The 63346-nt window shown below is 41.0% G+C and overlaps 1 protein-coding gene, 1 long non-coding RNA gene and 1 pseudogene across 2 annotated transcripts; 1 reads left to right on the top strand and 2 right to left on the bottom strand.

Annotated features, from left to right (window-relative positions):
- Positions 1–3205: 3205 nt before the first annotated feature.
- Positions 3206–17663, bottom strand: CFAP161 (cilia and flagella associated protein 161). The gene is made up of 7 exons (XM_005560263.5): positions 17543–17663; positions 16562–16651; positions 15829–16061; positions 14445–14529; positions 8493–8651; positions 4447–4520; positions 3206–4040 (listed from the first exon to the last, which is right to left on the bottom strand). Exons 1-7 carry the CDS (start codon positions 17609–17611, stop codon positions 3845–3847), a joined length of 906 nt encoding a protein of 301 aa, XP_005560320.3. The 5' UTR covers positions 17612–17663; the 3' UTR covers positions 3206–3844.
- An 11-nt stretch (positions 17664–17674) lies between these two features.
- LOC123574555 (uncharacterized) lies at positions 17675–34272 on the top strand (annotated as a pseudogene).
- An 18981-nt stretch (positions 34273–53253) lies between these two features.
- On the bottom strand, positions 53254–56202 carry LOC135971644 (uncharacterized). The gene is made up of 3 exons (XR_010587892.2): positions 55917–56202; positions 54741–54838; positions 53254–54196 (listed from the first exon to the last, which is right to left on the bottom strand). It is a non-coding gene; the product is annotated as an uncharacterized lncRNA (long non-coding RNA).
- Positions 56203–63346: the final 7144 nt, after the last annotated feature.

Genomic DNA, 63346 nt, shown 5'->3' with positions numbered 1-63346 from the left:
GTGATGCATATAAGTGCTCACTTTCTAGCTATTTATTGTCTTTCATCTATTCTGAGAAGTACAGACTTTTCTTTTTCATATTTTAATATCTCTAAACTCAGTATGCATACATTAAAATGAAGTGCTTCACAATCACCGTCAGCCAGGCGGCAGTCACGCCCCCAGCAGTCACTGTAGTCAGTCACTGATTACCTGAGTGCAAACTTGGTCAGTGGCACTAATTCCTGGTGGCACTAAAACTGAGACAGAATAGGGAATTAGGGTAACCAAGGGTTAGGACATGGGCTCAGCAACGTGGACTTCCACTCACCAAGGCTGACCTGGCTACAACCACTGCCGAGTGCCCAATTTACCAGCAGCAGAGACCAACACTGAGCCCTTGATATGGCACCATTCCTTGGTTCTTGGCAAGATTAGGCAGCATAGAGGCCACATCCTCACTCCTGTGATAACAAGACAGAAGTTTCTATTTCAGCCTCTAATTGGCTGCGGGCAGTCTCCACTTCAGCCTCTGATTGGTCATGGGCCAAGTCTGCACTTCAGCCTCTGATTGGTCGTGGGCCAATTATTCATAAGGTGTAACCCTCCGAAGGGCACCTACGGGTGTTACCAAAATTCTTCTAGCTTAACTTAAACCCTAAAAGACACATGCACACGTATGTTTATTGCGGCACTATTCACAATAGCAAAGACTTGGAATCAACCCAAATGTCCATCAGTGGCAGACTGGATTAACAAAATGTGGCACATATACACCATGGAATACTATGCAGCCATAAAAAAGGATGAGTTTGTGTCCTTTGTAGGGGCATGGATGCAGCTGGAAACCATCATTCTCAGCAAACTATCACAAGAACAGAAAACCAAACACCACATGTTCTCACTTATAGGTGGGAACTGAACAATGAGATCACTTGGACTTGGGAAGGGGAACATCACACACCGGGGCCTATCACGGGGAGGGGGGAAGGGGGAGGGATTGCATTGGGAGTTATACCTGATGTGAATGACGAGTTGATGGGTGCTGACGAGTTGATGGGTGCAGCACACCAACATGGCACAAGTATACATATGTAACAAACCTGCACGTTATGCACATGTACCCTAGAACTTAAAGTATAATAAAAAAAACAAAAAAGAAAGAAAAGAAAAAGAAACACTTAACTATTCAATGACTACAGAAAGGTTATATGAACTTGATCTATATTATATTTGTAATGAAATAATTTTTCATCTTTAGAGAATCAGGTTGTTGTCACAACAAAAATGTTGTATAATACACTGTATTAATAATAGCACACTAAATGGAAAAAAAAATTGTAATTGCGGCTCTTGAGCCTCTTGCCCAGCCTGTTTGTGCTCTGTAGAGTGTACTTTCACTTAACTAAATCTGTGCTTGTATTGCTTACAGCGTTGTTTCATTCTTTTGTTGCTTTCTGCGTTTTGTGTTGCTCTGTTCGTACACTTTGTTCAATTCTTTGTTCAACGTGCCAAAAACCTGGAAAACTCACAGTCAAGACTTTCCATCTGGTGGAAACCTCTCAGTGTTCAGTCAAGGAGCCATCAGAAGATCACTTAGGAAAGGATCAAGAGCCCTGATGTTGTTTGAAGCTTTCCATGGATATCTTATGGTAGGAGCAAGAATGCACTGAAATTGGTTTAGATACTTTCAGGTGGCTCACACTGTTAAAGAATGTCTTTCCCCAGCTGGAGCCCAAACCCACCTGGTCTCACCCCTTGGAGACACACAGGCAGACCTACCTCTCAGCTAAGCCAGAGGTTCTCAACCCAGACCGCACATTAAAATAAATTAGCAAGTTTTTACATCACATGTTCTCACTTATTTGTGGGATCTAAAAATCAAAACAATTGAACTCACGGACATAGAGAGCAGAAGGATGGTTACCACTGGCTGGAAAGGGCACTAGGGACCTGAGAGGGAGGTGGGGTTGGTTAATGGGCACACAAAAAAAATAGTTACAAAGAATGATTAAGACCTACTATTTGTTAGCACAACAGGTGACTATAGTCAATAATAACTTAATTGTACATTTAAAAATAACTGAAAGAATGTAATTGGATTGTTTGTTAACACACAGGATAAATGCTTGAGGGAACAGATACCCCCTTCTCCATAATGTGATTATTTCACGTTGCATGCCTGTATCAAAACATCTCACGGCCAGGCGCAGTGGTTCACGCCTGTAATCCCGGCACTTTGGGAGGCAGGCGGATTACCTGAGGTCGGGAGTTCAAGACCAGCCTGACCAACATGGAGAAATCCCATCTCTACTAAAAATACCAAATTAGTCTGACATGGTTGTGCATGCTTGTAATTCCAGCTATTCGGGAGGCTGAGGCAGAAGAATCGCTTGAATCCAGGAGGGGGATGTTGCAGTGAGCAGAGATCGTGCCATTGCACTCCACCCTGGGCAACAAGAGCGAAATTCCATCTCAAAAAAAAAAAAAAACAGAACAAATCTCATGTACTGTATAATATATACAACTACTACATACCCACAAAAATTAAAAATTTAGTGAGTTTTTAAAAATACTAATACGTGGGTTCCAAATCAAGTAAGAAGCTCTGGGGTGGGCCCAAGCATCTGCATTTTTTAATGTCCCACCCTAGAAATTCTGATTGAATGGTCCAGAGTGCAGCCTGGGCCATGGGCTTTTTCAGTATTCTTCAGGAGATTCTAACATGCAGCCAGAGTGAGACTTGCTGAGGAAAGCCTTCTCTGACCGCCCGTAAGGAACCACTGCTTCCTTCTCCACCTCCGAACACAGTGGGTCTCTGCCGTGGCTGCACATGGGAACCATCTAAAGAACACTGACAAAGCCCAATGCCTAGGCTGTACCCCAGACCATTCAATCAGAATTTCTGGGCTCAGACCAGGAATCAGTAATTGTTACAGTTCCCAGAGTGAATGCAATGCATAGCCAAGGCTGGAAGCACTGCCCTAAATCCCGCAGTATACTTGATGGAAAATGCCTGCCTTCTTGAAGAGGGTCAACCTGCATTGACTGAAACTGCATCTATTTAAAACACATTTACATCCCACATTCTACCTCTCAGTATACATATTTGTGAACCAGCCTAATAGTTTATCTGTATCCACAAGACTTGGAAACTCTATATCCCTTTATAATACCCTACACATCACAGGTACGCAATGAAGAATGAACAGATGAACAAATAAATGGAAGGACATACATTTACTTTGTCAGGAATTATCTAATCACATGGGTGTCACAACTAATGTGCCAGTTTCAAAGACAAGGCAGAGATTTTGTAGTTTAAAAATCATTACAAAATAGTAGGTTACTGATCAGGTAGAGGTCCTGACCTCGAAAGCCAAAGGTAGAAACAAAAATAGGATGTTTTACAAAGATATAAATGTTTAATTCCAAGGTAAGGCCACAGCTCACAGCTGTCAGTTTTTTGTGTTTTAGTACATTTAAGAGGGAAAATGTGGTACTAAAAATTCAGTAAAGTTCCAACAGCTTAATTACATAGACATAACTTTGAAAAGTAATGCATTGTCCTTGTAGACAATGAAGGATATAAGTAGAGGAAGCTGAGTTCTTCAGAATTTGTTTGTCAACAAAGTGCCATTGTTTGTCACTTTCCAATACTATTTATTCTCCAGAGCTGTTTTTTTCAGCCCTAGACTGTCACCACAAATTCAATAATCTTAATGTAATCTTTGTTTTAATATAGTGCTCAGAGAGTTCCACATCTGATTCAAAAATAGCTTGAGGCATGACCAAGTTTGTTAATTTCTTTTAAAGCTACATTGTTGAGAGCGGGACCAGGGAAAACATGCACGTGCTTGGCGCGTTACTGCGTGTCAAGGCCCATGGCCTGCTCCATGGCTCGAGTGTCCTCTGCGGGCGGTTTGGGCAGATCCAACATGGTGGAAGAGGCATCCCTGGGATTCCCAGTAACCAACATCCAGTGGTTCCTTGGTTTTTCAACTCTGTGTGAATCCAGGTATGTGTGAGCTACAACCTCAGCCTCCTTTCCAAAATAGGTGCTGCAGCAAGAGAGAATCGATTGTGGTTTGAAACTGAATAACAACTCTCAATAAGCTGTTATTAATAATTTAATCTCAAAAGTACCTTAAGAAGTGGATTGCTGGATAAAGCCCTAGGGAATCTCTAAAATGGGATATGTTTGCAGGGAGGTTGCACCCTATTTGGGCAAGGATTAGGCCGGTGGGACCCCATTAGAACTAAAATCCTCTTGTAGGGGAAGAACTTGTATAAAAGAAGGGGCTCTAATATAATTTTTCACACCATCGAAGTTCTATGTGGCAGTATTTCATCAGCAAAGGACATTTTTTGTATGTGCAGCCATATACTGTCAATTGAGCTTCTTTGCTTATATTCACAGCCCCCAGCCCCAATCACAGCATTTTGTTGTGCCCCGAAATACAATACCTTAAGAAAAGATGCCGGTGGGCTGCCAGTCCCCGATTTGTGTGACAGTGATTGATGAGAATTTTAGCATTTGCCTTAACAGATAAAGAAAATGTGTTATTAGCATTCTAAATTTTTTTTTTTTTTTTGCTTTTGCTTTTAGGGAAGCAAAAAATTTGAAATTACACTATACATTATTCAATTATATAAATTATATATATTCACAGGAAAAAATTACATATATTCACAGTCATGTGCCACTTCATGACATTTCAGTTAGCAAAGGACCACCTATGCGACCACATGTACGACCATAAGACCTTATTTTTACTGTACCTTTTCTGTGTTTAGATGCACAAATACTTACCATTGTGTTACAGTTACCTACAGTATTCAGTATAGTAACATGGGGTACAGGTTTGTAGCCTAGGAACACGAAGCTATCCCATGTAGCTTTGGTGTATAGTAGGCTATGCCATCTAGGTTTCTGTAAGTATATTTACGATGTGTAAATCAAAGAAAATTATTGAGGCGAGTCTCAATTATTTTAAGAGGTTTATTTGCCAAGGTCAAGGACACGCCCACCAAAAAGAACACAGAACAACAGGAAAAGTTGGTGGTCCATGTTTTTTCCCAAAGAGGGTCTGGGGACCTCAATATTTAAAGTGAAAAGAGCAGGTACTGAGGGGAAGAGGAAGAAAGGAAAAAACAACAACAACAACAAAAAGAAGGGTAAATAAAAGAGGCAAGCAGTTGCGTTCTTTTGAGTTTTCTGTCAGTGTTCTCCAAATACACATTTTACATGTGAGAGGGGGGTAGAGGAATAGTTACTTATGCATTCCTCTTGGGCTCAGTGAATCTGCATTTTTACATAAGATGAAATAAACATGGGGCAGAGGGAGCATTCATACATGCCTTTGTCTCAGGTGAGCAGAAGGATGCCTTTTAATTCTGTCCTTTGTCCCATACTGTGAAGAGAAGCTATTGCTTTACATTGTAAATGGGTAACATTCCACATAACTGTTTTAAGGTAAACATCTGGGGACCCTCGAGGAATTTCCTAGTGGGCAAATTGTGAGGGATGTATGTAGCTTTAAAACATATATATGTATATATATTATATATATGTATATATATTATATATGTGTGTGTGTGTATTTAGCTATCCTATTTAAGAGCAAAATGGGAGGCAGGTTTGTGTGACCCCATTCCCAGCTTGACTTTTGCTTTGACGTAGTGAGTTTAGGTCCCAAGATTGATTTTCCCTTCACAATGTCCACACAATGACAAAATCATTGTCAGGTGACCACGATTGCCTAATGATGCATTTTTCAGAACTTATTCCCATCGTTGAGTGACACATGACTGTACATATATTTATACAGACACAGAAAAATGTAGATGCCAAACCATAATGGATGGATGAAATACATTATTGTAGATATCTGTATGATGAAATCATCACTCAAAGTTATACTGGAGAAGACCTTTGCCACACAAGATATGGTCAATGGTGTTATTCAATGGAAAAAAAGAAGTATCTTCATGATGTCCTATCTTGTAAAAAGAAATGATAAGCAATGGCTTTCTCTGAAGTGGAACTACTGGTAATTTTCATATTATTTTTGTGCTTTCTTGACTTTTCATAAGTGAACATATGTTTATAATCAGGAAAAATATATACTATTTCAAAATCCTGACTCATGTAAGCTAAAAGCTGTGTAAGAAAGAAAAAGCAGCCCTGTCATACAGGGGTTGGCCTGGCACTCACAAGTAGGCCTTAGTGTTCTCCTGGAAACAGAATCAACTTCACAGAATGTCCACATCAGACAAGGCCACTCTGTGATCATGAGGGGTCAAAACAAAAACAAGAGCACTCTATAATCATATCTGAACACACATAAAACACAAACATTGGCTAAGCCACTAAATACCAAATACCAGCCTCTCCCAGCTAATATGAGCGACTGACTGCTGCTTCTTTACTAATGACAGCTTTGTCCTCACTCTAGTCTGGCCCTCCCTAGAGATAAGATTTATTGCAATAAATAATCATAGAATTACCCCGACTTCCTTATAGCATCCAGTCCAGAGCGAAGCCTTACTTCTTGGGATTCTCTCTAACACCATCCAACCAAAGCCCAAATTCTATAAGCATCCTAACACCCTCTTACATGCTTCCCCAGGGTGTGTGTTCTCCCTCACTGCAATAAGTAATCCACCTAACCTGTTAAAACACAGTTGTTGCTGGTGGTCTTTCTAGCCAGAGATCCTTGACATGTGCAAAGTAGCTCAGACAGCTTTGGGTTTCCCATTTGCAGATGTGTAACCATGTCTCAGTGAGGCTTGGGGAAACTTTCCTCAAGTTATAAGGTGAATCAGTAATGGAGAAAAGAACTCCTGGTGCTTGGAACACTGACTGCTCCCTTAACCTCTAAAAAAACTGGCAGCAATAACAATATAACAACAGTCATGACAACAAGAAACACTTGTGGGTGCCTTCTATGAGCCAGGCACTTTTCGAATTAACACTCTAAATGTACTAACCATTTAGTCTTCACAAAACCTCAGAAGGTAGGTACTATTAACACCACAAATTTAGATAGGGAAACTGAACCACTGACAGTTTAAATTGTGGAACTAGAAGGTAATTCTCAGAAGAGCAAAGCTTAGCAAAGGACAGCTAAAGAGAAAAATTTGTAAAGCCTGTTTCATTGTAGATAATATATATGACCTCCATGCTTGGAGAAAGAACTTTGTGAAGTCAGGGTGCACTTGGCAGAGGTGAGGGACAGGCATGCTGCGTCAGGTGGACTCAGTGGCCTGCAACCACGGCCACTTCCTGGTCGGTAGCAAGCAAACCCTGGCCATGCTTGCTACTAATTCCATACTCAACGCAGTGGCTGCCAACACATCTTCATTCTGTTTGTTGGATGCCTCATGAGCAGGAAAGCCTCTGGCCCTTGAAATAGGGAGGCCTACTCTGTGCCCACAAGACCCCCTGACCTTCTCATCAGGACCATGCTTCAGGTTCCAGTCCCATGGGTCCCAGCATCCGGAGAAAATGTCGCACAGTGACAATGAGAATGATGCTGTCCTGCAGGACCACTGCATTGATTGTGTGGCTACCCTGCTGTCTCCTTGGCTTCTCCAAACTCCATTTTTTTTTTTTTTTTGAGACAAGGTCTCACTGTTGATCAGAGTGGAGTCCAGTGGCACAATCAGGGCTCACAGCAGCCTCAACCTCCCAGGTTCGGGTAATCCTCCCACCTCAGCCTCTCAAGTAGCTGGGACTACAGGCGCTCACCACTATACCTGGCTAATATTTATTCATTTATTCATTTGTTCATTTATTTTAAGACAGAGTCTCACTTTGTCACCCAGGCTAGAGTGCAATGGTGCAATCTTGGCTCACTGCAACCTCCGCTTCCTGGGTTCAAGAGATTCTCATGCCTCAGGCACCTGAGTAGCTTTGATTACAGGTGTGTGCCACCACATCTGACTAATTTTTGTATTTTTTGTAGACAGGGGTTTCGCCATGTTGCCCAGGCTGGTCTTGAACTCCTGGCCTCAAGAGATCCGCCTGCCTTAGCCTCCCAAAGTGCTGGGATTGCAGGTGTGATCCACCACACCTGGCCTCAAACTCCTTAAAAATTAGGACTTACCAGAGGCCTTAGTGAAAACAGTGCAAAGGAAGCAGTGTCACAACCCTTACAGTCGCACATCAGTGGTTCTTAACCTGATATCAGGGGCAGGGTCTGAGCTTTTTAGCTCCTGAAGTTATTCTCATGTGCAGCCAGAGCTGAGAAACTCTAATGCACGATGCTGCCATGAGGTAAATTGGTGCCTTCCAAACTTGTGTAATAAATGGAAAAGAGAGAGAAAGTCATAAGGCATTTGAGCTGTAAGTCTGTGTGTTATGCATGGAAAATAAAAAAGACAGAAAAGAAAGAGAAAGTCATAAGGCATTTGAGGTATTTGAGCTATAAGTCTGTGTTTTATAGACAGGAGTAAATTGCATTCATTTCATAGCATAGGCACCCATGTCTTCCCGATGCTGCACTCACCGGGACGGGGAAGCCTTCATATTCCAGGCGTAACTGGGGGTCAGGGATGGCAGCCTGCCAGCAGTTCATATGGGAGACCTCATCTGTTAGGTACACTTCCTGGAGCCAAGACCTCTTAGACGATTTCAGGAGGGTCCTGTGGTCACTTGATAAATACAACTGAAAATGACAGCAAGCAGATGCTCTACATCAGAGCTCTGTTAAAAGCTGGGGAATAAAGAAGCAATTGACTGGCTGGACGGCAAGCACATTCAAAGCAATTCCCAAAAATTGTGTTCTTACTGATTGTATGAGAAAGCACAATTTTCCTCTACCTTAGGTATGCCATCTGGCATGCTGAGACCAAGACACACACATACACACACTCACATCTCCAACTACTTTTCCTTCCTCTGAATACCAAACTCAATCTTCCTCTCTCCTTCCTACTCCCTGTCCCCTGTAACCCTTCAGGATATAGGAACTGGATCAATGGGGTTTTTTGTTTTGTTTTGTTTTGTTTTTGTTTTGAGACAGGGTCTCATTCTGTTGCCCAGGTGGGAGCACAGCGGCAATCACGGTTCACTGCAGCCTCCAACTCCTGGGCTCAAGCAATCCTCCCACCTCAGCCTCCCGAGTAGCTGGGACTGCAGGTGCACATCGCCATGCCAAGCTAATTTTTTTTATTTTTTGTAGAGATAGGATCCCACTGTTTCCCGAGCTGGTCTTGAACTCTTGGTCTCAAGCAATCCTCCTACCTTGGCCTCCCAAAGTGCTCGGTTTATAGGTGTGAACGACCATGCCCAGCCATGGACTAATATTTTATTTAATATAAATGATGGTGCATTAAACTCATCACATGAAATGAATTATTCTTCAAATCAATATCCTCACAGTTGATATTCATTTGTGAGCCTCCAAGGTGACCCACACCCCTCTGGAATTGATGTCCATGCTGGAAATTTATGTTGGCTATCTGGCTGCCTGTAACCTTGCCAAGAAACTACCCCCATCCTGCTGAAAAGTCCAAAATCTTAGTTCTTTGCTAGTTCTTCACTGGTTAAGCCCCACCCTGAATGTGGCAGTAGTTTCTGCATATTTTGATGGGTTTCCAATAAGCACCTTTCCCATGCAAGGCTGTGCTGTAAGGCACTGTGGGCAAGGCAGAGGTGAGTTACTATCCTCATAGGTTCTCCACCTAGCAGAAGAGGTGATTGAGCACAGAAATGGGAAGCACCTGCATGTACCTTTCTGGTTAGGGAGGTCCAGCAGATTTGCAATGAGCTGGGGGAGGCAGAGGTAGGAGTATAGTACTTTCCTGGGGGATCAAAAGAGGCTCTGAGGAGGAAGCTGGAAAGCCAGAGCGGGTGAGCACAGAGAGGGTGAGGATGTATTACAGAGGGCCTCAGATGCCACAGCAAACAGCCAGAATTTCATTCAAAGGGCAATGGGGAGCCACTGCTGACTCCAGTGAGGATGGGCGGTGACCAGACCTGTGCTTGTAAAAGATCAACCTGAAAAATGAAAAATAATAATAATAAATTTTAAAAATTTAAATTTAAATTAAAAAAAAAAGGTCAACCTGGCAGCACCCTGTCTAGTATGGTCTGAAGTCAGGATAGACTAAAAGGGCAAAACAGTGGGACCTGGGCTGCTGAGGGGCTGCACTGGGCATAAGAAACAGGCCAAAGTGCAGTATGAAGGGAGAACAGTGCCTAGGAACGGAGGAAGAGACCTGGTAATCAGCTGGACGTGGGTGGGGAAGGGAGATGAGCCTAAAGTAGATTTGCCATTGGCCCTGGATGATGGTGCCTTTCAGAGCAACAAGAAAACCAGAACTTAAAAAGGTAAATAAGGTCAGGCACAGTGGCTCATGCCTGTAATCTCAGCATTTTGGGAGGCTGAGGCAGGAGGATCACTTGAGGTCAGGAGTTCAAGACAGTCTGGCCAACATGGTGAAACCCTGTCTCTACTAAAAATAGAAAACTTAGCCAGGTGTGGTAGCAGGCGCCTATAATCCCAGCTACGCAGGAAGCTGAGGCATGAGAATTGCTTGAACCCTGAAGGCAGATGCTGCAGTGAGCCGAGATTGCACCACTGCTCTCCGGCCTAGGCGACAGAGTGAGACTCCAACTTAAAAAAAAAAAAAAGGCAAATAATATCTGTCTCACATCACAAACTCCTTTGTTCACCTAAAGTAACACAATAATAAAATCAGGAGCTAACCCAGAAGGGCCACTCTTTCACCAATGCTTCTATGAATGCCCAGAAGGGCTTGCTAATTCAAAGACAAGAAACCAAAATTTGGGGTATAAGAATTGGAGAAGAGAGAAAATTGTCATCATTTGAAGATTAAATGACTGTCTACCTAGAAAACATAAAAGAATCAACTGAAAAAACTATAGAATTAATAAGAGTAAGTTATTTCATCAAAGGTGAATATAAAAATCAATAGCCTTCTTATATTTTTATAAGATAAATTATCCTTTATTCTATAAAATGTTCTATCCTTACTCTATCAAAAGGACTTCTCCACAATAGCATCTGAAAATACAAGGTACCAAGGAAAACCCCTTAACAAAATCGTTGTCAAATCCATGTAAAGGAAAACACAAAATCTTACTTGGGTGATAGAAAATCTTGCTGAGAGAATAAATGGAGAGACATCCCAGAAGAATAAATATGGCAAAGTTACTAAATATGTGAATTTACTTCATTTTACAATGCCAATCAAAATATAATACCAAGTAATCTTTTCCCCACAGTGGCAGAGGGACTTGGAAAAAATAAACATTACATTTAACTGAGAAACTAATTCCTAACATAATTCAGACAAAGAAGTGTAATGAGAGGCAACTAGCCCTATGAGCTGTCAAGGTCACAGGGCTATGAGCCCTATCATAAAGCTCTAATAATTAAGACACTATAGTCCTAGAATAAAAATAGACAAGTGGGCTGGGTGCAGTGGCTCACGCCTGTAATCCCAGCACTTTGGGAGGTGGAGGCAGGAGGATCACTGGAACTCGAGTTCAAGACCATGGCCAATAATATCTGTTATTGCAGAGATGGCGAAACTCCGTCTCTAAAATAAATAAATAAATAAATAAATAAATCATGTATTTTAAAAACTTAGCCAGGTATAATGGTGTGCACCTGTGGTCCCAGCTACTCGGGAGGCTGAGGCAGGAGAATTGCTTGAGCCTGGGAGGTGGAAGCTGCAGTGAACCATGCTCGTGACACTACTCCAGCCTAAGTGAGAGAGTGAGATCCTGTCTCAAAAAAAAGAAAGAAAGAAAGAAAGAAATAGACAACTAGAGTTTAATGGATCCAAATAGAAAGCTCAGAAGGAGAGGGTAGTATATACAGTAATTTAATGTATGCTAAGGGAAATGTCATGCATCTGTAGAGAAAGGAATAATCATTCAAGAGATAATGGATATAATTGATCAGTAATCTGGGACAAAATGAGATATTCACATAAAACCCTTTATCAAAATAAATCCCAAGTTGATTAAATAATAAATGTAAGCAAAAGTCAAATTGCAAACATCTAGAAGCTAATTCAAGTTTTTATTTTTATCCGATCTCTAAAGCAGTCTTTAAAACTTAAAAGCAATGGAAGGAATTACAGAGAAAAACACTGATACATTTTACTCAAAAATATAATATTAGAACAACTATAACTTAAAAGCCAAGCAGCAAATGGAAATCTTAGCAACACATATGACAAAATTTAGTAATCAATGGTATATAAACCCAAATCAACACAAAGGCAAAAAACGAATGATTTGCAGGAGAGGAGAGGGAGGGAGAAAGAAAAAAGAAGCAAGAGAGAAAGGAAGAGATAAGGGAAAGAGAACAAACTTAAAATACAGGAGAAATTACAAGTAGTACAACCTTTACATATCATTTTTTCTTTTCATTTTGTTTGCTTTTCAAATTAGCAAAGTTTTAAATTATGATATTTAATACAATCAGTGAAGCAGTAGATGATCATTCTTATTGTTGCTGAGAGTGCAAATTGGTACAGCCCATTACAAAAAGAACTCTTTATATGTATCAATACTTTTAAATGTGTTCATATTCTTTGACTTAGTAATTCTTTGCCCAAAAATCTATCCTAAATGTAGAATTCCTAACTTGAAGTTTGAGAGGGGAAGCTTTAAGCATTTATACACAAATGCACACTGGAATTTTACATATAAGACAGAAATATTGGACCAAACCCAACTGCCCAAAAGTAGAAGAAAGGCTAGGTAAATAATGATACTGCCACACAATTATATATTATGCTCTCATTAAATGCATTTGTCATTTTAAAAAGTTTTAAAAATGCTATTTTAGAAAGAATAACCTATCTGTATATTTATCTAAGTTTTAACAAAATACATAGGAAAGTAAAAATAAGCCAAAATGTTAATGGTGCTAATCTCTGGTTAATAAATGGTAATTTACTCCCTTTTTTCAATAAGTCAATACTTATCAGGCTGCAACTTACCATCTGTGGGGTGTCAAAGCTTAATTGGTAGCATTGTTTCTTCTTCTTCTTCTTCCTCCTCCTCCTCCTACTCCTCTTCTTCTTCTTCTTCTTCTTCTTCTTCTTCTTCTTCTTCTTCTTCTTCTTCTTCTTTTTGACACAGGGTCTCCTTCTTCTTCTTCTTCTTCTTCTTCTTCTTCTTCTTCTTCTTCTTCTTCTTCTTCTTCTTCTTCTTCTTCTTCTTCCTCTTTTCCTCTTCCTCTTTCTTCCTCTTTCTCCTCCTCCTCTTCCTCCTCATCTTCCTCCTCCTCCTCCTCCTTCTTCTTCTTGTTTTGACACAGGGTCTCTTTTTGTCACCCAGGCTGGGGTACAGTGGTGCAAACTCTACAGTTTCTACCTTCTGGCTTAAGCAATCCCCCCACCTCAGCCTCATGAGTGTCTGGGACTACAGGAGCTCGCCACCATACCTGGCCAATGTTTTTAAAATTTTTTGTTGAGATGAGGTCTCACCATGTTGCCAAGGCTGGTCTACAATTCCTGGCCTCGAATGATCCTCTTGCCTTGGTCTCCCAAAGTGCTGAGATTACAGGCATGAGCCACTGCACCCAGCAGGCAGCATTGTGTTTTCTTAGTGGTATCAAAAATAATAATATTAATAACGCTACATTATATAGTAAATGAATTTTTAATTCAATAAAAAATGTGATATAGTACTAGCTCTGCTACTTGCTAACTGAGTGACTTGAGTCAGAAATCACTTAACCTCTTAGTGCCTCAGTGTTTCCACCAGTAAATTAAAGGTAAAATAGTCCCTACCTCAAAGGCATGTTTGGAGGATTAGGAGAGTTAAAATATGTGAAGCATTTACAACACTGCCTGGCATGTAGTAAGGTAGACTAATACTCACCATCTTATAGATGAGAAACAGGCTCAAAAGGCATTAAATAACTTACCCCAATTCCCATCCCATAGGTACACATCTGAAGTTCAAACCCAAATCTATCTGGTTCTATTATACTTCCTAATCCTCAAGGCTCCCTGATTTATGCAAATTTAAGCAATTCAAATTGTCCTTACTCCCATACTAGGCAAAAGTCTGATCATCAAAAGTTTAAATAAAAAAGTTGGCAGATAATATGCCTTGCTAGCATTGGCAACATTTGACAGGTATCAGATGGCTATTAATGAATTCAATCATTTAATTTACAGGTGGAAGTGATATAAACTTTTGCTTTTTGCCAGCTGCATTGTGAAATGGCTTTCCCCCCTTACACGTTAGCTTTTAAGGGTATAGTTTTTGTAATTTGGGAAGTTAAAAGGAAAGACTGGCTTGGCCCGAAACTGCCTGTGAAAAGCTGCAAGCTGAAACCATAGTGAAGTCAGGGATGGAGCCCATGTCTCTAGAGTTCTCTGTCCACTTGAGTAGATAGTTATGGTCCCATTTTGGTGCAACAGAAAGGACTGATCCAAAGTAGATATGCAAAGTGATAACTCACCATTTTGTTGTCAAATCCTCCTGTTATCCCCAGGCAAAAGTCCTGCCCATATGTAAGGACTTGACCAGTGGCATCTCCGTGTACACTGTCCACGGACAATAAGTATAATGTAAATGTAAACTCTCTGTATTAGAATCATTCTATGACTCTATGTTTATGCATGCAATTTTGTTTATAATCAGTTTTTTCGACAATTTATATTCACATACTGTAACTGAATTAAATAATTAAATAAAAGGTGTTTTCTTTTGCTCTCAAAATCCAGCTAGCACCCTACTCCCTACCCTGCACCATAGCTAGAACACAAAGCATCCCCACTTTGTGAGCCTCTGGTTAGAGTAAACTAAGCACGTCTTGCTAATGTATACTAAGGAATTCTGGTCAAGTGCTTTGACATCTTCAGAGAGAACCAAGGTAACACACTTGTAGACATTTAATACAGTTTCCTCTTAATCCTTCAGGAAACAGAGGTTGTGATCCATTTTTAGTTGTCTTAACATATGTATTCAAAAGAAATCTAAATTAGAACTTGAAGAACTGTCTATATATTCTTTTTTTCCCCCAGGCTGGTGTTTGGTGGTGCAATCTTGGCTCACTGCAACCTCCACCTCCCAGGTTCAAGTGATTCTTATGCTTCACTGACACAAGTAGCTAGAATTACAGGAGCCTGCCACCATGCCCAGCTCATTTTTGTATTTTTCGTAGAGATGGGGTTTTGACATGTTGGCCAGTCTGGTCTCGAACTCTTGACCTCAGGTGATCTGCCCACCTTGACTTCCCAAAGTGTTGGGATTATAGGCAGGAGCCACTGCACCTGGTCCGGGTCTATATATTCTTGCAATGCTTACATTGCTGTTATATGAATTAGTAATAGTTTTTCATTGTGATCATATATCTATTTCTTCCCTAAGGATTTAATTGTTCATTTTCAAAATCTCTTCAAGTACATTTTTAATGGACAGTTAACTTTAAAAGAGCAAATCCCATCTAGTGCCACCTTGTATTAAACTATACATTTTTATTGTAAAAAATAACGTAGCCATATTAAGAACAATGAAAACACTCAAATGAGCTCAAAGAGTTCCAAAACGTTGTAGGGAAAAGCCACTTTGCTTCCAGGCAGAATATGAATTTAATTCCCTGGATCCAATACTCATGATTTAAGCATTTTGAATTGAACACAATTATCCTGCTGTCTAAGATAAAAAGGGATTGTAAAGTTCCCTTAACAATAACTCTCAAAGTAAGCAAAGCAAGATGAAAATCACGGAAAATGTTCACAAAACCTTTCCCTCCACTCAGCGGCTCCAATACCTAGGAATCTTTAAGCTGCAAGTGAAACATATTTATGATGAAAATGAACTGCAAATTAAAGTCTCTTTACCTCAAAATGATAAAAGTGTTTCTGCCAATTGGGGTCTTGGCTTGAACTGCGCTCAGGCCACAGGGTACCTCTAATTCATCTCTCAGATGGGACTGAATTTCATCTGGAGTCATACACAGGCTCAGGTCCCCACCCAGAAACACATCAGCTTCTGTGTCAGGATCATCAGGATTCACAAGCATCACCTTGTCACCGTAATGAACATAACCATCTTCAGTCATGGAAAGTTGCATCTACAATTTTAATAGTAGTTTATTACATAAACCATGCAATTCCTCAACAGTCACGGCCAAGGCAATTTTCTTCCTTCTCAGACTAGTACCCATTTCATTCAGGATTTCACTTGAACCTTAGTTCCTTCTTCCTTTCCCTTTGCCTTTGCCAAGGCAAAGCTCCCAGTAATCCCAAATGAAGCCAAATGAAGCTGGTGAAAATCACATGGATTTCCTCATTATTCTAGAAATTCAACATTCATTGAAAAAGTTGTCGATTACCAACTAAAGGGCATTTTACTTATTTATATATTAACTCATTTATTTCTTTATTTGTAAAATGCAGGTAAACATGATTTAGGGCAGACTTCCTTTATGTTTCTAAGATCTTAGAAGAATTTAAACATTGCAAAATTTGTTTTTAAAAACTGTTATTTTCCAAATGGTAACTCGGTTATGAAATTTTTTTCTTTACATATACTCACACAGAATTTGAAAACAATGTTTGACTTTAAAGTTACCGGTCTCAAAAGATTCTGTTTTAGTCTTCTACGTCTCTGTATGAGAAGTTTCCCCTTGTCTCTCTTCTCTAAGAAGTCTTTCATAAGCTCCTAGTTAAAGAGAAAATCAACAACAGTAGCCCTGAATAATACAGATGTTAGTATTAACAACTTTTAGGTCAGAAGCTCTTCCAAGTTGAAAACCCAAAATTTGAGGACCAAAAAAAGAAATGTGAGCATAATGGGAATGATGGAACATTTTTAGCATTACTTTAATATTTTTACTACATTATAGAATGTTTAGAAAAATGAGAAAGGCAAAACAAAGAAAAAGAAACATCACCAGTAATTACTCCAGCCAGATACCATCTTGAGTGACATTTGGAGGCCATGTCTTCCCTGCTGAGGTTTCCCTCGACTGTATGATGACTGACACTAGAAAGTCCACCCCTCCCCAACCTGACCCATACACGAATGGCTCAGAGCCTTGTTAAGACCACCTTGGGGGAATATAAGGCAGAGAGTACAATGTCAGTAAAAGGAACACTCAGGGTCATTCAAGAGGGCAAGTGTGGCAGGGTTGGAGTGGGGAGGGATATTATTTCTGCCTAGAGCCTGTGTTCTCACCTGGCCCACAGCCTGAGGCTGTCAGACTGTAAGGAATACGGGGGACTTAGTGGGACTCTAGGCTAAGCGGGAGACACAGGCCAGGGGCTTAAGAGTCAAGGTGCCCGACTTTGGGAGGCCAAGGGACCCGCAGAAAGAAAAGTCAGGGTGCTCGGAGTAGAGGTCAGTGAGACCTGGATTTGTTGGGCAGGTAGGATTCCTAGGGAGTTTAGAGATTGGGTGAGGGGGAGGGGCGGAGGGGCGGGGATTTTAGAGGTATTCACTGTATGCTGGGTGAGAGAGGAGGCTTGAGGCGCTCAAAGCAGGGGACTGAACTTAGAGGGGGGTCTGGGAGTTCCTGAGCTGCGGGTCCGCGCCCGGCCACACCCTGCGTACCTCCTCCAGGTAGACGTCCTCGTTCCAGTTGCCTATCCGGACTCCCGGACCATACAAGTTCTGCGCCATCGCGCCTTGCCTTTCAGCAAGTGGGCCTCCCTCCGCCACCAGATGTTAGCGTGGCCCGTCGCCATGACGACCCGGTCCGAGGCGATTGGTCAAGGTCCGGGACCCTACTGACCAATAAGTGACAGCGCGCAGCCTCGCCCCGGGGCGGGAGAGGGGGCGTCTGGGTCAGCGGCCGTCTGTGGCCCTCCAGCCCGCCCCACCTTCCACCTCTTAGATTTCCTTAACTGCAGGGCAGGCAAGAGGGAAAACCCTGGCTGACAAAGTGCTTGGAGAGAGAAATTTAAAACTTTCTTTCTTTTTATTAGAATCTAACCGAAAAGTGCTATCCAGTACCCCTTGCTTGTCGAGGCAGCAAACAAGAGCTTTTAAATGGAAACACAGCTTGCTTGCAGCCTGTTGTTTGTAATCAGCAGCAGCAGCAGCAGCAGCAGCAATTTCGCCCTAATAAAACAATACCTGTTCAATGTAGACTTTTGGAAACCAAAATCGCATAGAAAGAAGAAGGGAGAATTAAAAATTTCAAGGCCTTAAAAGTAAGGCCTTGTTAGTATATTTCTGTTGATAGGTTTCTGAGGTTGTCCATATTTTTGCAGACTTGACAGCATTCTCCCTCCCTCCCTCCCTGGGTCTCAAAGTGAAAGGACGAGCCTGTGATTTGCATGAACTCTTAAGAAAAACTCTTAATAATGTAGCCAGCATTATTAAAACAAAATATTATTTTATGGGGAGGGGAGGGATACTAGTTACCGTAGGACTACCGGAGGCTTGATGCTGATTGAATGCATTCAGTAATTTACCTGTATTTAGGGTCTAGTAAGACATGACTGAAATGGAAGACTTCGCTCCCTTCAGCAAACCCAGTCTAAAAAAAAAAAAAAAAGATAATTCATGAAAACTAATTACTTCAGGAAAACTGTGAAAGGTGCAATTAAAGATGTGCTGATGGGCTGGCGTGGTGGTTCAAGCCTATAATCCAGCACTTTGGGAAGCCGAGGCAGGAGAATCACTGGAGCCCAGGAGTTCTAGACCAGCCGGGGCAACATAGTGAGACTCCATCTCCAATAAATATATATATACTGATGAAGGGCCATGGAGTTGAAGGATCCTTTCTGCCTTGAGGAACTGTGAGAATGGGAATTGGATGGCCTTTGAGTGGTGGGAGAGGGGCTGCTTTGGAGCTGAACTGGGAAGGATTTGAACTGGCAGGCTGAAGTGTAGAATAAAAATAGGTGCATTCCCCATACTGGTGAATCCACTAGCTTTGTCAATACATCACCACATTCGAGAATACTTCTGAAGGACACATAGGACAAAGCAGTTAGATCAGATAGTATACCACTAACTGCATTTGATAAATTCAGAAATAGACTCAAAGAAGCTAGCAGTCTAAATTCAAACTGCTAAAAGTTGCTCGAAGAAAGGACTCAATCCAAACTTTCTGACTCCACAGTCATGTTTGTTTGTTTTTCCTTTTAAGTATTTTCATATTCCCCATAAAATCAAGAATAAAACAAGGCCGCTCTAGACTCTACATTTTTTAACAAGGTTCTAATGATTGGGTCATTCAGTAAGTCCTTACAGTGATACAGCTTTGCTCCCACCTACTTCCTTAATGCTATTTTTGACAAGTATATTACATTTCTATACATAATAGACCCAACAATACAATTATACATAGTGTTTTATACAATTGCTTTAAATCACTTAGGAGAAGAAATATCTTTATTGGTGCTCTTTGGTATTTTTCTGTGAATACAAATTACTGCTTGGTGTTGTTTTCAACCTGAATAACTTCCTTTGATATTTCTTATAAATCAGGTCTGCTAGCAATACATTCTCTTGGTTTTTGCTTACCTTAATTTTTGTAAGATGCTTTTTCTAGATATATGATTCTTGGTTGATAGTGTTTCTTTCTTTCTTTCAATATTTTAAATATGCCATCCTACTACCTCTGGAATCCATTATTTCTTTTTCTTCCAAGACAGAGTCTCACTCTATCAACCAGGCTGGAGTGCAGTGGCACGATCTCGGCTCACTGCAACATCTGCCTCCCGGGTTCAAGTGATTCTCATGCCTCAGCCTCCCGAGTAGCTGGGACTACAGGCATGTGACACCATGCTCAGGTAATTTTTGTATTTTTAGTAGAGATGGAGTTTTACCAAGTTGGTCATGCTTGTCTTGAACTCCTGACCTCACGCGATTGGCCCTCCTCAGCCTTCCAAAGTGCTGGGATTACAGGCATGAGGCACCGTGCCCAACCATGGCCTCCATTATTTCTGATGAGAAATCAGCTATTAATCTTATTTTGCTTCCCTTACACATACTCTTGCTGCTTTCAATTTTTTTTTGCCTTTGTCTTTTAACATTTTAACTAGATATATTTGGATATTGATCTCTTTTCTTTTATCCTGCTTGAGCTGCCTGAATATGTAAATTAATGCTCTTTTCATCAAATTTGGGGAATTTTCAGACCTTATTGTTTGGAATATTTTTTCTGATCCTTTGTCTCTCTGATGTCTTTATGAAACTCCCATCACGTGTATACTAATGCACTTACTGATACTCTACACTCCTCCGAGATGCTATTTGTTTTTCTTCATTTTTTTCTCTCTGTTCTTCAGATGGCATAATTTCTATTGATTTATCTTCAAGTTTGTAAATTTTTGTTTTGCCGGCTCAAACTTACTGCTGTATTCCGCTAGTGAATTTTTAATTTTGGTTATGGTACTTTTCAACTACAGAATTTATACTTGGTTATATTTTATAATTTCTCTCTATTGATATTTTATGCTTCATAATGAAACACTATCATCATATCTTCCTTTAATTATTTAATCATGGTATTCCTTAGTTTTTTTTAACATATTTATAATGGCTGCTTTGAAGTCTTTGTCTGCTAAGTCCAACATTTGGGCTCTGTCAAAGGCAGTTTATGTGGGTCACATTTTTCTGTTTCTTTGCAGGTCTCATAATTTTTTTTGTTGAAAACTAGACATTTTAGATACAGGCATACATCATTTGATTGCAATTCACTTTACTGCACTTTGCAGATACTGATTTTTTTTTTACAAATTGAAGGTTTTTGGCAAGCCATATCAAGCAAGTCTGTTGGAGCCATTTTTCCAACAGCATGTGCTCGCTTCGTGTCTCTGTGTCACATTCTGGTAATGCTCAAGATCTTTCAAACATTTTATTATATCTATAATGGTGATCTGGGATCAGTGATCTTTGATGTTGCCATTGTAGTTGTTTGGGGTACCATGAACCATGGCCATATAAGATAGCAAATCTCATTAATAAATGTTATGTGTGCTGACTGCTCCACCTACCAGCCATGTCCCCATCTCTCTCCCTCTCCTCAGGCCTTCCCAGTCCCTGAGACACAACAATACATAAATTAGGACAATTAATAACCCTACAATGGCCACTAAGTGTTCAAGTGAAAGGAAGAGCCAAATGTCTGTCTCCTTTTTTTTTTTTTTTTTTTTTTTTTTTGAGATGGAGTCTCACTCTGTCGTCCAGGCTGGAGTGCAGTGGCACGATCTTGGCTCACTGCAACCTCTGCCTCCCAGGGTCAAGCGATTCTCCTGCCTGAGCCTCCCAAGTAGCTGGGACTACAGGCATAGGCCACCACACTCAGCTAATTTTTGTATTTTTAGTAGAGACGGGGTTTCACCTTGTTAGCCAGGATGGTCTCGCTCTCCTGACCTCATGATCCACCTGCCTCAGTCTCCCAAAGTGCTAGGATTACAGGCGTGAACCATGTCTGTCTCTTAAATTAAAAGCTTGATATGATTAAACTGAGTAAGGAAAACATGTCGAAAGCCAAGATAGGCTGAAAGCTGGGCTTCTTGCATAAAGCAGTTAGCTAAGTTGTGAATGCAAAGGAGAAGTTCTTGAAGGAAATTAAAAGTGCTACTCTGGTGAACACACAAATGATAAGAAAGTAAAACAGCCGGTTGCTGATATAAAAAAGTTTTAGTGGTCTAGATAAAAGGTCAGACCAGCCACCACATTCCCTTGAACCAAAGCCTAATCCAGAACAAGGCTCTAATGCTTTTCAAGTCTATAAAGACTGAGAGAAGTGAAGAAGCTACAGCAGAAAAGTTTGAAGCTAGCCAATGTTGGTTCAAGGAAAGAAGGTTTAAGGAAAAAGCCATCTTCATAACATAAAACTGCAAAGTGAAGCATCAAGTGCTGATGTAAAAGCTGAAGCAAGCTATCCAGAGGATCTGGCTAACATCATTGATGAAGGTGGCTGCAGTAAAAAACAGATTTTCAATGTAGGCAAAAAAAGCCTTACATTAGAAGATGTCATCTAGGACTCTCATAGAGAAAAAAGTTAATGCCTGCCTTCAAAGCTTCAGAGAACAGAATGATTATCTTGTTAGTGGCTAATGCAGCCCATGCTCATTTACTGTTCTGAAAATCCTAGGTGATATGGTTTGGCTGTATCCCCACCCAAATCTCATCTCAAACTGTAGCTCCCATAATTCCCACATGTTGTAGGAGGGACCCAGTGGCAGATATTTGAATCATGGGGGTGGTTTTCCCCATACTGTTCTCGTGGTAGTGAATAAGTCTCACGAGATCTGATGGTTTTTTTAAGAGGTTTCCCCTTTAATTTAGCTCTTTTCTCTCTTGTCTGCCACCATGTGAGATGTGCCTTTCACCTTCCACCATGATTGTGAGGACCCCCCCAGCCATGTGGAACTTTGAGTCCATTAACCTCTTTTTCTTTATAAATCACCCAGTCTCAGGTATGTCTTATCAGCAGCATGAAAACAGAATAATACACTAGGTCCCTTAAGAATTATGCTAAATCTGCTTTTCCTGTGCTCCACAACTGGAACAAGAAAGCCTGGATGACAGCACATCTGTTTGCAGCTTTGTTCACTGACTATTTTAAGCCCACTGTTGAGACCTACTGCTTAGGAAAAAAAAGATTTATTTCAAATATTACTGTTTATTGACAATGCACCTAGTCACCCAAGAGCTCTGATGGAGAGGTACAAGGAGATTAATATTGTTTTCATGATTGCTAACATAAATATCCATTCTTCAGCCCATGGATCAAGAAGTAATTTCAACTTTCAAGTCTTATTATTTAAGAATTACTTATTTATTTATTTATTTTTGAGACAGAGTCCCACTCTGTTGTCCAGGCTGGAGTGCAGTGGTGTGATCTTGGCTCACTGCAACCTCTGCCTCCCAGGTTCAAGCCATTCTCCTGCCAAAGTGCTGGGATTATAGGCATAAGCCATCACACCCAGCCAAGAAATACATTTTTAAGGCCATAGCTGCCAAAGATAGTGATTTCTCTGACAAATCTGGGTGAAGTAAATTGAAAACTTTCTGAAAAGGATTTGCCATTCTAGATGCCATTAAGAACATTTGTGATTCATGGGAGGAGTTCGAAATATCAACATTAATGAGAGTCTGGAAGAAACTGATTTCAATCCTTGTGGATGACTTTGAGGGGTTCAATATTTTAATGGAGGAGATAATTGCAGATGTCACGTACATAACAAGAAAACTAGAATTAAAAATGGAGCCTGAAGATGTGACAGAGTTGCTGCAGTCTTGAGGAGGAGTTGCTGCTTATGGATGAACAAGTAAAGTAGTTTCTGGAGGTGAAATCTACTCCTGGTGAAGATACTATGAACGTTGCTGAAATGACAACAAAGGATTTAGACTACTACATAAACTGATTTGACAAGGCAGCAGCAGGATTTGAGAGGATTGACTCCAATTTCGGAAGAAGTTCTACTGAGGGTGAAATGCTATCAAACATCATCACATGCTACAGAGAAATTTTTCATGTATGAAAATTGTCAGAATTAAAACAGAGTCACTAATGGTAAGAGAATTCTGATAAATAGAGCTGGGAAAGGCCATAAAGAGAAGGTTCTCACACTCCTATGCTTGATAACGAAAAGATTCTACAAAAACCACAGCCTTACACAAAGGTCATTACCACCTTATACAAAAAACACTTCTACAAGGTCATCTACCCAACAATTGTCTATACAACCTTGGATTGTATCACCTTGTTATTGATCTTTGTAACCAACGAAAATTATTTAAAAACAACTATGTAGTCCTAATCTTTTCCTTTAAAAACCTTTATCTTTCTTTACCTCCCTGAATACACACATAGTTTACTATGGCATGCATAGTCCCATTGCAATGCTCTATCCCCAAGTAAGTGTCTTTTCTTTTAGAGAGCCTCTTTCTATTTGTTATTTAGGGTGACATATACGGTGTCAAAAGTGGGATCTGAAAAAGATCACGCTTGGGAAGAATCAGTGATTCTTGGAACCAGTGTGTGGTACTCACTTCAGCCCTTTGAGTTCTCTGCTTCCATTGCTCACCTTTTCTGCCCTGGTGAGTTTTCTCTCAGGTTGAGTCTCTCTTCTTTTGGTAGAGGCTTTTTAAATATTATTTGGGATCTGGTTTAGATAAGGCCACCTTAATAAAAAAAAAAAAAAAAACATACATCATTATTGGGATGAAAAAAGACTTTTTGTCTTTTCTGATATGTCCTTTCTGGTATAAAGACAAATGTTTTTTTCCAGATTGAGTACTCTTGGTTTCCACAGAATTTACATTCTGTCTCTGAGGCATATCTTCTGGTGAATTTGCTTTTGGTCTAGCTTGCATACCCAGTTTAATATTTTGTGTGATCTGTACACCTAGGTTAAAATGTTTGTGAACATTCTTATCTGGGGTTTTTTTTTTTTTTTTTTTACTTTTCCCCTTACTTGTTTCTGAAAATCTTCTGAGAGTAAAAATAAGCACTCTGGATGGTGGGTGCAGGACAACTAATTAAAAGCCACAGGGCAATCACCATCATCTAAAACACTGGTCTAAATTCCTGATGTTCTCTGACACGATTTTTGGATTTTCCTCGCTCTTGAGAGATTAATAAGAAACAGAATAGGATTCACAAACATTAAGGCATGCCAGGTTTTCTGGGATTCCAGCCAGCTATATATTATGGCCTGTTCTTGTGTACATTTTCAAACTGATAGGCAAATTCCATCAAGGAAAATTCAGAGTTCAAACGGTCTTTATTCAAAAAACTTGCAACTATAGAGTTAAAATGGAGAGTCTTACATGTTCTCTCTCTATTTTTTTCTACCTACTTTGAATTTGTTGACTTTTCCACTGGTGTTAAGATAAAACCACTTATGGCATTCAAGCAAAGATTTTTAAAAGTCTTTAAGAACTTTCAAATCAATGGTTTTGCAAATTTCAATAAGTTCCATGGTAACCAACAACCCTGATATATTTTAGAAATATAAAATAGGTTTGCTTAACAATTGTGTGCAATGATAAAATACTTAACTGACAAATTAATAATCTAAAGTAAAAAAAATAGATAAATATTTCTAAAAATTAGGCTCTCAGATCAAACAAGTCAAAATCTTGAGCTCAGAGCAGTAACATAAGGTATATCTGTCCAGCATAAAAATTTTACTTTTTGGCTACACCGAGGCCAAAAGGAAAAAGCTGAGAAAAAGAGAAAAATAAACTGCTTAAATTCTTCCCTGTCCACATTTGTTAATGAAGTAAACCAGATCAGCAAATAGATTTGTTACTCGTTCGAGGCTACCTGGAGATTTTATTTTTCTTATACAATTCAGCCAATCCTAGATAAAATGTAAATATTGAAATTTTAACCTTGAACTCACTTGAAGCTAAAAAAAATAAGATGAAGGAAGTTTTTCACAATCAAACTGACATGGAAACTTTTACCCAAAATTTCGATCTTCAGCCTTCATTCGATTACCTATCAGGGCAAATAAAGTTTAGTAATGTGAACAAATCTCAATTTTGTTAGAAATATAATTTGGATCTAACTTTCTTTTATACATCAGTGAGTTGGCCAGGCACAGTGGCTCACACCTGTAATCCCAGCACTTTGGGAGGCCGAGCTGGGTGGATCACCTGAGGTCGGGAGTTTGAGACCAGCTTGCCAATATGGTGAAACCCCAGCTCTACTAAAAATACAAAACTTAGCTGGGCATGGTGGTGCGCGTCTGTAATCCCAGCTACTCCAGAGGCTGAGGCAGGAGAATCACTTGAACCCGGGAGACAGAGGTTGCAGTGAGCCGAGATTGTGCACTGCACGCCAGCCTGGGCAACAGAGCAAGACTCTATTTCAAAAATAATTAATTAATTAATTAAAAAAACAAAACAAAAAAAACAAACAACAAAACAGTGAGTGGTCATACTATCTCATGACTAAAATACTAAAATGAAAGCTATAAGATTTTTATTTGAGCGTGTATATGTTTAGATGTGTTATGGATACGTACATTTATAATGTTGTATTCTGTACTTACATAGTAAAATCTGATGTCGTTGGCCAGAAATCCTCTAAGAATAAATGAGTACTCATATAAAATATAATATGTATATAGCCATTAACCCAGATACCTTTTAGTTCACATGACTAAAGTAGATCTTTAGTAAATAAACTGGTTTTTAAGTTACTGATAAAATAAAAATAAAAATGTCTTCAAAATTGTCAGTATGCATTTTTGCTTAAGTTTACTGGTCAGTTTTATATTGTCTCTTCTAGATATTTTAAGGAATCTGGGTTTGACACAATGGTTACGAAACTATAAATCTAGCCTAAAACAGAATTATCTGTTTGTGTAATTTTTTGACAAATAAGACTTTAATATTGTCAGTTTAATGAAAACAGATGAATATTCTGATACATTTGCTGAATATTTACCAGCAAAATATCCACATATTTAACTTTAAGGTTTTTACTGAAATACCTAACACAGACTATTAAAATGATTAATAGGGAAATAACTTGAAATGGTGATGGGCTTTGTCTACTTTTCAGTTCTCACAAGTAGTCTAGGTAAACTTTTTAAAAAATCAAGTAAATGTAAATCAAATAAATGCTTATAAATGAACCTTTTATGGTTTTCTTCTTTTTTACTTTTCTTTTAAATAAACTTTTTCTGTAATTGGAAACCTTAAAGTTACGTTATGTTAAATTAAATAATAGATACTCTGGTATCTATGCCTGGGCCATTTCCAAATAAAAAAAAATTTTAACTGAAACACATTGCCGAACATAAATATAAGCTTGTTCTTGGCTTCTTAAGTTTTATAGAAAGACTAAAGTATATGAGTCTATTAATATACAATAAAAATTATGTTATGCACAATCAGAAATGATAAGGGGAATACTACCACTGACCCCACAGAAATACAAACAACCATCAGAGAATATTATAAACACCTCTATGCACATAAACTAGAAGATCTGGAAGAAATGGATAAATTCCTAGACATATACACCCTCCCAAGACTCAACCAGGAAGAAATTGAATCTCTGAATACACCAATAACAAGTTCTGAAATTGAGGCAGTAATTAGCCTTTGAACCAAAAAAAGCCCAGGAGCAGATGGATTCACAGCTAACTTCTACCAGAGGTACAAAGAAAGCTGGTACTATACTGAAACTATTCCAAAAAATTAAAAAGGAGGGACTCATCTCTAACTCATTCTATGAGACCAGCATCATCCTGATACCAAAACCTGGCAGAAATAAAACAAAAAAAAGGAAACTTCATGCCAGTATCCTTGGTAAACATCAATGCAAAAATCCTCAACAAAATACTGACAAACTGAATCCAGCAGCACATCAAAAGTCTTATCTACCATGATAAAGTAGGCTTCATCCCCAGGATGTAAGGTTGGTTTAACATATGCAAATCAATAAGTGTGATTCATCACACAAACAGAACTAACGACAAAAACCACATGATTATCTCAATAGATGCAGAAAAAGCTTTCAATAAAATTCAATATCCCTGGTATTGAAGGAACATACCCCAAAATAGTAAGAGCCATATATGACAAACCCACAGCCAATATCATACTGAATGGGGAATACTGGAAGCATTCCCTTTTAAAACTGGCACAAGACAAGGATGTCCTCTCTCACCACTGCTGTTCAACATAGTATTGGAAGTTCTGGCCAGGGCAATCAGGCAAGAGAAAGAAATAAAAGGCATTCAAATAGGAATAAAGAAAGTCAAACTATCCCTGTTTGTAGATGACATGATCCTACATCTAGAAAACCCCATCGTCTCAGCCCAAAACCCTCTTAAGCTTATAATCAACTTCAACAAAGTCTCAGGATACAAAATCAATGTGCAAAAATTGCTAGCAATCCTATATACCAACAATAGTCAATCTGAGAGCCGAATCAAGAAGACAATTCCATTCACAATTGTCACAAAAAGAATAAAATACTTAGGAACACAGCTAACAAGGGAAGTGAAGGATCTCTACAAGGAGAACTACAAACCACTGCTCAAAAAATCAGAGATGACACAACAAATGGAAAAACATTCTATGCTCATGGGTAGGAAGAATCAATGTCATCAAAATGGCCATACTGCCTAAAGTAGCTTATAGATTCAATGTTATTCCCATTAAACTACCATTGACATTCTTCATAGAACTAGAAAAAAACTATTTTAAAATTCATATGAAACCAAAAAAGAGCCCAAATAACCAAGGCAATCCTGGGCAAAAAGAACAAAGTTGGAGGCATCACACTACCCAACTTCAAACTATACTACAAGGCTACAGTGACTAAAACAGCATGATACTGGTACAAAAACAGACACATGGACCAATGGAACAGAATAGAGAACCCAGAAATAAGACCACACACCTACAACTATCTGATCTTCAACAAACCTGACAAAAACAAGCAATGGGGGGTGCCCATTTAATAAATGATGCTGGGATAACTAACTGGCTAGCCATATGTGGAAGATTGAAACTGGACCCCTTCCTCACATCACATACAAAAATTAAGATGGATTAAAGACTTAAATGTAAAACCCAAAACTATAAAAATCCTAGAAGAAAAATGAGGTAATATCATTCAGGACATTGGCATGGGCAAAGATTTCATGATGAAGATGCCAAAAGCAATTGCAACAAAAGTAAAAATTGACAAATGGGATCTAATTAAACTAAAAAGCTCTGCACAGCAAAAGAAACTATCAATAGAGTAAACAGACAACCTATGGAATGGGAAAAAAACTGCAAACTATGTATCCAAGAAAGGTCTAATATCCAGCATCTATAAGGAACTTAATCGAGAACTTACAAGAAAAAACAAACAGCCCCATTAAAAAGTGTGCAAAAGACATGAGCAGACACTTATCAAAAGAAGATATACATCAGGCCAACAATCATATAAAAAAAAAAAAAAATCATGATCGTCCAGGCTTGGTGGCTCATACCTGTAATCCCAGCACTTTGGGAGGGTGAGGCAGGCAGATCCCTTGAGGTAAGGAGTTTGAGACCAGCCTGGTCAACGTAGTGAAACTCTGTTTCTATTAAAAATACAAAAAATAGCTGGGTAAGGTGGTGTGTGCCTGTAATCCCAGCTACAAGGGAGGCTAAGGCAGGTGAATCGCTTGAACCTGGCAGGCAGAGGTTGCAGTGAGCTGAGATCACACCACTGCACTCCAGCCTGGGCAACAAGAGTGAAATTCCATCTTAAAAAAAAAAAAAAGAAAGAAAGAAAAGAAAAAAATCAACATCACTGACCATTAGAGAAATGCAAATCAACACCACAATGAGATACCATCTCATACCAGTCAGAATGGTTATTACTAAAAAGTCAAAAAATAGCAGATGCTGGTGAGGTTGTAGAGAAAAAGGAATGCTTTTATACTGTTGGTGGGAGTGTAAATTAGTTCAACCATTGTAGAAGGCAGTGTGGCCATTCCTCAAAGACCTAAAGACAGAAATACTATTTGACCCAGAAATCCCATTACTGGGTACACTCAAAGGAATACAAATCATTCTATTATAAGGACACATGCACACGTATGTTCATTACAGCACTATTCACAATAGCAAAGACATGGAATCAACCTAAGTGCCCATCAGTGATAGACTGGATAAAGAAAAGTTGGTAAATACACACAATGGAATACTATGCAGCCATAAAAAGAATGAGATCATGTCCTCTGCAGGGACATGGGTGGAGCTGGAGGCCATTATCCTTAGCAAACTAATGCAGGAACAGAAAACCAAATACCACATGTTCTCACTTATAAGTGGGGGCTAAATTATGAGAACACATGGACACATAGAGGGGAATAACACACGCTTCTCAGAGGGTGGAAGGTGGGAGGAGGGAGAGGATCAGGAAGAATAACTAATGGATACTAGGCTTAATATCTGGGTGATGAAACAGTCTGTACAACAAACCCCCATGATACATGTTTACCTATGTAACAAACCTGCATATCCTGCACATGTACCCCTGAACTTAAAATAACAGTTAAAAAAATATGTTATGGGGAAACATATTTCTAAAACTTATAAAATAGTTCTGATCTCTAAAATACTGATATGTAACAGACAAATCAAGATTTCTTGCTTCCCAGGCTCTTGCTAAAAATTTAAGGTTGCTAAGAGTTAAAAATTCACATTAATATATTCAACTTTGTATTTAAAATATACCAAAAAAGTCAGATGTGTTTTTGATGAAAAAAATTATAAGAACAGTATGCAAATATGCTCTTTGTTGAGAAAGAAAGAATAATTTTGTCTAATTCAGAGGTTATTTGAAGATTGTTTTAAAATATGGATTTATGAAGGAAATAGAAATAAAATAAAATGGAACCAGCAAGTAGGAGAGAGAAATGTAAAGAAAAGTTATAAACATGAAAATGTGTTTTTGGTAAAAAACATGAAAAAGAAAAGAGAATAATTTTAAATAAGAAAGAATCTTGCATGGTAAATTTTGTCCTACAGTAAAGTAATTCATTATTTAAGATAGAGGAAGTATAGGAAAATGCAGAAAGCCCAAGTATGTCATCAGTGGTCTGAGTAGGTTGCAGTAAGTTTCATCAAAAATAATTTATAGAAGGAATTGTTTGTATGATCAAATTGGCTATAATTGGAAGGAAATTATTTAAAAGTATTTCTAAAGATTGAAATTGGACCTTAAAAATGCATTAATCCAAAATGTTAAAATATGGTTCTCTGTGTAAAAACAAGATTTTCTTAGAGTATTGATTTGCTCTTAGTAGAATTGCAAGAGGTTTTGATTTTTAATTCTGAAACCCATTTATTTAATAGCCATCTTCTAAACTACAGACAGTTTCTGTTTCATCCAGATATCTAATTAGTTTATCTAGTTTCAGGTTAGAAAATGCTGTGTTTTTTATTCAGAATGGTAACTTCATTTCTTGAGGTAAAATTTTCCTTTTTGAAACTTCTCAGACTTGTATGTTAGAAGTTCAACTTTTGCTATACCTCACCACATATGATTTGTAGGACATACATCATTGCCTTCTGCTCTTTCTTCCCTTGAAAAGGTGTATCATTTTGCTTGGCTCTGGTGATAACTCTCTCCTTCAACCTTTTTGTCAACTGCTGTAACTTGTGTGTGTGTGTGGAGACAAGGTCTTACTATGTTGCCAGAGCTGGTCTTGAACTCCTGGCCTCAAGTGATCCTCTGACCTCAGTGTTCCAGAATTCCAGGATTACAGGTGGGAAACACTGGGCCTGGCCAACTGCTGTAACATTTTCTTCAGTTTTAACTCCGTTGTTATGACCTGATGCTGACATTTTATTTTGGAGGTCTAGAAAAGCAATGTTTTCCTCCAATATAATTTGATTCCATACTCTTGGCTTTTCTTGATGTGTCTGAATTGTTCCATGAAACCAGGAAACTTGTCATGCTATTACTAAGAGCCAAGAATTCTCCTGGTCAAGGTACTAGTTCTCTTGTTTACATTCCTCTATAAATAGCATACAGTCATAATCTGGGATATACCCTTCATGTGTCTGATTAATTTGAGTTCCAGGTTATCTAAATGGGCTTCACCTAAGGAGGAGCAATCACACTACAGGAGATTTTTCTTTACCTTTTTGGTAATTGGCCTTAAAATATATATATATATATATTACATTATATGAAGATAATACCTCCATTGTCTTTATTAAGTTTTGATTATTTAGGAAAACTGGGCTTTAAAGAGGTTAAGATTTTAATATCCATGCAACTTTCTGGGCTGCTTTTGAGTCTTTTATCACTCTGAATAATGAATAACTTATTTTATAGTGACTGGTGATTCTGTTTTTTAAAATTATTTGTATTTGTTAAAATTTTTTGTAAAGACAGGATTTTGCTATGCTGCCCAGGCTGGTGTTGAACTTCTGGCCTCCTGCATTGACCTCCCAAAATATTGGGATTACAAGCATGAACCCCCATGGGGGCTGGGGCCTGTGATTCTCTTTTGATCAACTGTTTTGAACCTTTTAATATCTTTGGCAGTTTTCCCCAGAATCAATATTCTAAATTATCTCTTTTTGACCTAAAATTAACTGGGATTTTCTGGGTGGGCCTCCAGAGAGCCTCAAAAAATGTCTCTCTATCTTGCAGAGATACTAAATGATTAGACTTAGGTAAATTGTATGGGAGGCATTGCCAAATGGTAAGTGATGCTGGATCTTCTTTCAGTTACAATTAGAGGTATGCTATTAATATAAAGTTTCAAAAATTATTTAATGTTATTAAAATCTGTTAATTTATCAAAAGCCATAATTTTATTGCTATGTTGAAGGTTTTCTAAAGCTGTATTTGTGTGGCTATCTTATTAAAGTGAGTATTCTAAGGATTATATAAAATTTATAAAAGATTATAAAAAATTTATAAAAGTCCTGATGTGACACTGTCAATCATGATTCTGGTTGTTATCGTAAAATACTGCAGTAGTATAAATAAATAAATTTCTTTGTCAACTGAGAGCTTTCATCAGATTTTAATCATGGCTATTCTAAGTTTTTGTCATCTGTAATTACTGTTGTGAATTCTTCTTTAAAAGAATTGCAATCAGCTATAGTCTAAAATTGCTTTTCATGGAAAACGCTCTAACAAGGGCTCTTGAACACAGATATCTGATAACTTTAAGATCAACGGACTCAATCAAAATTTCCAGAACCCTAATTAAAAAACCAGTGGGTTCATAAAACTGCTAATTAACATCAAGCAAAACAAAACAAAATCATGAAACTAAGCAATTGATAAAAATAATGTTCTTACGACTCTTACTTAAAACCTTATTGGTTCTTTACTTAAATGTTTTCCAGATTTCAGGAAATTTTATCTCATAAGCTATCTATAGTTTATAACAATTTGGTAACGCATACAAAAATAGAAGCAACGGCTTCTTCTCCCTACTTGATTCTTCCAAAATTCAGAAATTATTCATGAGTATTTTTATTCACATAAGTTCAATAAAAATACATTCTCTCTTGGGGATTTGGGGCGGACCTCAGCTAGGCTCCGCTCGCGGGTCCTGCAGCCTCTGGCCTCACTAGTGCAGCCCGGTGCGGCCCTCGTGAGGCGCGGCTGCGTGTGCGCTGGTCCGGCCTGGAGGAAGCGCCCCTTTGCTCTCCCGGGGTTTAGCGCGACTGCCCGCAGCCGGAAATCCCTCATGGACCTGCGCCGGGCCAGATGGCGCTGCGGGCGGACGCCCCCGCGGGTGAGTGGCTTTCCCGCTGAGGGCGGGCCCGCGTGGCCCCCGCACCCCGCTTCCAGTCCCGTGAGCAGCCGGGTTTCGTGCCCTCAGGTGGCTGTGGTTAACAAGTCGTGAACTTGTGGGAATTCGTCCATCAGGGTTTACCTGGTGTGCTCGACGTTTTTCAAGTGAGAGGTAAGAGTGTTTAAAGAGGGTTCGAGAACATGTCTTGGACAACTGCAAATCAATTGACTGGAAAATTGAGAGCTTAACAGCTGAATTTGTGAACTTAGAGTTCCTCCGTTTAATAAATGTAGGCTTGATTTCAATTTCAAATCTCCCCAAGCTGCCTAAATTGAAAAAGTTTGTACTCAGTGAAAATAGAATCTTTGGAGGTCTGAATATGTTTGCAGAAAAACTTCCAAATCTCACACATCTAAACTTAAGTGGAAATAAACTGAAAGATATCAGCACCTTGGAACCTTTGAAAAAGTTACAATGGCTAAAAAGAAGATGAGAAAGACGAGGAGGATGAGGATGGTGAAGAAGAGGAGTTGGATGAAGAGGAAGATGAAGAAGATGTAGAAGGGGATGATGACAAAGATGAAGTCAGTGAGGAGGAAGAAGAATTTGGACTTGATGAAGACGAAGATGGATGAGGATGAAGAGGAGGAAGAAAGTGGAAAATGTGAAAAGAGGAAAGAGGAAGATAGAAACAGATGATGAAGAAGATGGTTAAGACCCCAGACCACCTGCAGAAACAGAACTGTTCAGTATTGTTTGGACTACTCATGGATTTGGTAGCTGTTTAAAAAAAAAAAAAGTAGCTGTGATACAAACCCCAGGACATCCACCCACCCAAAGAGCCAAAGAATAGGTTCTGTGACATTCTGCCTTCCTCCATTTAGTCCCTCTTGGTAATCTACCACCGAGTTTAGGGACTTCACCCCAACAAAATTGTAAGCGTTGTTAGCTTTTTGTGTAAGATTCTTGCTGTAGCATGGATAGCTGTGATTGGTGAGTCAACCATCTGTGGCTACCAATTACACCGAGATTGTGACAGCATTTTTACTTTTTGTACAACAAAAAAGCTTTGAAAATAAAATCTTAACATTGAATATATATGTGTGTGTATATATATATGTATAATCTCTTTATAAGTAGGATACAAGTGGAAACCTTGGTTATATTACCAAAATTTTGACTAAAATATCACATTTAAGAATGTGCAGAAAATACCTGGCTTCCAGAGTTCCCAGCCTCACAGTGAGTAAAAATTGTCACTTCCTAGCAGGTCCAAGAACCTTAAAACTGTATGTAAAATCTAAAGTTTGCCTTCTTATGGGTTCCTAGCCCCAAAAGGTTTTTAAATATGAGATTCCTAAGTGATCAGTACAGAGAGAAAAAGTAATTTTTCCAAAACCAACACTGTAATCCATCTGTATTGGACTGTAGCCTTGTGTATTATTTTCAAGTTCTCATTATCTACCTGTAGACTAGACTAGACCCTGAATTCTCCTAATTTTCTCTAATATTTGGTTACAACTCTCCAACTAAAAACAAAAGTTGCCCCATTCCTAAAGCCCTACAAGCTGAAACTAGACAAATTTTAAGAAAGAAGTCTCATGCTCAGTGTATTAACCACACAAAAAACTCACCATGCCACCCAATGTCATGACCAGAGATGCTCATCAACTACAAACCAGGATAAAAAGTTGGTGTTTTCACACCATAAACAGCTTTTCCCAAGATGTTGAAATAAGACTCCCGGCCAGGCATGATAGCTCACACCTGTAATCCCAGCACTTTGGGAGGCTGAGGCGGGCGAATCACTTGAAGTCGGGAGTTTGAGACCAGCCTGGCCAACATGGTGAAACCCCGTCTCTACCAAAAACACAAAAAAATTAGCTGGGCATGGCGGTGTGCGCCTGTAGTACCAGTTACTTGGGAGATTGAGGCAGGAGAATCGCTTGAACCCAGGAGGCAGAGGCTGCAGTGAGTCGAGAATGTGGCACTGCACTCCAGCCTGGGCAATGGAGGAAGACTCCACCTCAAAAAAAAATTTTTTTAATAAAATAAAAATTTTAAAAAAGAAAGAAGACTCCATAACATAATGAGACCTCCCTTAATGTTACCTTTTTCACTTGGCAAGTGAAATGGTGTAACCGAAATTTCACAGTTAATAGCTGCTAACCTAACAGAATCTACCCTAAGAAATCCTTTAGTAACCACTGGTTAAATAAGAAAATGTCTGTACTATTGCTAATACTACATGCTGTACCTAGACACATCTTCTCTGGAAAAGTTCAGACCCATGTTTACAATATAAGAAAACAGGCCACATGATTACAACAGGTCTCACTTAATTCCCTATAGTCATTTGATTTATTCAATTAGTTGTCTTTAAGCGTAGATTCTGGTTGAGGTGGGAGTATTGCTTGAGCCCAGGAGCTCGCAATCTGCCTGGGCAACATAGTGAAACCCTGTCAAAAAAAAAAAAAAAAAAAAAAGTTTTAATTAGCTAGGCACAGTGGTACCTGCTGGAGTCCCAGCTACTTGGGGGGCTGACCGTAAGAGGATCACTTGAGCTTGAGAGATTGAGGTTGCAGTGAGAGGCAATGACTCCACTGCATTCCAGCTGCAGTGACAGAGTGAGCCCCATCTCAAAACAAATGAAAAACAAAAGCCTAGGTTCTAGCTGAAAACCATTATGCAAACTAGAATTTGGTCATATGATTATTAATTTTACTTTGTATTTTCCCTTTTTAAACTTTGGATCTGTTATTTATTAAATGTTTGCAGAAGTATGAAACAATGCTGGCTCAGCACTTTGACATAATTGCAAAATTGAGCTTAATAATGGATTCTGGTAGACTTAACTTAAAGCCACTTCCTCCAACCTTCTTTGTTGCGCAAATGTAGCTAAAAGTGTTTTGACACTGACTGCTAGTCACCAATTACCCCCCTCCACTGCTCCCAGTGTGACACAAGACCAGCCACTGGAACAGGTTCATCCCAGTGTCGAGAGACATCAAAACCTAACTACAGGTTGATTGATCAGTGATGCTTTTGGAAAAAGATCTTCATCAAAAACGGGAAATGCGAAAGTTATCAGAATCAAAATGGAGTCACTAATGCTAAAAAAAAAAAAAAAAAAAAAAAAACCCTGCCAAGTAGAGCCAGAAAAGGCCATGAAGAAAGAATTCTCAAGCTTGTATGCCTGATAACAAAAAGACGGCACAAACCACAACCTTGCACAAAAGTCATCACAAACTTATACACAAAATCCTTCTGCAAAAACATCTTCCCAAGAACTGCCTGTCCCACCTTGGTCTGGGCATCATCACCCTTGTTATTGATCTTTGTAACCAAGGATAATTGTTTCAAAACAATTATGCAACCCTCCTCATTTTTTTTAATTTTTATTTTAAAAGCCCTTGTCAGCTGGGCGCGGTGGCTCACACCTGTAATCCCAGCACTTTGGGAGGCTGAGGCAGGCAGATCACGAGGTCAGGAGATCGAGACCATCCTGGCTAACACAGTGAAACCCCATCTCTACTAAAAATACAAAAAAATTAGCTGGGCGTGGTGGCAGGCGCCTGTAGTCCTAGCTACTCGGGAGGCTGAGGCAGCAGACTGACATGAACCCAGGAGACGGAGCTTGCAGTGAGCCGAGATCACACCACTGCACTCCAGCCTGGGCAACAGAGCGAGACTCTGTCTCAAAAAAAAAAAAAAAAAAACCAAAAACTCTTGTCTTCCTCTACCTCCCTGAATATGCACTTAGTTTACTATGACATGCATATTCCCATTGCAATGGTCTGTCCCCAAACATACATCTTTTCTTTCAGAGAGCCTCTCTCTGTTTGTTCAGATTGACATGTGAAAGAAGAGTCAATTGATGTGGCAAACTTCATTGTTGTATTATTTTAAGAAATGCCATAGCCACCCTAATCAACCCCCACCCTCATCAGTCAGCAACCATCAACAGCAAGGCAAGATCCTCCACCATCATAAAGATTACAACTCACTGAAAGCCCAGATGGCTCTAAGCACATTTTAGCAGTAAACTATTTTTAAATTAAGATATGTACACTTTTTAGACATAAAGCCATTGAACACTTAATAGACCACAGTATAGTGTAAGCATAAATGTTTATATGCACTGGGAAAACAAAAATTTGTGTGACTCACTTTAATGCAATATATGCTTTAGTGCAGTAGTCTGGAAACAAACCCGCATTAGCTCTGAGGTATGCCTGTGTGTTGTAGCAACTCTGTCTATTGTTTCTCCATGCCCAGGGCTCATTGTTTTTGTTTGCTTGTTTGCTAGTATATTTGTTTGGCAACTGTGGTATTATAAGAAACATATTTGGGTTTTGTTCTTTGTTCATGGCACAGAGCTCCTAAAACTCTTGGAATTTCCTGAATGATGAGAATGTCTTTTGTTATTCATAATAAGCTCCTTTTGATCACACTGAATTTATACTAATAAGGTGACTTAAGGTGGAGCCCTTAGATAGTCTGGTGATGGGGCTGACCACCAGAAGAACCAAGTGATTCTAGAGTGGAGACATTTAGCTCCACTCACCCAGCTCCAAGAAGAAAGGTGAGGGGCTGGAGATTAAACTCTGAGAGAACTCTTGAACAATAAATGTTGATATACTTCTGGACTGGTGAACACATGGAAGTGCTGGGAAGGTGGCACCCCGAAAAGTCATGGAAGCTCTGCACCCCTTTCCTTACTCCTTACCCTATGCATCTCTTCCATTTGGCTGTTCCTGAGTTGTATCCTTTATAACATCCTTCGTAATAAATCAGTAAATACAGAGTGCTTTCCCAGCTCTATGAGTCATTCTATCAGATTATTGAACTTGAGGAGGGGGTCATGGGAACTACCAATTTTACAGCCAGAAGTATGGGTGGCCCAGGACTTGCATTTGGCATCTGAAGTGAGGGCAGTCTTGTAAAACCAAACCCTGTTAGCCTGTGAAATCTGACACTAACTCCAGGTAGTTAATGTCAGAATGGAATTTAATTGTTGGACACCCAGTTGGTGTCTGGAGAATCAATAGTTGGTTGTTAGTGTTGGAAAACACTCCAGTGACCTTGGCTACACTAGTTTGTTGAAGTCTATTTCCTGGACACTGTGCAGTCTCTGGTGTTACTTATTAGAGGGCACAGCCTTGGGCATGAGCAGAGTCCCTTGACTCCCCAGATGAATCTTAACAAGATAAACAAAGTAACATAAAGAATCATCTCACAACTTACAACAAAGATGGATTTAAAAACCAAGTGATAATAAAATAATAAACAAATATGCAAGGGATTTTTAAAATTATCTTTTTATTACTTTTTACTCTTTTTTATCATAAAATATTCATTTTATATGTGATTATATAAAGTTCTAAATTTACATTCCTCAAAAACTCTCAAAGCCAAAATTAAAACAGAAATGCACTCATACATTATGGGGTGCTGTGCAATTTACTCAGTATAACTTAGCAATAAATATCCCCTTAAAATCAGGCCACCATTCCCCTCACTTTATAAGTATTATTATTTTGACATAAACTAGCTATATACTAGAAAACTTAATTTGCTACTGTTTTCTTTTTCTATGACTTACGTATTTATTTTAGGGTCTCAGGTACATTAAGTTGGATTAATTGTGACACACTCTCAGCAGAGGTCCTCTAGTTATTTAGCCAGTCATTTTACATAATGTAATAAGCACCTGTAAACCTATAACCCCAAAGTAAAAGCTAAGATTTTGATAATAGTTTACATCTAAATATAAGAGTCTTTCATTCCCCATGCCTGCCTCCCCCCAGCCAAGGTAACTGTCTCCTAAATCCTGTGTTCATTATCTGCTTGCTTTTCTTTTTATATAGTTTTAGTATACCTATATGTAAACTCAAAATTATACGTTTTAATTTTATTTTTAAGTTCATAAACATATACCATGCTCTATGTATTATTTTCATTATTTCATGAAGTTCTTGGGAAAATTTAATTGGAGCCTCTCATTTCTTGTAAAATATCTGGCAGGAAAGAAAAGTGAAAGAAAAACTTGGAAATAATCATTTTTAGAAAAGAGAAGTGGGACAAAATTCAGATATTAGGAAACAGAAATACAGGCTATTATCTTACTTTCCATAGCTTGGAAAGTTTAAAAGTTCTTGTTGGATGACAAATGTAAGTCATCACAGTGTAGTAAAGAAAAAAAAAAAAAAACAAAAAAAAAAACTAGATTGAAGCTCCCTTCACTTGGCTTGTGCAAGTATTTTTGTCTCTGAGCCTCAGCATCTTAATCATTAAAAACAGATTAAAGATATTACCGGTAACTCTTGGAAAAGTATTTCCAAAATAATCTGCAATATGTTAATAGGTATGAAAGGGGAAAGGGTTCTATGGTCAAATAAATTTGAGAAATGCTGACTTAAACAGGCTTCTTGATTGCAGGCCTTCTCAGATCTGTGAATTAATGGCCTGCACTGTAAATCTACAAAAGGGCAATAATCCATACAACACTCCCTAGGCTAATTTCAACATCAAATCCTTTTCTTAAGAATCACCTTTTAAAACTGCTATTTAAGGAACGCTGACTCAGAGACTTTTTGAAACTTAAATGACATAATAATAGAAATGATGAGTAGGATTTGGACATGCAGATGCAAGAACAGAGGTAAGCACTTTCCAGGCAGAGGAAGGAGGATGAGGGATGAGACCAAGCACAGAAGCAAGAAAGCAAGGGCCAGGAGGGAACACAGGGTGATGAGAGGCAGAGAGGAGATGATGGGAAAGCACCTTCAGCAATTGAGGCAAGAGTTGGTGGTTTTCTTCTGCAAGTAATGGAGAGCCCCTGAAACTTTCAGAAGAGGAAATTGACAAGGGACAGAGAATAGAGCTTTTAGAAGGATGCTGGGGCTACAGGCCATTGCCTGGATTTGAAGCAGACAGGTCAGGGTAGGGGGGCAGGAAGCCTAGTTAAAGATAGCCCCAGGAGAGGTGATGCCGTGTGCTGATTTAAGCAGTGGCAGTGGGGATAAGGAAGTGGAACTAAATAAGAAAAGAATCAAAAGTGATATTGTCAGGTCTTGGAAAAATGACACTGCAATGGGCAAATCCTTTCAATTGTTCCTTCGACCAAAATTCACTGTGTGTCAAGCACTGTGCTCAGCCTTCCGGATGCAGCTGGAAATAATAGTTATGGTCCCTGCCTTTGTGGAGAGTCAGAAGGAGAAGATTGTTCTGAACAAGTAATTACATGTGTAAGGTGTGTTGCCAAGGGGTCAGTACAGGGAGGATTTCTCTGAAAGGAACTCAGCAATGTTTTCCCACTAAATAACAGTCCTTTGAAAAAGTAGACAGGATATTGAAAATAATCCATCGTGACAGAACTACATAATCATTTTTTAATACTTCATCTGATCAAAGGCATGTATTCCTATTCTCTACAAAGAATACAGAGTGATGTCTCTACATAGAAAGGGTCTTTTTTGTCTCCATCTACTTTTGCCTTCTGCTTCTATCAGATCCCTGGGGAAAAGAATATCACACCAACAATGCACCTTTGCTTCTCTGCAGCCCAGCATGGCCACCAGAGCCCAACATTCGTCCGCAGAAACAGAACCGTGAGGCTAAGGCCTGGCAGCCCCTTTTTAGTGCCCTTGACCATCTGGTGGTCAGTCTCCAGTCCCCTTCCACTGAAGTTGACCACTTGGGTAATATGCCTGCTTATACTATGAAATCCTGAAAGCAGAAGAGATTTCCTACTATTTACATTCTCCACTGGCTTCTGAGGAGGGTGGGCCCTGTTAAAAGGAAACCCTTTTCTAGTCAACACTCTGGTGGGTTTGGGAATGCTGGCATGGACCCAGAGTAGTGTTTAGTCACTCTTAGTCTCTGCCTAAGAGAGTGAAAAGAAACTAAGTTTCCCATCTGTGGTAATGCATTCTATAGAAGCACCCAGAGGCAAGGGTGACCAGGAGAACAGCAACCTCCTGGAAATTCACAGATATCCTGGGGAGGGTTTCAGACTTCCAAGTGGCATAAAGGGGGTGGAGGGAGCGGGAAACTTCAAGTCATTTATTCTAGATCTCAAAAAGCAGAGAGACCTTAAACTGATATTTATGTTATAGGAGGATGCTGTCCTTCAAAATCACCAGAAATTTTTTTAAACTTTTCCCCCTTTTAAAGCAGGGGAGGCTTCTTTTAAACAAAAGCAAGACAGAATTCGATTACATAAAACAAATATGAGAGGTCATGAAAAAGTTCATGGAAGACACATCTTATGAAAAAACTATACATAGATTTAAAAAATCTTTGCACCAACACAAACTCACACTAACTTGTATTGCATGTGTGAACAGGATCTAGTTTGAGGCATTAAGAAGGATGAGACATCAGTTTGCAAATATCCTGTATCAGAGCTACATGGATTCTGCTAAAATTGAACCAAGAGCAAACATCAAATTTATGGAGAAATTTGGGTGGAAAAAAATCATTGATGCTTTATGAAAAGTTTATGGTAATAAAGCCCCAAAGAAATCAGCAGTTTAAAAATGGATAATTCATTTTACTAAGGGATGAGGCAATGTTGAAGATGGATCCTACAGTGGTAGACCATCCACATCAATTTGGAAGGAAAAATATTATCTTCTTTGTGCCCTGGTTAAAGAGAATTGACATTAACAGTAGAAACAATAACCAACATCATAGACATCTCAATTGGTAACTTCCACAATTTTTTTTTTTTTGGAGATAAAGTCTCACCCTGTCACCTAGGTTGGGGTGCCATGGTGCAAATCATAGGTCATCACAGCCTCAAACTCCTGGACTCCAGTGATCCTCCTGCCTCAGCCTCCTGAATAGCTGGAACTACAGGCATACACCACTACACCCAGCTAATTTTTTAATTTTTTGTAGAGACAGGGTCTTACTATGTTGCCCAGGCTGGAGTGCATACAATTCTGACTGAAAAAATCAAAGTTGAACAAACTTTCTACTTGATGGGTGCCAAAACCATTGTGCCCAGCTCAGCTGCAGACTAGAGCACAGCTTTCAGTAGAAATTTTAAACAAGGGGGATTAAGATCCTGAAGCATTTCTTTGGAGAATTACAACAGAAGATGAAATATGGCTTTGCCAGTATGATCCTGAAGACAACGCACAATCAAAGCAATGGCTACCAAGAGGTGGAAGTGGCCCAGTCAATGCAAAAGTGGACCAGTCAAGAGCAAAGGTCATGGCAAGAGATTTTTGGGATGCTCAAGGCATTTTGCTTGTTGACTTTCTGGAGGACCAAAGAATGACAACATCTGTTCATTATAAGAGTGTTTTGAGAAAGTTAGCCAGAGCATGAGCAGACAAACACCCAGGAGAGCTTCACTGGAGAGCCCTTCTCCACCATGACAATGCTCCTGCTCACTCTTCTTATCAGACATGGGAATTTTGTGATAGTTTCAATGGGAAATCATTAGGCATCCACCTTACAATCCTGATTTGGCTCCTTCTGACTTCTTTTTGTTTCCGAATCTTGAAAAACTTTTAAAAGACACCCTTGTTTCTTCAGTTAATAATGTGAAAAAGACATTGACATGGTTAAATTCCCAGGAATCTCAATTCTTTACAGATGGACTAAATGGCTGGTATCATTGCTTACAAAAGTGTCTTGAATTTGATGGAGGTTATGCTGAGAAATAAAGCTTATATTTTTTATTTTTACCTTTTAATTTTCCCAAGAACTTTTGAAGTTGCCTCACAGTTTTGAAAAAGGTGGTCTTATGATAGACTCAAATGGTGAGTTGGGGACAAAATTTCCACCTTGCCCCACCAAAGGGCCCTAAGAATCTGTAGAGCATGGATTGAAAACCACCGATCTAGTTTGGCCCTTCTAATTTTATAGCTGAGAAAATAAAAGCCCACAGAGTGGGTTCAAACTCTTGAGGACCACAAGCCCCTCAGGAGGAAGAGCAGGGGCTAGAATCAATGTCACTTGACTTTTCATCCAGGTCCTTTTCTGCTTCCCAGCCCTTATCTGGCCACAACTGTGGGAACACTCATCTGATTCCCATTGACCCATTCATCTCCTCATGCTGATTGGGGGGAAAAAAAATGCTGGCCCTTATGGCTTCAGAAAAATATAAATAAAAGCATTTCACATATTGAATATAAGATCCAGAATGCAACAAGGATGAATCCATTTGGGTCCATTTCTCCTATTTTTCTGCAATTTAAAAGTCAGTAATTATAAAAGTTTTGAAAGCAATGCAATTATTCACTTACAGTACAATAGGGCAAAGTTAAGAAAGAGACCATTTCCAGGAACTTAACTATACTGGATGAATGTGCACAGAAGGGTATCAAGCCAGACTCATTTCCCCAAACCGTTAGCTTCTCCAGTTCCCTTAAGCTGATGGGAAAAGATAGGGTGTGTCTCAGTTTCACAGCCGAGGAAACGGAAATGTAGAGATAGTATGGGAAATACTCGAGTTAACATGAGAGTCAGAACTAAAACCCACCACACACACACAAAAAAAAAAAGTATAAGAGAGGAGGAAGGGAGAAAGAAGAAAACAATGAAAAATATAGCCTTCCTCATGTGTTGATAGCATTCACAGGTCTCAGACCATATTTATACACATCAGTTTTATTTGGGTACTTCCATTACAAGAGGTTAGAAAATAATTCCATATTATATGACTAGCTCTGTAATTTATATTTTATTTTACTTTATTTTATTTTTGAGATGGAGTTTCGCTCTTGTTGCCCAGGCTGGAGTGCAATGGCACGATCTTGGTTCACCGCAACCTCTGCCTCCCAAGTTCAAGCAATTCTCCTGCCTCAGCCTCCTGAATAGCTGGGATTACAGGCACATGCCACCACCCCCGGCTAATTTTGTATTTTTAGGACAGATGGGGTTTCTCCATGTTGGCCAGGCTGGTCTCAAACTCCTGACCTCAGGTGATCCGCCCGCCTCGGCCTCGCAAAGTGCTGGGATTACAGGTGTGAGCCACTGCCCCCAGCCTCTGTAATTTACATCACAGGCTTTGGAGTAAGATATTTTCAATCCAAATGGCAGAACTAAGCACTTACCTGCTGCGTAAACCTTTGGTGGAATCACAATCTATGACTTAGTTGCCTCATCTGTAAAATAGAGAAATAACACCACTCATGTCATATGATGAGTGTGGATATGTATGTAAGATAACGTGTGTGACACGTTGGCACAGTACCTATGACACAGTGAGTACTCAGTAAATACTACTGCTTATTATTATGAAAAGACTGACAGTCGACCAAGAATGGGAACCAGTTTTCTGCTCAAATTCCTCCAGGCACCTCATTCAGCAGATGTTTGCCGCTTTTAGATAGTTGCATTGGGCTCATTTTTTGTTTTGTTTTGTTTTGTTTTGTTTGAAACAGGGTCTTGCTTTATTTAGGCTGGAGTGTCATAGTGTGATCATAGCTCACTCTAGCCTTGCACTCCTTGGCTCAAGCAATCCTCCCACCTCAGCCTCCTGAGAAGCTAGTACTATAGATGCACACCATCACACCCGGCTAATTTTTAAATATTTTGTAGAAACGGGGTCTTGCTATGTAGTTCAAGCTGGTCTTGAACTCCTGGGCTTAAGCAATCCAACCACCTCAGCCTCCCAAAGTCCTGGGATTACAGGCTTGAGCCACCGCACAGCCACACCAGGCTGTTTCTCACGCTCAAAAGTAATGTCTCATTCAGAAGAAATGTTTAGGACAAGGGCTTTCCTGACCTTTGAAAGAGCGTGTGTAATTCCATAATTGGGCAATTGTGCCCTCGTGTGGCAACTCATGGGTACAGCTTCTGATTTGTAACTAGAAAAATTATGCAGATCACGATAGCAAGGTGTTCTCCAGGCTCAGTTCAGAAGACTCCAGTTTACGAGTGGGTCTCTGATTCCAAAAGGAGTTCTATACTTTTGCTCCTGGAACTAACAATGCATCTTCTCTCACTACAATAAACACTGAGGTTAAAAGTCAGCCAGGCACGGTGGCTCAGGCCTGTAATCCTAGTACTTTGGGAGGCCGAGGCAGGCAGACCACGAGGTCGGGAGATCGAGATCATCCTAGTTAACATGGTGAAACCCCGTCAGTCTGATGTCGAAAGCCTATTAAATCATTGTCTACTTGCAATAGGTTCAGGTTTCTCTCCTGCAAATAATCCTGTTTCACATTGTGTTCTAAAAATATCAAAATCCTTGAGACTCCCCCACACTATGTCTTTCTTGCCATTGCTGTTAATCCTATTTGAATTTACTTTCTCCAGACCCTTCTTCTCCGTGTGATTTCTACTCATCCATCAAGACTATCTTGGAAGCCATCTCCCTCAGCAACATCCCCAGCCTAGATTAAGCTGTCTGCTACTCCCTGGCTCTCATGACACTTTGCATTTTCTCTGCAAATCCCTATTATGAGCAATTTTTCTAAGTAATGAGCAACTTGGACTAGTGTAAACCCCATAAAGACAGGGGTCTTTTTGTTTCATTGATATACCCTTAGCCCCAACGACAATGCCTGATAGACAAGGGGATATTTGAAAGCACCTGCCACATCAGTGAATTGTTCAGTTTCTTTTCCGCTCTCCTGGGACCATCCGTGGTACAGTACAAACACTCTTATTATCATAAATTTTATTTACTGGAAATACACAGCTACCCACCCACCAAAACCTGTGTTTGCACATCACATGGACTTAATAATCTTCTGCCTACTTCAGCCTTCAAATGCCTGTCCACCTGGATCTCATAGCAGCCCTGAAGTGTTAATACATTAGCATGAGCTGCTGCAATAGGCAGGTCTCAGTTTCCCCAGAAGTACGGCTTGATTGATAGGATTCCTTCTCCTTCTCATACTTAGACTATGGTCGGAATCTTGGAGGCAGGCAGGAAACCCTCCTATATTTGTCTCAGATAAATTGCTATCCCTCCACTTCTCCCAACCAACTTCTCCAGTGGCCACTGATTGCTTGGCTCAGAAGCTGAGGTGGGAGAATTCCTTGAGCCTGGGAGGTCGAGGCTGCAGTGAGCTGTGATTGGGCCACTGCACTCCAGCCTGAGTGACACAGTGAGACCCTGTCTCAGAAAAAGAAAGGGAAGGGAAGGGAAGGGAAGGGAAGGGAAGGGAAGGGAAGGGAAGGGAAGGGAAGGGAAGGGAAGGGAAGGGAAGGGAAGGGGAGGGGAGGGGAGGGGAGGGGAGGGGAGGGGAGGGGAGGGGAGGGGAGGGGAGGGGAGGGGAGGGGAGGGGGAAAAGGAGTAAGGGAGGAAGGGAAGAAGGAGAGAAGGAAGAAAGGAGGGAAGGAGGGAAGAAAAGAAGGAGGGAAGGAAAGAAACAAAGAGAGAAAGAAAAAGAGGAAAGAGAGAGAAAGAAAAAGAAAGAGCTGGAGGGAGAGAGAGGGGGAGGGCGGGGGAGAAATGAAGGTGGAGGGGGAGGGAGGGAGGAAAAAAGGAAGGAAGGGAGGAAGGAAGGGACAGTGGGAGGGAGAGAGAGGGAGAGGGAGGGAGGGAGGAAAGAAGGAAGGAAGGAAGGAAGGGACAGAGGGACAGGGGAGGGGAAGGAAGGGAGGGGGAGGGAAGGAGGAAAAAAGGAAGGAAGGAAGGAAAGAAGGGAGGGAGGGAGGAAGGAAAGAAGGAAGGAAGGAAGGGACAGTGGGACAGGGGAGGGGAAGGAAGGGAGGGGGAGGAAGGGAGGAAAAATGAAGGAATGAAGGAAGGAAGGAGAGAAGGAAGGAAGGGAGGGAGGGAGGGAGGAGAAAAGGAAGACAAAAAATTGAGGTGACACAGCCACAAGACAGGGAGCATCAAGGATCGCCAGAAGCTGCCAGAAGAGACATGGGACGGCTTCTCCCTCAGAGTCACCAGAAGGAACCAACCCTGCCAAAATCTTGATAACAGGTTTCTGGCCTCCAGAACCATAGGAGAATAAATTTCAGTTGTTTTAACCCACCAAGTTTGTGGCAATTTCTCACAGCAGCCCTAGAATACAAACATGCCATATAAATAGCAAACTAGAGAATATCATATACAGTAGGTGCCATTTATGTAAAATTTTATACCCATGTATAGGATCCTACAGGGATGCCTGGAAGAATGTTTTCCAGATTAGGATTGGAAATAACCTCTGAGGGGGATGATTTTTCCAAACTTCCAGATTGGAATAACTTAAGACTTAGATATAAGGTATTTGGAAAGAATTCTTTCATATATTTCCTCAGCATGTGAGATCCAAATGCAATCTTTCTAGAACATTCCAAATAAGATCAGAAGGATGCCTCATAACTCCCTTGGATACCATATCCCTTTGGCACAGCCTAAGTCCCACTCATGGGAGAGGATACCTTCCTTGCAGCTCCTTGTGGAATACTCACCATCTTTATAGTAGCTTCCAGAACTTCGACCCCTCCCCGTTCAGTTCAGATGACCCTAGTAAGGCCTAGGAAGCAGTCCCCACTGTCCCATGCTCACTGTCACAGCTTTCTGGTCTCTACCTAGCTTCATTGCACTAGAGGGAAAATTGAAGGTGAAAATTGAAGCTGGCTAAAAGCTCCTGTCTGTGGATGCCTCCTGGTAGCATTTGACTGAGCCAGTCCCTGTTTTCCGTGCTGAATTCTACTGCTACTTTCTCTGCCTTGCAGAAAAAAAAAATTGATTTTCATTACTTAATTAGAAGGCTGCCCATTCTTTTTCTTTAGTGGAAAAGCACTTGACAACTAGCTCCATTACTTATTAGTTCTGTCACCTTTGAGCAGTTTTTGTTCTCCTCTCTGCGCCTGTATTTTCCCATCTGGAAAATGGGAATAGTAATTATTTAGGGAAAAACTCTCTGAAATCATGTTTTTCCTCCGCTCTCACACCACCACAATAATCATTAACATAGAAGAGGAAGTCTGTGACCAAACGTGTGGGGGTTTTCCCCCATTCACCAAGCAGCGGACACCAGCTAGGTGCCCTCCCATTCATTCCAACACTATCTATCCAGAGATAGTGTCAGAACCCATGGACTGAGGACTCAATTCCCAAGACTACCCCCTCACACCAGACACCAGTTGCAAGTTCAGGCCTCCAGAGCATCCGACCTTCTGGCTTCAAGTTGAGATTCCCATAACCCCCTCTTTACATTTGAGATTTGCCGGAGCAGCTCACAGAACTCAGGTAAACACAGGTAGTGGCTTATTATACTGAGTACTGCAAGGGATACCGGTGAAGAAATGCATAGGGCGAGCTATGGGGGACGGGGTGCGGTGCTTCCATGCCCTTCCTGGGCGCACCACCCTGCAGGAACCTCCACTTGGTCAGCTATTCTATTCATGAGCTCCCCAAATTCACAGTCCTCTTGCGTTTTTTGTTTTCCTCTTGAGTTTTTATGGGAGGTTCATGAGGTCAGCAATCCTTTCTCCAGGATATAGGGTGGGATCCTCCCTGGGGAGGGTCTTGAGTCTCCAATCAGAAAGGTATGGGAAGACTAGAGTCCTGCCTTGGGGCAAGTGAAAGGAGGGCAAGAGATTCTGTTTCCTGAGGTCAAACACATCCAGCATTATAACAAAAGCCTGTAACTTGTGTTATGGGAGTTATGAGCCAGGCATCATAGATGAAAACAAGTCTTCATCATAACACTACAGTAATACTACCTATTTTGTTCACTTACTGCAACAAGTAAATGAGTTAATGAGTTAATACATATAAATTTGATGTGAGCAGTGCCAGGCTCATACTAAGTGCTTAATAAAAGTTGCCCATCATCACCATCATCATCATGATGTGCTTCCTCGGTCTTCTCTTCCTCCAGCAACTGTCCTTCAATAAGGCTAAGATACTTGGTCTTTCAACCCAGGTACATTTTAAAGGCTTGTCTGGCAGATTCTCCATAACCCTCCTTTATTCTCAATCTTTTGGATGTTCTATGTCTATAAATTTCCTCATTGATTCAACCCCATAGATCAAACTCTTCCCTTCCAAATTAATACCCAATGTAATAATCCAACAACAACTACATTTCTTGTCCCATCATCTGTCCTGGCATACGAGTCCTGGGGCTCGAGGTATCTGCAAGCTAAGCCTGTGTCTCTTTGGGTTTGCCTGCCATGGATACCAACCTCCCCCCGGCAGAAGAAATACAAATATCTATAAAACATCTGTGGCTCACTTTTTATTTATTTATTTTTTGAGACAGGATCTCACTCTGTTGCCCAGGCTGGAGGGCAGCAAAGCAATCACAGCTCACTGTAGCCTCCACCTCCTGGACTCAAGTAACCCTTACCTCAGCCTCTGAAGTAGCTGAAATGATGTGCACCACCATGTGAACTAATTTTTTTTTTTTTTTTTTTTTTTTTTTTTTTGGAGACAGAAGTCTTGCTATGTTGCTCAGTCTGGTCTTGAACTCCTGGGCTCAAGCAATCTTCCTGCCTTGGCCTTCCAAAGTGCTGGGATTATAGGTATGAGCCACAGCACCAGGCCCTGTGACCCACTTCTGTAACTGGATTTACATAACACTCTGCATACATCACCTCCCCTTGAATTTTCTGCAAAAGGTCTTGTGCTGGAACTGGCCTAGAAAACGTGAACATAGCCTGGTCCTGATACTTTCTTGGACCCAGCCCTCACCTAGCAGCTCAGGGACCTAGATCAGAGCCACTCTTTTCCTAATCCTCTCCTTGTGTAAGAATATTCTGAGCACAATTGCTATTTGTGCTGAACAAATTTGCACTACTTGGCACTATTCTCCTAACAGTTTGGCTGCCACATGATAGAGCCACTCTTTGGCTCAATTCCAGGGAATGATGAAATTCAATAACAACTAAATGCCAATCTCAGTTCAATATTACAGATGGTACTTGCCGTCTCCAAATGTCCCCTCGGAGCTACACCTTTTGTCCTGGAAGACGGTGGTGGTGTTGTCTGCACTGAGGTAGTAAGGTCAGTTGGTGAGGTACATGATTAGATTCCTGGAGAATGTTGGACAACCATCCTGATTCTGAGTTTGGAGGGATGTCATTGCTAATCAAACAGCGTTGCAAAGCATCCCTGACAGAAGACAACAGCAAATAGAGACACTGACAGAGCACCTAGGGGCCAGCTCCACTGGAATTGTCCCTGACTGTGGGCTGGACCTCAGTCTGACATCATCAGATGCACTGGCTGGCTCTTTGAGTGTTGATGCATTGATATACTTCCATGCTGGTTGGCAAAGAGCTATTGCCCAGAGCCTCCCGCATGCTCCCTGCTATAATAACATTCCCAGCCCCTCCCTCTCAGATCACTCACGAATCACCCCACCACCACTATCTTGTTTTTTGAGACAGAGTCTCACTCTGTCACCCAGGCTGGAGTGCAGTGGTGCGATCTCAGCTCACTGCAACCTCCGCCTCCCGGGTTCAAGTGATTATCCTGCCTCAGCCTCCCAAGTAACAGGGATTACAGGCGCCCGCCACCACACCCGGCTAATTTTTGTACTTTTAGTAGAGACAGGGTTTCACCATGTTGGCCAGGCTGGTCTCGAACTCCTGACCTCAGGTGATCCAACCAAGTCAGCGTCCCAAAGTGCTGAGATGACAGGCCACACACCTAGCCACCACCACCACCTTTATTTAACAAAGGGTAAATATTTGGCACAAGAGGGGCTTCTAGGCCTCTGCCTCAACACTACCTCTGCCCATTCCTGATTAGTCAGGGCGGGTTGTTAAATATTTCCATTGCCAACCTTGCCAGGACCCATTCACAGAAGGAAGGCTGGACTGATCAGAAATGAGATGTGGAATGTGTGCCCCAGTAAAGCAGCATTATCAAAAAACAAAACCAAGCATACACATCTAGGGATTTTCTAGACTCCTTCCTCAAGCCAGCCAAGTTGGTGGCCAAGTTATTGAACTAGTAACACAGACTTAACCAGCCAGCCCTCTACCTGGGGGAAAATGAGAGGAGCTACTAGTATTCAGGAGGTCAAATCCAATGAGGACCCAAGGATGACACAAAGACATCTTTTGGGGCCAGGCATGTTGGCTCACTCCTGTAATCCTAGCACTTTGGGAGGCCAAGGCAGAAGGATTGCCTGAACCCAGGAGTTCAAGAAAAGCCTGGCCCATATGGCAAGACCCCGTCTCTAAAAAAAAAAAAAAGAGAGAGAGAGAGAGAAGAAATACCTGGCCAACTTAAACCTCTTTTTGTTAAGAATGAGAATTCTTAAGAGATAAAAAGTAGATAATTTTTTTAATTTCAAGGATAAAGGAAGATGCCTATAATTATCTAGGCATGTAGAACATGGTAGGCAACAGAAGAAAAATGGAGCTAGCCTCAGAGTACTCCAGCAGCCTCATAAAATTCTGAGGGGGAAAGTTTGGAAAGCAAGACTTCAAAACCTAAGAAGTCATCTATTTTTCATTATTTAAAGCAACAGAAAGACACTTTAAGGTATCTGTAAGGTCTCAATATGCCTCTGCTGTACCTTTTCTTAAAAATATTATGCAATTGGCCGGGCGCCGTGGCTCATGCCTGTATAATCCCAGCACTATGGGAGGCCAAGGTGGGTGGATCACGAGGTCAGGAGATCGAGACCATCCTGGCTAACACGGTGAAACCCTGTCTCTACTAAAAATACAAAAAATCAGCTGGGCATGGTGGCAGGTGCCTGTAGTCCCAGCTACTCCTCGGGAGGCTGAGGCAGGAGAATGGCGTGAACCTGGGAGGCGGAGCTTGCAGTCAGCCGAGATCGCAGCACTGCACTCCAGCCTGGGTGACAGCGAGACTCCATCTAAAAAAAAAAAAAACTATGCAGTTGATCTATACATCAAAATAAATAACTCTATAATAGAAGACTGTATTATGATAGGACAGATGATCAGCACTGAAATAATTTAAACTTAGAACTAAGATGAAATAAGTATTATGAATACAGTATCAAAATAATGCAGATGTTAAATAATTCTTGGAGAAAAAAAGTACATCAGTGTGGTAATGAGCATTAAACTTTGTCAAAAGTCCCAGACTATACCAAAAACCTGGGATGCAGACAGGCAGAGAAAGTGGAAGAAGTTTTAAGTGGAAATTTTCTTCTCTTGTGATAACACTTATTGAGTGTTTGCAAACTGCTTTAAATGCCTTACACGTATTATCTTATGTACTTTAATATTCATGCATCTGTGAGGCAAAGATCATTTCCATTTTATAGATGATGAAACAAATGAATGGAAGCTAATTACTTGTATAAATATAGGTTAAAAAAAAACTTTGGAAATATACATGAGGAGGAAGACAGTAGGAGAGGAAGATTTACCTACCTTTAGGTCTAATAAATCAGATTTAAAATAAAATAAGGACTTAGAAAATTTAAATACTATAATTAATATGCTTGATTTAATATATATTTAGTCTCTCTAACCTGCAGTTTCCTCATCTATAAAAAAGGGATGGGACTTCCTTCCTGTTGTAATGTTCTAAGTGTAGTATAAGGATGCTTCATCTCAACAAACAACCCTGCATGTTGGGGCTATTTGTTGAGCTTTTGGAAATTCCAGAGCGTAATTTCTAGGAGCTGAGCTGTTCATCCCTGAATTTTGGACTCAATCCAAGGAAAGGACCAAAACTCTCCTTTGCTTTCGATTACAGAACTGAGCTGCGCTCCTGAGTTCCAGCGGCATGGAGCGTTCTGGGAGGGGCAGCTGGGATTCTGCCCAGGGTCGGGGACAGTACTGGAAGTCTGGCAGGAATTCTTCATTGACACATGCATGAGAGCAGGCGCCCTTGGTGCTGACTCTTAGCTGGCAACCCTCTTCTCCCTCCTCGAGCTAAGCACACCCACTTTGGGGTAAAGGATTGGGCAGGGCTCCTCTCTGGTGTCTGCTCCTAGAGATAAGTCCTTGATGACTCTCTGCAGCCTCCCATTCGGGAGATAAATTTCCGATTTGGGAGGAAATCACACACCCCGCCCCATGCCCCGACAGGAGTTGCTACATCTCCCATCCCTCTGCAACGGTGGGAAGTGACTACACCCGCCCTTCCCCAACCCTGGGGGATTCCAGAATTTGAAAGTCCAGAGCTGGAAAGATAAACATCACTGTGTATCCCTCACTCCCTCATTGTTTCTCTTCAGGAACAGAAAAGGAACAGAAAACCAGACTGTGCGGAAATTCATCCATCTGCAGGCGTTGTTAAGGGAACTGTTGCTGAAATTACGTTCGTGGGTTCCTCCCTTTCCTCCTTGTCAACACCCCCACCCACCTCTTAAGAAAAAAAAAGAAAGAAAGAAAAAAAAAAAAAAACTTTGATTCTTTGTCCAAGGTAAGCTTCAACTAGCTTGGCCCTGCAAACTTCTTCTTTATTTCCAGCGATGAAACTTAATGTAGTAAAATTAGTATGAAATTTGGTGCTGGTTTTCTCACTTACAGCCTGTGTCACTTAGGATGAATTAACTGCCCTGTAACCAGGTTACCTGATCCATTACAGGAAATAATCCTATTTCCTCTGCCTACTTCACAGGGTTGTTGAACAAAAGGACATATTGAACCCAAGATCTTTTTCTTTAAGAAATGGGGTCTGGCTCTGTTGCCCAGGTGGGTCTCGAACTTCTAGGCTCAAGCAATCCTCTTCCCTCAGCCTCTGGGTAGCTGGGACTACAGACTTGAACCCAAATTCTGTTTATAAATGGCAAAGTACATATCATGTGAAATAATCTTATCCTCAGCTCCCACTGACTCCTTCATGTATCCTACCTGCCAACCAACTCAATTCCTAGTGTTTTTGCCAAATGTGGAAGACGATTTATTTTTTTTCCTGTACAAGTCTGTTCAAACTGTTTTCTCAGTTAGAGATGTTCCTCCTCTATCTCTGCCTTCAAAATCCTTTCCATCGTTCCCAGTCCAGTTGAAATTCCCTTCCATCCAGGAAGGCTTCCACATTCTGATGTCTCTTTCCAGAATCAGTTGCTCTCCTTCTGAACCCCTCTGGCCTTTTCTTTGTTCCTTGATGTCAGCACTGACCCTATTCCGCTTACATTCGCGTTCTTTGTGCGCCAGCTTATCCCTGCAATAGACAAACCATGAGTCACTCACAGACAGCGCCTTTCATCACTGCACTCCCAATGCCTGGCATTTAGCCTAGGCTGGGGACATAGCAGTGGTGATGGTAAGAAAGGGACAGGAAGAGGCCATCTATCTCATGCATATGTGCTTGTATGCATGGATTTATTTGGAGAAAATTTACACCTTACTATTTCCCAAAGGAGTCTAAGGAAACATTAAAAACAGAACACAACTCAAGGACCAACGAGCTACAGTAAAAACAGAACAGTATGTTTCAAGGCACCTGGGATGTTGTTTACTACAGTTAAACCCTGGATTTATCACTGAGTTTCCTGGATAAAAGGGAAACACACTGGCTCATATACTTATCATTGTACAATAACTTTGGAATCAGATTGGAAAAAGAAAATTTTCCTGGCACCGTGTTCAAGGAGAAATTTATCAAGTGGATCTTTATATAACAGACATGAGGTCACACAATGAGCAGCATCTCCAACGGCAGCGTTGAAAAAGGACACAAAGGTTTTCAGATGGGCAATTCTTACATTCCACTGCATTTCAGAGAGAAGGGGTTTCTGCAAGGAAATGAGACGTGGCGCATAGCCAGGGCTTTCTCTACATTTGTAAGAGATGCCTTGAGAACCTAAAAGAAAGAAAAGTTGGTGTAAGTCTGCTTAATATCCGATCTCAAAGACCACCTCTAGGCCAGGTGCAATGGCTCACTCCTATAATCCCAGCACTTTGGGAGGCCAAGGCAGGAGGATTTCTTGAGCCTAGGAATTCAAGGCCAGCCTGGGCAACATAGCAAGACCCCATCTCTAGAAAAGAAAAGGAAATTAGCCACGCATGGTGGCACGTGCCTTCAGTCCCAGCTACTCAGGAGGCTGAGGTAGGAGGATTGCATAAGGCCAGGAGTTTGAGATCAACCTGAGCAACATAGGGAAACCCCACCTCAAAAAAACAATTAAAAAATAAAAGCCATGTCTAGATTTCCTTTAAGGATCCTGGTGGCTAGCTTGCAACACCTTAAGGCAGGAAGACACAGGGAGCAAGCAGGCAGCTGGGACAAGTATGGACTGAGGCAGGCAGAGCTCTGTGTCCACAATAGTCAGTGTCTGTCCCTCCACAAGGATGACATCAGTGGGCCCCCTGTTCATCAGGACGGATGTCCAGGCCTGGTTAGCCTCAAAGGAGAGGCTAACAGGTGTCTTGGCAGGCAATGAAAGAGTCCTAAGGAATGATAGTTCATAATGGTAACACCAGACCCCCAGGACAACTGAATTCTAAGACTACCAAGATGACAGAAAAGAACCTGCCTCAGGTGGGGCTGAATCAGAATGTGGGCACCTTGGGGTATCCATCTGTGAGTTTCAGAGGCAGAAAGGAGAGGTGGGAGCTGACCATCTCAACTGACCTCGGAAAAACCGAGACTGACAGAGAGAAACTTATGCCCAAGGGCTCGCATCTGTGGCTACTACAGTCCTGCGATCATCAGTTTTTTTTTGTTTTTGTTTTTGTTTTTGTTTGGCGTCCCACTCTGTTATGGAGCCTCTGTCCAGCCTGGAAGGCTGGAGTTCAGTGGCGTGATCTCAGCTCACTGCAACCTCTGCCTCCTGGGTTCAAGCAATTCTCCTGCCTCAGCCTCCCAACTGGCTGGGATTACAGGCTTGCACCACCCCGCCCAGCTAATTTTCATATTTTTAATAGAGATGGGGTTTTACCATGTTGGCCAGGCTGGTCTCAAACTCCTGACTTCAAGTGATCCACCTGCTTCCCAAAGTGCTGGAATTCCAGGTGTGAGCCACGCACGCACACCGATCGTCAGTTCTAAGACGGCTGCTTGTCTCTGCATTAAAAGGGGAGCACTTGCCTTCTGGCCCCCTACACACCTGAGAAACAGCAGCGCCTCACCAAGAGTCGATGCTGAGATAGCCCCAGGGTTTTCGGTTTGAGAGTTTTATGTCTAGAAAGAACACTCTCTCTCTCTTTTCAGTCTTCCGTTTTTGTGCCTGTTGCTATGAAGACCTCCTGAAATAGCTGGCTCAGTCTCTCTTAGTCCTGTGACTCCGGAAGCCTGGCCCCGTTTCTCTGAAGTTATTTCTGGTTGGGAAGCTGGTCTCGCAGTATATCTGACTCTTGTAAGACCGGAGGGTCAAGACCCCACAGTCACTTTAGGCCACCACAGACCTCACGAGGTTGGCAAAAACAGACTTCTGTTGTCCTTATCAGTCAGTGCCAGGGGAAGGGAGAGGTTAGAGAGAGAGAGAGCATCACAAGGTCAGAGGAGGGGGTGGCCAGGATGCCCAGAAGGAAGACTAATTCTGTATTCCCTTCCCCACTTAGAAGCTGTGGCTTCATTCTGGGTAGCCCCGTGTGGCCATTTCGTAGCCCTGCCAGGGCAGTTCTGTAAAGCACTGTCTCTGAATTTTGCTCAACACATCCAATCAATAAGATTGAAAACCCACTGCAAATGGAGCCCACCAGAAGTGAGGGCATCAGAACCACTGTACAGGGAGGGTCACTTAAAGATGCAGCTCAGTCCTGCCCCACCAGCAGTGCGAAATCTCAATCTATTGTTCTTATCATTATCATTATGATTATTCCTACTATTAACAACAGCAGTGATAAAGAATGGTATTATGAGCGTGAAGAGCTTGGCAGTCAAGTACAAAATTGAGGCATAGGCCGGGCACAGTGGCTCATGTCTTAGTCCCTGCACTTTGGGAGGCCGAGGCAGGAGGATCACTTGAGCTCAGGAGTTTGAGACCAGCTTTAGCAACATAGTGGTACCCTGTCTCTACAAAAATAAAAACAAAAATAGCCAGGTGTAGTAGAACATGCCTGTCATCCCAGCTATTCAGGGTCTGAGGTAGGAGGATCGCTTGAGCCCTGGAGGTCAAGGCTGCAGCAGTAAGGTGTGATTACCCCACTGCACTTCAGCCTGGGTGACAGAGCAAGAACCTGTCTCAAAAAAAAAAAAAAAAAAAAACCTGTCTCATGTGTGTGTGTATGTGTGTGTGTGTGTGTGAAAAAAACAAAACTGAGGCATGTATTTTCCCAAAAGAAATTAGGTGTGTTTTAATTTCTCCATATGCCAGGATTGGCATGAAGTTCAAAATCAACTATTCTTCCCTATGACCAAACATAGAGAAGTCTAGGCAACTGATACGTGTCCAAAAACAATGTTTCTTTGTGTGGGGACATCTTTCGGTTGTTTTTTTCTTGTGTTTCCCCCAAAGCCACTATTGCATACTAGCCCTTCCCCAACTGTCTAATGGTGAGGTTCTGGATGAAGCCCTCTTGCTTACCCAAATACTCATCCAGTCGAGTGAGGCCTCTGCAGTGGTGAGATGTTTCCATCAATTGCTGCCTTTCCTCCCAACCTGGCCACCTGGCACCTTGCTCTAGGCCTCAAGTCCCCCACTAACATCCACACATACATCCCCTGGGAGGTTCTGACCCTTGGAGGCATGTGATCTTGTGCTCTGGTCTCCTTCCCAGTCAATTTGAAGCTGCTTCCTTACCTGGGATCCAAGTCCACATTAACTTCCAACCCCTAACCCTTGGCTGATCTATCCTGCAGGGCAGATCTATCCCCTCCTACAGTAGAAGAAGCTTGCCCTTCAGAGACTTTAATTTTCAAAAGCAAACCCTTCCCTGAAGTCTTCTTAGTTGAATTCTCCAAGGAGCCGACTCTGAGAAAAGGAATGAGTGTAAGTAGGTGAATGGGAAGTGAACCCAGGACCCTGGTAGGGGCAGAGGGAAGTGAGACGGAGAAGAAGCCTACAAAGGGTACCTGATCAAGTAAATTTCCACTGTGGGCAACTGGGTCTTCATCTCTCTGGGGAATTCTGGAAGGTAACACAGAACACAAACCTCAACTGTATCCCACCTGAGGAGGGAGGGATTTGGGGTATTTATCCACCAGCTCCCATCAGTCCTTGGTTGAAGATTGCTGGGGAAGAGTACAAATTCCCCAACACTTCCAACCATGTGGGGACAGAGTGGGCTCAGGTGGCTAGGAAAGTCCCCAATTCCCAAGCAAAAAAGAAAGAAAGACACAGGTGCTGGAAGATGGACGTCACGTCAAAGTGCCAGGAAAAGGTAAGAGCTAAGGGGATGGGGTGTGTCAAGGGGAGCATCACTCCCCCTGGGGAAAGGAAGTTCAGTCTTCATGAACACAAGGCATGATCATCAGAGGACTTTGCAGGGGAAAGAAAAATAGTTTTTTATTCTGCTTAAAAGTCCAAGGCAGCAAATTTACTAACTAAATAACTAATGTTTGTTGCTGTTGTTGTTGTTGTTGTTGTTTGTGATGGAGTCTCACTCTGTTGCCCAGGCTGGAGTGCAATGGTACTATCTCGGCTCACTGCAACCTCTGTCACTCAGGTTCAAGCAATTCTCCTGCCTCAGCCTCCTGAGTAGCTGGGATTACAGGCACCCACCACCACACCTGGCTAATTTTTGTATTTTTAGTAAAGACGGGGTTTCACCATGTTGGCCAGGCTGGTCTTGAACTCCTGACCTCAGGTGATCTGCCCACTTCTGCCTCCCAAAGTGCTGGGATTACAGGCATAAATAACTAATGTTTAAAAATTCCTAATAATTCATCCTATTAAACATTTCTCATCTTAAGCATCTATTATGTGTCTACCAGTATATTAGGCACTTCTTATTTGATATTGCTTTTAATCTGCACAGCAGCCTTGCAGGATAGATCTATCCCCTCATACAGTAGAAGAAATGGCATAGAGAGCTTGGATAGCACAGGCTCAAGATAGGGTAGCTCCTAAAAAGCTACCTGCCACTCCATTGTCAACCAGAAGGCAAAGGCACCTTTAGTCTTGCCATTGGCATGCAAACCTAGTGGATGATTGGAGAAATATAGGATAAAGAAACTACTACAGAACAACTCAGAAATGGATACGTACGACAAGTTAAGATCCCTAGAGGCAGAAACAAAGACCAGCTAGATTAGAAAATCTTTTTTATGTATGTTTTCAGCTAAACCTAGGTTGAGCCAACCTGTGTGTACTTTCCAGGCACTCTCATATATTTGACCTCATTTTAGCTGCACAATGTGCTTTGAGGTAAATCTCTCTGTTTTATGATAAAGAAAATGAGGTGCAAACAATTAGGTAAATTGCTCGAGATCATGGTTAATCTGTATCAAAGCTGGGATCAAGCCTAACTCCAGCTCCATTCCTACTGGCACACAGATATTAGCAAGCTACTGAAATGCATTACCAGGAAAGATCATGATTTCATTTTTTGAAGTTATTTTTTAAAAAGAATGGACCACTGTCCTTGGGGAAGTCATTTGGTATGCTGCCAGCACAGCCGCAAAGGGTAAGTAGGAACTAACTAGGTCTTCCGCTCATGCTCCTGTCCAGGCTAAGAAGTTAATTCTCTTCAATTGTTTCTGCCTTTTTCTTTCCTTCTTCCTTCCCTCCTGTATCATTTGTTTTCTCCTTTTGCCTACTCTCATCTCCTTATCTAAAAGGGTCAGGATCTCTGCAAAGCTCCAACTTGGTTTCTGCTTTTTTTTCTCCAGACTCCCAGATGAATCATCTGGTGCTCATGTTGCTATAATTACCGGCACATTTGTATGGTGCAGGGTGGAGGGAGAAGAGTTAGCTCACCGTGGGGCTGGGAAAGGAATGGCCTTGATCTAAGCTGCAGCCTGGTTCTAATTTTAGCAACAACAGAGCATTGGACTTCCTGGAGGTATCAGATTGCCCATGTTCTCCGCTCCCTGAGCCGGGCTGACACTAGACATATGGAAGAGATTCAGATCACAAGAATCACCAAATCGAGTCTCACCTTTAGGTCATTGTGCCCAACCTCTGTCTCAGAAAGTAGGGACAAGGTGTCTCACAATGTCATAGCTTAGCGATCTCTTTGTAAAACTCCTTGAGTGATAGACAAAGCAGAGGTAGGGAGGAAAACAGAATTCCCCATCAAAAGGCCAGCAGAGCCAAGTGTAGCACCCAGGTCTTTGGGTGTCCAGTCTTTTGTGTTCCTTGTGACATCACCCTCTAAAGGTTAGGGCTGTTTCCCTTTTGAAGTATGGGCCATTCAGAAATATTTCTAAATAATTTCCCCTACTAATTCTATATCGTTAATGAGGTAAAATTTACACATAGTGGAATGCACAGATATCATGCATATAATTTAATGAATTTTGAAAAATGTACCACCCCTATCAAGACAAAGAATACTTCCATCACCCCCAGAAAATCCCCCCATGCTTCCCTTTCTAGTCAATTTCCCAGTCCACCCCTTAGGCAACTGCAGTTCTAATTTTTATCAACATGGATTAGTTTTGCTAGTTCTTAACTTCAAATAAATGGAATCATGGTATCTGAGAGATGGACAGGATTCTAACCCTCAGCTTCTTGCAGGTCCTATGCTTGATGGTTCCAGTTACATTTCTCCTATCCAAGCCACTTCTTGCTGGACTGAGTGGGAAGAACCCTTAACTCTGGGGCTCCAACCCCTAAGCTCGTGATGTGGAAAATTTCGATGATGTCTGTTGCATTTTCAAGTGAGAGGACATTCAATTTAGTTTTCTGCCATAAGCCAGACTTATACTCCTGATAGTTCTTTATTCCATCCTTCCAGATCTCCTGGAGCAAAGTCTGTGAACATTTTAGTTACTTATAATGACTCTTCCTCCTTCAATTAACCTGAAAGTTTTTTTATTTCATTACAATGCAAGCCCGTTTCTACATGTTTTCTCCCCAGTGAAGATGTTGAACAATTGGTGAATAGTACAGTAACGCAATAAGAAAGTTACTTATATTTCACCCTATAATCTTGCTGGGCATAGATTTTCTGTATCCATTCTGAAAAATGTGGCATTGAACATAAGTTTGTGTTACAATTGCTACATACAAACTTGAATTTGAATTATAACTCTACCAGCGACTGGTCTTATTTTCGAGTCTTGTTATTGTGTGTCCTTGGCAACGCAGTTGTCCCCAGTGGAAAGCATGTGTGCATTAGTGAGCCATACCTCCTTGAGGGTGTCTCTCACCTGGGGTCAGCTGTGCACATAGCTCCCCTAAGTAGACTTTGCCTAATCTTGCCTTTACCTCTCTTGCCTATACCTCATGTCATAGAACTCTCATCGAAGTGCTCAAGAGCTTCTTGAAGAACACATTGTTTCTTTTTTTTTTTTTTTTTGAAAGGAGTCTTGCTGTCGCCCAGGCTGGAGTGCAGTGGTGTGATCTCGGCTCACTGCAAAATCCACCTCCTGGGTTCATGCCATTCTCCTGCCTCAGCCTCTCGAGTAGCTGGGACTACAGGCACCCACCACCACGTCTGGTTAATTTTTTGTATTTTTAGTAGAGACGGGGTTTCACTGTGTTAGCCAGGATGGTCTCGATCTCCTGACCTCGTGATCCATCTGCCTCGGCCTCCCAAAGTGCTGGGATTACAGGCATGAGCCGCCGCGCCCGGCCAGAACATATTGTTTCTATATCCTTGCAGTAGCTGTCACCATAAAGCTTGACTCAATAAAGATTAATAAATAAATTAATCAATAAACTATCTGGCTCAGTCTGGGGAAGAGTGAGAGATGGGTTCCTCAAAAGCATTGATTCCTTCCCTTCCCATAACCAGGGTGCTCCCTTCTTGGTCCTGAGTCAGTACAGATTCAGTACAAATCCATGACCAAGATCCTCCCTATCCTTAATAAATCTTGGTCCCAGGGTAAGGGATGAAGAACCAGAGGGAAAAATGTCTACTAAATGTTTCCAGTGTCATTAAATGGCTGGCTATCCCAGACTTCCCCTCAACCCTCTCATCTCATCTGGGTGCCCACTTTTAGGGTAATTACAACTATGCTCTCCCCAAGTTCCCTTCTTTCAACTTGCCTTTTTTCTACATCAGAGGCTTACTTTGGGTAAACAGTTTGTCAGACTGCACCTATTACAAAATAAAGGAATACTCATTCCCTAAAAACGGTCTTCCATTTCCTTCATTCTGTATTCGGGAACCACAATCCTATCCACAAAGCACACTGTTTCATTAAACACAAGTTTCACTGAGCTCTTAGTCTCCCAGAATATATGCTTACAGCCTACTTCATTGCCTTCAGTAAAAGAAAGATGTTCTAGGGTATACAGGTTTTTGGGGGGCAGTGAGGCAGTTAGGCAGCAGTTAGGGAAAGAGTGATGATGGAAATTGGAGCAACTCCTGCAAGGGCAGCCTGTAGACTGGCCCATCAGTCTGGAGAGACCTGGACAATGCCTGGTAGGACACTACTGAGCTCAGAAAACAGCCCTTGCAGAGTGGCGTGTAAGGGGTTAAGGCCGTCCAGACTTGTTTATGGCGCAAACACTGTAGATCCCAGAGTGCAGGGAGAATAAAGTTGCTAGAAAGTGCATGTAAGTCTCTTTTCCTTGTCTTGTCTTGGATGCCTCCATCCTGGCAGTCTGGCCCTACATCACAAGAGCTCTTAAGTTATTCCATTAAGCACGTGATTTTTATCCACAACAAATTTTTAGCCTCTTAGATTTTCTCTGCGCTCAAAAGCCAAAATGAATACCATCCTTTGCGTAAAAAACGGCTGACCTGGAGCCCCAGACCATATGAGGCAGAAACTCACACTCCCCACGCTCTGCCCTAGCAGCTGTGCCCCCACGGCCTCTGAAAACTTCCCCAGGCGGTATCAGCCATCACATGGCACAGTGCTGCAGCAGACTAAAAAACAGAATTAATAAGAAATATGCATGGGTTATAAATCACAGAATCAGAGCTAGAAGGGATGTTAACAAACCTTCCGGTCCAACTCTTACATTTTTAAAAAGACGAACCTAAAGGAAAGTGATTTTCCTGGGTCATGTAGTAAACAAGCAGTGAGGTAGGCTCTGGGTTGATTTGACTCCAGCTATGAAGCCATCACTTTCAGCAACATGCTGTGATGATACCAGACATGTTTTTTGAACCTTTCTAGTTAACCTATAGAGATGAGTGAAACTTACACTCTGGAAACTTACAGAAACAAAAAGCAGTTCTAGGGTATACAGGTTTTGTGGGGGCAGTGAGGCAGTTAGGCAGAGGTTGGGGGAAGAGTGATGATGGAAGTCGGAGCAACTCCTGCAAGGGCAGCCTATAGACTCATCAGTCTGGAGAGACCTGGACA

Source organism: Macaca fascicularis, chromosome 7, assembly GCF_037993035.2.
Source record: "Macaca fascicularis isolate 582-1 chromosome 7, T2T-MFA8v1.1".
Taxonomy (NCBI): Eukaryota; Metazoa; Chordata; class Mammalia; order Primates; family Cercopithecidae; genus Macaca; species Macaca fascicularis.
The sequence above is the reverse complement of the archived record's forward strand: the minus strand, read 5'-3'. Positions and strand labels throughout refer to the sequence as shown.

Coding starts and splice junctions, on each gene's coding strand:
- CFAP161 (XM_005560263.5), bottom strand. CDS start 17,611: ATGGCGCAGAACTTGTATGGTCCGGGAGTCCGGATAGGCAACTGGAAC. Junction 16,652..17,542: donor AGGACGTCTACCTGGAGGAG/GTACGCAGGGTG, acceptor CTCTTTAACTAG/GAGCTTATGAAAGACTTCTT. Junction 14,530..15,828: donor AACACTTTTATCATTTTGAG/GTAAAGAGACTT, acceptor GTCCGTGGACAG/TGTACACGGAGATGCCACTG.